The following is a 72,089-nucleotide window of genomic DNA, read 5'->3' as shown; positions in this document are numbered from 1 at the left end:
AGTCTCTAGCTGGTAAATGGATGAGGTATGGAAGGTAGAGTGGGGTTCGTTTTCAGGAAAATAGAGAAGTGAAAAGAGGAATTGGCTTCAAATTTGAAAGGCAAATCTCACTTAAACTAGATGTAATGGCTAAGAAAAGAGGAACGTCACCCGTGAATATCAAAAGTTACGCTGCAGTTGTAACCCTTCACGCAGTGTACCCCTTTTCTTAAAGGAAAATGTATTTATTTAAACACAATCTCGCTGATGACTTAGGATCTATGCAAGACAGAAATGAAAAGAAACGTGGCACTAACACTAGAAATCAATGGCAAAGTTGCAAGAATGATTCTGACCTTTTTAACAAGTTTGCAGGGTAAGGATAGGATGGCTTAAAGAGGTGGGGTAAGGACAAAGGCAAGACAAGATATACTATGGGTTTCTCTGGGGTGTGATGATACATACAGTCCACTTTTAGTTTGGGATTCTGGACCATCAAGGGTTCTGGTCACTACACAGCAGTGCGCCTGGTAAACAGCTGGGCAGTTCTGTTCACCGGATGGCACTGGACTGGCAATTCTGGTCACTGGATACTAAAGATTAGCTGGATGGCAGGTGTGCATGCAGTTAGTGGCATCAGGATGCTTCCCAAAAACACTACAGCTTTCCCCTTTGGTTATTTGGGAATTTTAGTGGTTTTCAGAATTTAGACCTTGCTGGAGCAGGATCAGCAATGCTTGGGTTTTGCAGTGGGCCCTGGAGTAGGGTCAGCAATGCTTGATCCTTGTAGTTGGGATCTGGATTCTGGATGGATGGAACAGGAACAGAATGCTGACACAGGATAATCAGGAAGAGTGTGTGTGGGTGTGTGCCTAGATTCTTCTCAGGGACTCTTATTTATAATGCCTAATGACATCATCACAATATATGACTGGGGCAGGCTTAACTAAACCCACCTCTAACAACAAGATTGGACAAGGATGATGGGCTCCGCCTCGCTCTCTTGGATTTCAAGAAAATGATGTCAGATTTATGGTGTGAGTTTTACAATGTCCAAAAACCTCCCATAGTTACTTTAACTAAAATCAGATTTTGCACAAACATACATTTATACAATTGCAATATCTTAGCAAATTATATACACAGGTTACATATTTTGTGCAGCACATTGCAGTCCAATCCTCCAGTCAGTGAGATCTTGTTTCGTCCTTCTACCAGTTTTTCGTGCTTTTCAATGACATTTGTATTACTCAGAATCGTGGAACTTTATACATGGGTGTGGATTATCATAATGGATGTAAGTACAAAAAGTTGCCTTGGCAACATAAATGCTTTTCTCATAATCTGCCATATTCTCCCATCTCTGTTCCCAAGGTGTCAATGAAAGAAAGCCCATCAAATTATATTTAAAACTGCTAACCTTTTACATGTTTACTCATTATTGCTGCAGAGATAAAAGTCTTTAACGTTTATTTATAAAATAGTCTTTGGAACCAAGAGGCAGTCCATTGTCACTAGATATTTTGTTTTCCTTCCTCCAACTGCAACCAACTGTAATTTCCTTCAAGACAAGGTGGGGGTTTCTCATCTTGATTGAAGGTTTTATTGCCCCTTTGCACTTCCAACTTCCTTGCTCTGGGAGACCCATTGTCAGTGAGTTTCTGTAGACTAGATTCTTTCCCACCCTGTAATTATCAGTGGGTTGTTAGTCTCTGCTGAGAGTTTATGGTGTGATTCTCTTCCTCAGGGGGCAAGTTTCAGGGCTGACAACTGAAATAACTGTTTTTTGAGAGCTTGCAAATTCAGCCCATGTGGTCTAAACTCTTTATTTTCTTATTGTGGTTTGAAAACAAACCTGTGAAGAAAATAGCCCATGTCTGTATTTTCACCAGCAACAAAGCCCCTTTACATTTCTAAATAAGCAGGCTTTCATTCAACAATTTATTTTTAAACTGGACATTTTTTTCTTCAGTCAGCAAAGCCCATTTTTACACGTGTTGAAAACTGCCAGCATTTCTTTCTTTAAATTCGGTTTGGCAGCTCCCTCAGATGCCCACACTGTCTTTGCAGCTATAGTGATTTCGTTGAATGCAGGAGTTTTATCTGAAGCATAGATACATTGACACTGACCTGGCTCAGAGAGTTAAAGTCTCTTTGTATTTGTATTTGTATTTTGTATTTTATTTATTTCTATAGCGCACCAGGCCCAGGGGCAACCGGGCGCTTAACTTAGTTACAACAAGATGAAAGCATGACAAGGCAATGTGACAGAGTATTACAAGATTATTACAGGAAGATTTACAAAATTTACAAAATATACATTCAAATGAATATCGATAAGGCAGTGATTTACAGGATAGTTAATAAGGGATGCAGAGTAGGTCAAAGTGCAAGTAGGGCAGTAAGCTGGTGTTAGCAGTCTTGGGCGGATAGCCATGCTTTGGTAAGGTATTTGAATTTCAGGAAGGAAGGTTCTGCTCTAAGGTCATTGGGGAGTGAGTTCCAAAGTTTGGCTGCCAGGATGGGGAAGCTGGTTCCACCAGATCTTTGGAGATTAAAACGCGGGATGTCAAGGCAGTTGGCTTGGGCCGCTCTGCGAGGTCTGGTGGAATTGTGGAAAGAGAATCTGTTTGCCAGGTAGCAAGGGGCTTGGTTGTGGAGGCATTTGTGTGTGAGAGCCAAGGACTTCAAGGAGATGCGCTGTGGGATAGAGAGCCAGTGCAGGTTGCGCCTGGTGTCAGATATATGCTGGCGCCTAGGAATGTTAAGGGCCGCTCTGATCGCATTGTTTTGGACAATTTGTAGCTTGTTTAAGTTGCGGAGATTAGTACCTAGATAGAGGGCATTACAGTAGTCGACCTTGGATAGTACAAGGGTCCTGGCCAAGGTTACGCAGTTGGCAGTGGTTAGGAACGGGCGACAGGCGGTGATGAGCTTGCAAGTATGCGCTGCTGCAGATGAGACTGCGTTGGATTGTCTAGTCAAGGATAGGGTTGAGTCGATGTAAATCCCTAGGGTTTTCGTGTCCTTAGCAATCGGGATGGTGTTCCCATCAATGGTGAGAGACTTGAAGGCAGGGTCAAGTTTAGTGAGTTTTTGTGGTGAACCAAGAATGAGGAGCTCTGTCTTTTCATCATTTAGGCAGAGGCCGTGCTGGGCCATCCACGCTTGGATGACCTGGTAGATGGCGTTGATGGCAAGGGAGTCAGTTGTGTAGTCTCCTGTGATGGGGATTAGTATCTGTGTGTCGTCAGCGTAATTGGTATACGTGACGCCCAAATGGTCCAAAATATCAAAAAGGGGTTTGGTAAACACGTTATATAACGTGGGCGAGACACAGGACCCTTGAGGCACACCACAAGAGACCGGAGCGGGTGGTGCGGCCGCAAGTGGGGAGAACACACGCATAGATCTATTATCCAGGAAGGATCTGATCCAAGTGGCGGCATTTTCTGAGAAGTGTGCGGCTGATTTGAGGTGATGGCAGAGAATTTTGTGATTGACAAGATCAAAAGCAGCAGAGAGGTCCAGGAGAAGTAATAACGCCAGTTTGCCTTTGTCTTTGAGATCTTCGATCTGCGTTTTTAAGTCAATAAGGGCGGTCTCAGTGCCATGGCGAGGCCGGAAGCCTGATTGCCTGAGTCCCAGAAGTTTATTTGATTCAAGGTATTCCTGAATTTGTAGGTAGGCCGCGCGGTCAAGGATTTTTAGTAAAAAAGGTACAGTGGTAATTGGTCTGTAGTTTGTGGGTATACTGGGATCCAGGGTAGGTTTTTTCAGAAGCGGGATGACCCATGCATCCTTAAGATTGTCCGGTACAATCCCAGAGCTAAAGGAGGAGTTGATGAGCGTAGTGATGAAAGGTGCTAGGTCGTGAGCAGCTTCCTTAATAATAGGTGCAGGACAAAGGTCACCCTGACAATTGGACGGTTTAAGGCTAGTGATAATCTTTTCCACTTCGAGAATGGAGAGTGGAGAGAAGCTAAAAGGAGTCAGAGAGTCTGTGATAGAGGGGTTTATGGTAGGTATAGGGATCTGTAGAGGGTTGGATTGAAGGCTAGATTGTTTGTTGTTGATTTTAATTTGGAGAGTGGCAATCTTACCTAGGAGAGCTTCTTGGATTTTGGAGCACCAGGTGCTATCTTTGGTACATGTGTCAGGTGGGGTAACAGGAGTTTCAAGTTCTTTTAGGATTTTAAACAATTCTTTGGTGTTAGATTTGGCTTGCTCGATGCGTTTGTTATATGTGTCTTTTTTTGCCTGGAATATAGCTTCCTTGTAGTTAAGGGTGGCCAGGAGTACGCGTGATTTGTTAGCTAGAGAGTGATTGCTTCTCCAGTGGGATTCTGCAATTCGTTTTTCTTTGCGTAGTGCTCTGAGATGGGGTGTAAACCAGGAGTTTAGGTGGGCTCGAGGTTTAGATTTTCTCAGTTTCGAGGGTGCAATGGTGTCTAAGGCTGTAAGCATGGCCCGGTTGAAAGTGTCGACCAGGGCCGTAGGGTCAGAGCATGATGGATCCCGAACATTAAGAGCTGGAAGGAGGAGGGGGAGGAGTCTATCGCAGGTAATGTTGCGTTTGTTACGGGTGGCCATAGCCGGGGCAATGTTGTGAGGGAGGCTGATAGGTTTGGACTCAATATTGAATGTAATTAAGTTGTGGTCTGTCCAGGCGCACTGTTGGTTAGAGGTGATGTTGATGGGACAGTTGAGGGCGGCTAGCCAGTCAAGGGTTCTGCCCTTGTTGTGGGTAGGTTGGTTTAGGAACTGAGTGAATCCAGCATTAGTGAGGATGTTGTCAATAGACGAAGCAGCGGTGTCCTTGGGGTCGTGGAGGCCTAAATTGAAATCCCCCAGTATCATGACCTGGGAGGTAGCTTTGGTGTTGTGTGTGAAGATGTTGGAGAGGTCCTCCGCGAAGGTAGATAGTGGGCCGGGTGGCCGGTAGAGTAGATAAAAGGTGATAGAATGGTTGGGTGTGAGAGCTAGTTTAGCTGTCAGTGCTTCCAGAGTGGAGGAGTGATGTGTGGCTGAGAGGTGGAAGTTCAGAGCGTTTTTGTGGATGATGGCGATGCCACCTCCTTTAGATTGGATGGAATTACGGTCATGTCTGATAATGTTGTAGTCAGGAGGGATAGCGAGGGAGAGAAGAGGACCTGAAGCTGGGTGGAGCCAGGTTTCAGTGATTGCTATAAAGTCGAGGTCAAGGTTGAGGATCAAGTCAGCTACTTCTAGGGCGTGAGCCGGGAGTGATCTGGCGTTGATTAGCGCGCCTTTGATGTTGTTTAAGTTAGGGGAGTTGGAAGATGGTGGTAGATTAGGTGAAGGTGTAGGTGGTGACAGAGGGAGAGGCAGTTTGATGCGGTGAGCTAAATGATGGGAAGCGTGGGTGAGACGCGAGCCAAGTCTAGCATTTCTCAAGGAGATAGAGCAGGGTAGGTTAGGTAAAGGTCTGGTGGCGAAGTGCTGGATCCAGAGGGCTGGGTTGTTAAGATAAGGGTTGGTGTGGTGAGCGTGGGATGGCATAGTTGAGGTATGATGCAAGTAAGAGTGGTAGATAGAGGTGGTGGTATGGTATAGTGCAGTGCAGCCAGGGTGCAGTATAAGGATGAGAAGGGTAGGCAGCAGTCTGGTAAGTAGGGTACTGAAAGAGTACAGTGGTGAGTTTGCAGTAGTTAGACTGTTGGTGGGGGGCATGTTGACCTGGTAGAGTCTAAACGCGCGTAGTCTGGTAAGGAATGCGAGGGCGACCATATGACATTTACACAGTAGCACTAGTCTGTTAGTGACCAGGGGCACAACACAGTTGCAGTGGTCAGTTAACGACCATAAGGCACAACACAATTGCAGTGGTCAGTTAGCGACCATAAGGCACAACACAATTGCAGTGGTCAGTTAGCGACCATAAGGCACGACACAATTGCAGTGGTCAGTTAGTGACCATAAGGGACAGCACAATTGCAGTGGTCAGTTAACGACCATAAGGCACAACACAATTGCAGTGGTCAGTTAACGACCATAAGGCACAACACAATTGCAGTGGTCAGTTAACGACCATAAGGCACAACACAATTGCAGTGGTCAGTTAATGACCATAAGGCACAACACAATTGCAGTGGTCAGTTAACGACCATAAGGCACAACACAATTGCAGTGGTCAGTTAATGACCATAAGGCACAACACAATAGCAGTGGTTGGTTAACGACCAAAGGGCACAGCCAGTAGCAGTCATGAGACATACCACATTAGGGGCAGAAAGTGACTGTACTATTGAGAGGTGGCAGTAACGCAAAGAGGCAACAGAGTTGGAGGCATAAGTGTATGTAGCAAACAGTTATCGAGGGTGAAGAAAAACCGAGTTTAAATGTTTGTGATTGCGGAGTAGCAGAAGACATACCAGAAAGCACAATAGTGTAGACTGAGGGTAACCCCTCTACTCACAATGGATTAGAGGTCCAAGTAGACACTGGCTCCAAGGCTCCGGAGGCGAACAGGGGGCAAACAGGGGCCTTAGTGCGGGCCTTTGAACTGCTGAGCCTGGATATTTTTGGAAATAAATAAATCTGTGTTCCCGTGCGAGTGAAAGTGAAGTTGCTTATTGATTTCTCTCAGAGTTGGTTTGACTGGGCCTGTCACTCAGGAATTATGCCTGGTTTTGGTGAAGCACAGTGAAATATCCTGGGCATGACAGGTCTTTTTAATCACAGTGGTTTCAGAATGAACAGATGGAATTAGCGTCAAAGCACCATTTTTAAAGAGTGGAAAAGTTTCATTTTGAAGGGGAATTTTGGGTTCCCAGCAAAGCAGTGCTGCCTTTTCACTTCATTCCATTTATGTTTCAGAACACACTGGCACGTTCCTTCAGTGTCCCCTTGTTCCATCCTGCCTGAATAGTGCTTGGAAGGATGGTGCAGCCATCTTTTTGAGGTCCTGGTGTGCACTGGAGCCAGCGCAGCCAGGTTGCTGTTTCCTGCACAAATGCAGCTTGATGATGTGGGGAAATGCTGTTGAGTGGGTCAATATATCCCACAAAATGTATTTTCTGTCTTAACATTTCAGTGATCAAAAGTGAAGATTTGACAAGACACACGTAATTTACTGGAAAAAACATGGGACAGAAACTGCTCTCATCGATCTTAAGGCCCAAATCAACACAAAATCGAGAGATAATGGGAAAACTGCTTTACTGATTCTCCTAGACCTCTCTGCAGCATTCGATCTAGTTGATCATAAAATTCTATGCAACCACTTGGACTCGGCTGCCCACTTCTCCCAAGAAGCCATCGGCTGGATTGAGTTGTTCCTGAGCAACAGATCTATGCGCGTCTTTTCCATCTCGGCTTCTGCTGACCCCATCCCCATCACATGTGGGGTCCCTCAGGGTTCTTGCGTCTCCCCCACACTGTACAACGTGTTCACAAAGCCCCTGTTTGATGATCTTGACAGTCTGGGTATCACCTACACTAATTACGCCGATGATACCCAGATCCTCCTCCCGTTGATGGGAGATTACAACAAGGATTTGGCCTTGGTGAACAAGGTGTACCTCATCATCCAGGCATGGATGGCTTCCCACAGTTTATGCCTGAATGATGACAAGACTGAACTCATCATCCTCGGATCCACCCCAAATCTAAACAAACTGGACCATAACTACACCAGCTTCATTATAGACGGCAATCCCATCAAGGTAGCCGAGGAAGTGAAAACCCTAGGTATCTACCTGGACTCCGCCCTCTCCTTCCATAAACAGGTTAGCTCCATGGCCTCCACCGCAGCCTACACATGTAAGCTTATCAGAGCAGCCAAACCCTTCCTATCCACCCAGAACTGCATTACCCTAGCAAGAGCCCTTGTACTATCGAAACTGGATTATTGCAACGCCCTTTATGTAGGAGCCAACAAACAGGTTACCAATAAAATCCAGACCCTACAAAATAATGCTCTCAGAGCAGCGCTTAGCATCCCCAAGAGAGAACACATCTCTAACATCAGGAGAACCCATAAATGGCTCACAACCACTGATAAAATCCTGCTCGAAGTAGCCTCCTTAACACACAAATGCCTCAATAATGCAGCCCCCCGCTACCTAGCCGACAGAATAATAAGATACAACCCCAATAGGCACACTAGAATTAGCAATGCTAACCTGCTCACAGTTCCCAGGTTCAAACAAACCAAAATGGGCGGCAACAGCTTCCAGGTGAAAGCAGCCCAACATTGGAACTCCTTACCACCCTCCTGAAGGACACCGCAAACCTACCCACACTTTAGACGTAATTACATTCAGTGGCTAAAGAACAATGGCCAATAACTGACTTCGCCTTTTTAAATTTTGTAAATATGTATAACCATAAATTGTATTTCACTGTATCACTGTATCCACTGTAACTGTATTAACCTATGTACACACTGTAAATTATTGTACAGTACTGTAACTAAGCTGAGAATAACCTTGCTGCTCCTGCGCCCTCATACCCTCGGGTCTGGCGCGCATTATAAATGAATAAACATAAACATAAGTAGAAGTTAAGGAATTTTATCTAACTTAAAAGATAAGTAGAGGTGCAGGAGAAAAGAAAAGCAACTCAGGCATAAAAGATGCAAATAGAGCCCACCAAAAGATGAAGTTTCCTAAAGTGAGAGACACTCCCGTCCACTCCAAATTATCCAATATTGGAAAGACCAACCGATAATTAAAGATGCTGTAGAAAACAGTAGACATTTTGAAGAATAGTGCATATTTATCACGCAAAAGAATTACACAAATCCCCAAACATATAAGAACATTATTTAATAAAACAATCAATGTGATTAACATGTTTTGGGAATTTGCCCCTATACAAATGGCCTGATTCATGGAATGTTTTCCTATGGGATTGCGCCATTATAAAGCACGTCTGTGAATCAGGACCAAATTCTTTAATTATTGGTTGGTACACTTGCTGAAAAACAACAATAAATGGTTGAGATCTGACTGTGTTGCGTAGAATGTAGATTGTGCTTTTAAAATTAGATATTCAGAAATGTACAGTCAGTCATGACATATGTCATAAAACTTGCAAAATACATAAGCAACACAAAGTATAAGGGGTATAATTTCATGCCACCATTAAAATAAACAAGGTTAAACTATATCCCTTAAAATGCAATAACAATACAATCCATTGAACATAAATAAGATGAATTAAATGTGCATAAATTGCTAATTAACATGTATTAAATATAGCTAGAATGTAAAAATGCATAGTGACTAACAACCTTGGGTTCAGGTATCAATACATTTTGAATTTACAAGCCAGGCCTTATGCAGGAATTTAGCAACTGCAAAACTATTTTGCTTTTACCTGTCATTTTGTAAAATATTGATGCATCATAAACCCATCAAGAAGAGTGCTCTCTCAGTATTGGCTTTAGAGTGTCTGAACATAAATGAATACATTTTAAACAAAAGAGGAACTGCTTGACTGATTCTCTCTCCAAGTAACATACACTGCAGTGATTAGAATTGTGTGCATCCACACATATTAGTTATATGCTAGCGAAAAGGTATCAACCCTTAATTTCATGTATAATGTGCACATATGTGCAGGATACATCTTGTCTAGTCTACAAATCCAAAGCAAATTGTACAACACAGAAAAGAACTAGCCAGGGATAAGTTATTTCAATTTGAAACACCATGCCCTTGCAATAAAGTGCAATGTGCTGTCTTGAGAATGATCTATGTGTTAGCTGCCATATTATAATGATTGCATCACAATTGTGGGAATCCCTGGGCCCTTAAATACTTGTTGGCAGGCGTACACCAAAGCAAATCACGAACGCCATCCTGAGACAAAAGGTCACATATAGCGTCCCTTTAATTTCCCTGAGAAATCTTGCCCAGTATAAAACAGGCCTTAATGAAATGGCATCACTTATTGATCTTTGATCTAGCGCAAGCCGCAAAATAGCATTAGTTGTGCTTGATGGGAGATGAGGCGACTTTTCTAAGAATGTATATTTGGTGTCTCAATTTTTGCGCACCCCTAGAGCGCGGAGCTATAAGATGATGCTTCTTTGTCTTTCATATTATAAATTGCCAGATCCGGTGTAATATCCCCATAACCATGCGATGTAGGGTATTTAAGAATCACACTGATTCTTTCCAGTATGAAATTTGAATTCCCCTGTGAATACCAGATGCTACCTGTGAGAACTCTGAAGGTGTCCCCCTGGCTGAACCCCAGGGATCTGTCATCCAGGTAGCCAGGACACGATCATTGCTATTGGATACATTTCCTGGGGGTGGACCAGTGAGGGAGGATCACTTGGATGGGGGGTCGTCGGAGAGTGGAGTTGGAACACTGACGGGTGAGACACGTTATCCCCTGTTAACATGGCATGTCCCAATACAAAGGTCAGCCAATGTCAGGCAATTGATCAGAATCACACACATCTGATGGCCCTTTCCCTTCCCCGCAGGGATAAAAGGTGGAGCAAGAGAGCACAGTACGAGCAAGGCCGACCGCACAACGAGACAGCGATCCAGACCCGGAAGTTCAAGAGGAGGAGAAAGGCGGCAGATATCGTGAGGCTAACAAGCAGAGACGCAACCTTGCCCTTTTTGAAGAAGATCCGCGAAACCTCTGCAGAGGGAATCATAAGACCGAGGATAATAGCCCAAGTGTGCTGCTACAAATGTCAACAGTACACAGAGCGTGCCCACCCTGATAAGCGGGAGCGAAGGAGACTCCTGCTTCCGTGGTACCAGCCTTGAATACATTTATGAGGAAAGCCAAGCGGTTCATCACAGCCAGTGGGTTGAGGGAGAACCGATAAGAGCCCTGCTGTGGTGAATGACTGTTGCAAAGTGGCAACTTGAACCAAGTTCTAAGAACTGTAAAAGTCTTTGAATCCTTATGGTCCTTATTAATTGAGATAATGCATCGTACGATGGTGGGGGATGCAGAATAACTTACACCAAATGATAAGACCAACTCATAAAGTTGCCAAAGTGTCTTGACAAACTGTTTTATTTTCAATTGTCTAAAACAGGGAGTTACAACGGACATCAACGGATGTCGCACAGCACAGTCTCAAAGCATTTCATAAAAAAACATACTTTTATAATGAAAATTCATCATATGTGACATCATACCATGTGGCAAACTAAGAAAACCTATCTGAGATTGTGGTTGGTTCTACGGGAATATCTACGTATCTTTCTATAAGGGATTGGATTGTGATTGGGTCTCTATAGTCAGGTGAACAACGTATGCCCACCCCTAGTGCAAGTCATCTTCAACAATTATTAAATACACATCATATCATTGGCTCTCGAACTATAAGGCTCTGTTATATGGCCCTCTATAATTGGTTGGGATGCTTGTACCCTTCTAGAATATTCAACCCACTAGCAGCACGTAAGCTGGTACCCCTGCTGCTAGTGGGTGGACTTGACCGTGCCTCCCCACCCAATTAGCTGGTAACCAGTTTTGGCTGCTTCATCGTTTGACACCAGGCCAGACAGCCTTTCTTGGTCTACCTTTGACACATACATAGCTATCAACCCTCTTTCTCCACAGGTTTGAGCTTACTAAATTTGTGACATTGAATATCCAGATTCTATTTAATGGCGGCACTGCCTGCCGTCTACTTACTACATATAGCCAGCCTTCATGATTACTTAGTCTACTTGCGTTGCAGCATCTGTACAGTTATAAAACGGCTTGCATTTTCTGCAGTACTCTTCACATGTGCAAACTTCATTCCGCATGTGAAAGTCTTCTCGATTCTTTATTTCGTCATCAGATTCTTTACGGACCATACATTCTCTTCTTAGTGCGTCTTGTGACCTCACCAATTTTCTCCTTCATTCATCTTCATATTACTTTGGGGATTTACTCCAAGAGAGTGTCATCTCTACGGGGATACAACAGATGGGGTTTTCTCAACGGATACCTTGTCTCAAAGGCTCTTCGTGGTATAGGCACAATTACTGGTGTTGCGCATGTCACAATTTCCAGTTTCCAACATATAGGCAAAAATGGGGTAGGACTTCCTGCAGAGGCATTCAGCTACACCTCTACATGTTGTAGGGGAGACCAGCTGCAGAGGGAACCGGCACCTTGTGGGTGCTAACTCAAGAGACTATGGTCGATCCTCGTCTGAGTGAAACTACAGATACAAGATGGCCGTAGGAGAGCCATCAAGTTAGGTCAAAGTGGTCATACAGGATGTCAAGCAAAACCCCTTACAGTCAAAGGTCTTTGACGTAAGAACTACAAAGAAAGCAAGGGAAGTGAATTACACCACATGAGAAAGCAAGGGAAGTGAATCACGTAAACATTGAAAGTAAATGTGAAGGTGAAGTTGGCAAACGTGAACCCGGAAGTGGGATGCTGACGAGAAAGGGGCAAAGTCTGAAATCCCAAGAAACAGTGTGTTGACAAACGTTAACCCGGCTGAGGGATGTCCACTGGAACTGTTGAAAAAGACATCAAGATTCACGACAAGAAAAGCCATAGTGTACCTGGTGAATGGATGCTGGAAATTGAGAGGGGTCTGCGCCCAGAAGAGGGAGAGACAGGGGTACCATTATCACACTGATCAAGTGAACCAGAGAAAGGGAAGTTCAAAGTGAACTGATGAAAAGACATTTTGCGAAAATGATAAAGGGGGACTTTGGTGAAAGCCATAGTGAACCCAGCACAGGGAGGCTAACAGTCGAGAGGGGTCCGAGAGGGAGATCCAGGGGTGAAGCCACCACCCAATGTCCATTAAGAAAAGGAACTGTTATTGATTTATGGAATAAGAATTGTGAAGGGTCTGTTTCCGGAAGAGGGGGACACATGGGTGAATCCATCACCCAAGGAAAACATGGAAAGGAACATAGTGGTTGTTTTTTATTTTACTGATCCTCGAAGTCAAGAGACTTTTGTTGAAAAGAGACTCGGCCATCAAGGATTCTGTAAAGTTGAAACCGGAACTGTTGTCTTGTGCTGGGGAAAGCTTGAGGACTGTGCTGTGCTACAAGATCCCACCTTAACCTGTGCTCAAAACGTGGAGAAGGGAGACCCAGGCTACTGCATCCTGACATATTATTTGAGAACACTTCTTTCTTTCCTTGAACAATATTCCACACCCTTTTTGTATTAGTTATAAGGTTTAGCAATAGGTTTCTTAGTATAGGTCCTTTTTATTTGACACAACTCCACTAGGACTGCCTTAGTTTCATTTGATGGTCGACGCTTGCTCCCATCTTTAATTTAGGTTTATATTAGGCATTTTTCTAACCCACATACAGTTTAATAAACACCCTTGAACTGTGATTACTTGTGTCTGTCTTTATTGTTGCCTCCATTAGTTCCTTTCATACCCCTACTACTCCTCTAAGATCTTCCGGGAGAAAAGCACAAGGTACTCTGTCAAAGGCTGTTTTAAGGTCTACGAATGCCACATATAATTTGGCGTTTCTCAGCACAATATATTTTGAACTAGCACGAAGAGCCTTAGCGTCTGGTCTATTGTACTCATACCTCATTGGAACCCTGCTTAAAGGTGATTCGACACCTTCTCTTCTGTTACCTAATCAGACAAATGGAACAGAACTGCCTTGACATAGATTATACCAAATGATTCAAGCATGGATATGGGTTTGTAATGGCAAGATCTTCAATACCACCCTTTTTCTGAAGTGGTAGGATGTCCACACTTGTCCAAGATGGTGGGACCATGGGCTCAGCAACCACAGTGTTTAAAATGCAGCGAAAGACCGGTGGCCAGATCTCAATGTCTGCCTTAATAAGGTAGATAGGTATTTTATCAGGGCCAGGGTCTTTGCTAATTTCTTGTAAAAGGCGGTCTTCTTTATGCCGTAATTGCCAGAGGTAATATGTTTCCAAAATTTTGAGCCATCTTTGCTCTTGCTGGCATCCATCAATGCCTGCCACTTGGTTGTTTCAAATATTCTTAGTTATTAAATACTTACATTCATGTCTTACATTGTAACTAATCTCTGTTAGCCCCTTGTACATTTGTAAGCAGAAGGATTGCCTTTTTTGACTCTCTGCACTCTCTGTCAAACTACTTTGTATGCGTGGTTGAGGATGTGTCTATATATATTCTATATTTTCTTACCAATGGGTTTATTACCTCAACCAAATCCTAATAAATTTTGATACTCAGTCTGGTTTTTCCGAGTTCGGTATTGAGTTTTTCCAATGACGGCAATATTTTTGCATACATTGTCGGTATTACATTATTGGTCTCAAGATCTGCCCTGCCATAAAGGTGGGTCAAGCTGGTCGATCATTCATAGCTCTCCCATTCCAAGCCCTAAACTCCAAACTATGCTGAGTTTGTGCTGCCTCTTTAAAAAATTCATATGCACCTTTTCTTTTCAAAACGTCTATTTCTGGGACATCCTAAACCGTATCCTCACCATCTAATAAATCCTGTAATAATTCATGGGGTTCAAACTGTGCATTAAACACCTAAAATAATATGCTCCACTTTCAGGGAATTACTTCTGACTATGGAAATTCTGCTTTCTACAAGGGCAATTGCACCGAATGGGCAAGGTCAATTCTAAATGTTGAATGATACTGTGACCGCATCAGTTCCCATGGTAACATTTAGCTCTTGGACATCCATAGACCTGGTTTAAACTCCCTAGATGTCCCACTTTAAAGAATAATCAACCCATATCAAGAACATGCAACTTGGTTCACCTCTTCGGCCATTATTAGCTGCAAAGATAGATATAAATATATATATATATATAGGTGCAGTTTGCTTGTAACGTGTTAGCCAAGAGTCAATACCTTAATTAAGGTAACATAATTATTTATTTTGTGAGATTTTACCACTTCCTCATGCAGGGATGGAATGAAGCCTTGGAAAACATTACTGCATCAGTTTGCATAGCCCCCCCCGCCCTCCCCAGGATAGACCCGGTTATATGTGCCTCTGTGTACCTGATTTATAGTTTTACTGATGAAGGCATGCATTAGATGTTGCTCTCCCCCACACATTGCAGTTGTCAAGGGGTAAACAGTACAGTGTTGAATAGGGCAGGGGGTCAGTGTAACTGAAGAGAAAGGAAAGACTAGTGGTGGTTCAATCACCCACATATCAGGCCTGTGCCTGGGAACAATGAGACGAGCCACAACCAGTTATGTGTTAGGCCTATGAGTTGTGTAGCCCAGTGTGGTCAGTTTGCATCAAATACCACATCAGGATTGTGTTGCATCACTATCATGAGGGAAGGGTGGGGTTTGACTTGAGAAAGTGACCATGACAAGTTTCTGGGAAGCTTTTTAGCTATGATGTTTTGAGGGCAGATGGCACTGTGTTGGAGGCAGTCTGGAACCGGTTCTTCATCTCCCAGAGGCTGGTGAGGCTGGTGCAGTGTTAGTTGGATGCAGGTGTACGGCTTTGGAAAAAATGATGGTGCAATCATCCACATATCAGGCTTTTCCCCCTATGAGGAGTAAAGAGGGGAGACATAACCTGTTATGTGTTAGGCCCATGACTCGTGGAGCCTGGTGTGGTGTATTGGTGGTGTATTTGTATCAAATAGCATATCTGGGTATCTGGTATCTTGATTGTGTACACAATGTTGATATGTGGGCAAAAAAAGACATAGGTTGATTCTGCAAGGCACAGTTCCATAGTCTGGGATGTTTCAGTGTAGTTTTCTTGTTACCATCATTCCCGTCAGTTTAGCTGAATTAAAGCAAGGAGGGGCATCTCTGGGAAGACTTCTCTAAGACGTTCATCTTGTTGCAGGAGGGGTTGGAATTCCTTAGCAATCTTGCAAAGAGCTTCCAACTCTGGATTGTATGTGACTACCAGTGGCGCCCACGTTTGTGGCTCGTTCACTCTATATCATAAGAGGTGAAGACAGGATACTGATGCAGACACAGCATCACAGGACTGAATAAAGATATTTTTTTATTGTTTTATTTTCACGTTGCATTTAACACACATGTGTAGTTTTCTTGTAGGTGGTAAGGCGATATAACCTTCTGCGGCTGGCCAACCATATTGGTAATGGCACTGCCAACCTCACTAAGGGACCCTCCTCAGGTCATATCGTCTCAATCTTAGTCATCTGATGAAGGTCTCAAGATCACTGCACATTTGTGTGCTGTCAATCAGTTTAGAAGGGCAGAATGAGAGCCCTGTGGCCAGCACTGAGTTTTCTGCTGGTGTTGGGGTGTAATCTGAGGGGTTGGCAACACAGTCATGTTGTTGGATCATGTCTCCTTTCTCTGTCCCCACATGGTGAGAACTGCTTCAGTGTTTCTCACCATCTGCCTCAATGAGCCAAGCTTCTTCCCTGTTGTTTAGAAGATATTATTGGAGCGTGTGTAGACACTTGGAGTTAGTTCCATGTATCTGTGTGCAGTGCCTCTTTGTTGAGAATAGTTTTCATCCGTTCTTATCTTATTTTTCTGTGGTTGTAGCGAACAGGATGTTTTTGTAATTTGAAGCCAGACTGTTTTTAATGGTCAGTCAGATTTTGCCTTATGCATTTGCTAAAAAAAGAAGAGGTTACCGTCCAGTAGTGCTTGTTTTTCCAATAGTTTCTTAAGCTTCATTTCTGTGTGGCACATTGTGGTATTTTTCTTTTTTTAAGGTCAGTTTGCTTATATCGTGTTAAGCAAGGATTGAATAGAGTGTTGATCCAAAAGAAAACTACACGTTGATACCTTATTTAAGCTAACAAACTCATTTATTTTGCTTATTTCTAAGCTTTCTTGGCATTTCTCTAGTTCCTCAGACAGCGACAGAATGAAGTCTTTGAAAAATGTTACGTCATTACAACCTAAGTAGGCCCTCCTGGAAAGACCCTGTTATCTGTGCATGTCTATGTACCTGATTTGTAGTTTTTCTCACAGAGGGATGAATTAGATGTCCAACTCACCCACACATTGCCTGAGACCCTGTCTCAAGTCAAACCCCACAATGTCCTCATAATTGTTCACCTCACACAGATAAATGTAACAAGCTCCAAGGAGCTCTTTTTCTAAATGTGAGTAATGTGAGGTATGTTCGAAGAAGCACCATCTATTAGAAAGGAGGAGATTGCGAATGAGTGGTTGGACAGTATCTCTGTCATGGTAGGTCAAAATAACAGCAAGGGTGTGTGGCCACCAGGGGGCGCAGAAACGAACATGGTCCCTGCGTGAGCTCTGCCGCCGCGGCGGCCCCATTAAGTGGATTGAGCCCCCACTTGACGCCCCTCCCCGCCTCAGATGTAATCGAGCGACTGACACGGGAAGGTCCCCCCGTCCTGTGACCGAAATCCTGAAGAAAATCGGACCAGAATTCATCCTGAAATTACCCCTGAAACACGGGCCCCCCTCAGCCCGGCGAAGCTTCAAGAAAACTTTCACGTGCGGTGTGACACAGAGCGACTGCCGAACCGGAATACAGGCCATCATGTGGCCCTTGCAGCACAAATAACACAAGACCTTCCGAAGAGAGAGCAAGCGGAGGAAGGATTTGTTCTCACACGCACGGTGCCCAGCGTTTGAAGACCGGGACCCGCCTCGAACGTAGCAGAAAACAAAAGGAGGCCCAGCTCTTTCTGGGTGCATCTTCCTCGAGGCAGCGACTTGGAGGAAGAGCCTTCAGACAACGCGGCATGACGGACACCCCGCATGCCCCCCCACCCCCGCTGGTAGGAAAAGCGAACACCAAATATTTCTGTTCACCGGTCCGGCAAATTACGGCCTGTACAACGCATTTGACTGGAACTTGCACCCCCATCGAACAACGCAGGCAGCAAATCGGGAGACACAATGCGCAATTCCCCGACAACGCTTAGAGCCCCGTATCGGAGTAACTTCGTGACGAATCAAAGGGAACGAGAGTGCACGGTGGAGTACCCGACTAATAGAATGCTGCCGCTTTGGACATAGTAAAACCCCACACCACTCAAATACCCAGCCTTCCATAAACCTCCTATGGACGTGAAACATAAATTGGCCCTGTTTGCCTACACCCCCATTTCCGCAGCTTTCAAACCCAACATGGCAACCAGTGAAACCACGGAGAATGAACTCCTCGCCACAAAAGGAGACATTGCCGCCCTACTGGGAGAAATTAAAAACATGAGCACCAATATAGGAAGCAAGATAGACAAACTTACACAACGACTGGACAAAATGGAGGATAGACTTGAAGGAGTGGAGAACAATCAGGCATCTATAGATACCTTAGAAGCACAACTTGATCACAGGATGACGGAATTGGAACAACGGGCGCACCCGTGTAAAGCCCCGTTAAGTCCCGCTTTGCCGCGGAAGCTTTTCCAGCGCTTTTTCTGTGGACTGAGGATTTGTTGCTGCATCAACTACAAGACCCAGCAGGCTTTACTGCACCAAGGGCTGGGAGGAGCTATATAAGCTCAGGGGCGCGCGCACCGCGTGCGCGCACCCGTGTAAAGCCCCGTTAAGTCCCGCTTTGCCGCGGACGCTTTTCCAGCGCTTTTTCTGTGGACTGAGGATTTGTTGCTGCATCAACTACAAGACCCAGCAGGTGAAAGAAAGAGCGAACTGTGCACTGTATGAAGAAAGAATAACTATAAAAACAAACTATAACACACCTTTCTCTTGTTTAGGCTTTACTGCACCAAGGGCTGGGAGGATCTATATAAGCTCAGGGGCGCGCGCACCGCGCGCGCGCACCCGTGTAAAGCCCCGTTAAGTCCCGCTTTGCCGCTTCGCCGCGGCAACGCGGCTAGTGCCGGCTATTTTAGCTGGTGTTTTGTCTTGCAGTCAGATATTAGGAAGGTGCATTGTAATCAAGTGCCATAAAAACCTTGTGGTATCTAAAAAGAGGCACCCCAGTGTTAAGATGTACACACTTCGTACTGGCATGCCTAGCACGGAACGAGTGCATGGCCTACTGGAGTCCACTTCAAGAGACAGTCCAGCGTCGTCTCTAAAAACGGCACGACCCTCTGTTAAAAGCGCTCCGTGGGACAAGCGAATAAAGAAGAGAAGATCACGACTTGATTCCGTCATGGGCGATTTAAGAAACTTTGGGTTTAACAGCTGTCGGACACCACGCTCTGTAGCTAGAATGCCTGAACTTAACAATCTAAGTGTATCAAATATAGAGGCGCAGCCCCTCTGTAACGACCCAGGGGCGAGCTCTGCTCAGCAATCTGTTGCAAACCCACAGGTGATGCAGGTTACAAATGGTGGCAATGAGGTGGAAGAACAGTTATGTAATATCTCACTGTCTGACTCAATGATACTACAGAATGCTCGTTCAGGGGTTGCTAGTGTAGCTCCCCTCCCGAAAGAAAGCCAGGATGTTGTTGCTGCTAAAGATGTTGCAATTATAGAGCTGGAGTCATCAGACTCTTGCCTTGTGGCCAAGGACGACGAATCTGATCTTTCTAAATCTCCAGCACTATTTAATACCGGAGATATTTCCGATTCCGAAAGTTCGATTTCATTTATTCCGCCGACTCCCAGGAGACTAAATGGAAACAGCTTGATTACAAGTCCGGACCTTGTGACAAAAAAAGAAGCTCCCATAACATTGGAAAATATGAATATGGCATTGATGTCCCTAGCCAGATTGTTTGAAACTTTAGACTCCAAAATTAATATAATACAAGATAATGTTAATAATTTGCAAAGATCTCAGAAGGCATTTGGTTTGTCCTTGGCCCAAAAACAAGAGTCTGACGTCGAACAGGCAGCTCATTTGTCAAAACAATTGGGTATGTTGTTATTAATCTGCAAAAATACTGATGACCAACTAAATGGCAAATTGAGCCCAGTTATAGCTGGGGGAAACATACGATGCGTTAACACTGATGTGCCCTTTGTTGAGGGCATCATAAGAGAAGTAACAGCTAAGGAGACAATGAATGCACCTTTGGTGCAACAATCAGGATCAAGAATAGAAATAACCAAATCTGTTAACAGTGTGAGAGGAGGAAATCTCGTGGAGATGACAGTAATGGAGCCCTCATCTGACCAGGTGACATTGAGTGAAGAGGAGATAGGGGCTCCTACAGCTGATGATCCAAAAATAAGAGAAACACAGCAGTCAAAAGGGGCTTATACGATATTTGCAAAAAAGTCTAAGGGCCCCTCCAATCAATTAATTATAAATCCAAAGAAATCAAAAAATCAGAAATCTAAAATAATGGCTGCGAGTGGGTCTGCGAAACAATTCTTTAAATCTCTATCTAAACCAGATAGATGCTCAATGTTAGCTTCCAATGCGATCACAAAAAAATATCAGACTCTATCTCAGGAAAGACAAAGAATGAGGAATAAGGGTACGGACCCCAACCATGTGACTCTCCCTTATGCTCCCCTAGACGAGTTGGTGCATATTGCGCAGGAACTAGGGAGTGGATCCAGTAATATAACGGCGCCGACTCAAGTGCCAACTACATTGAAGAATAATCGAGTGAAACTTGACCCAGTGCCTAATGCCACAGTTAATACGCAGGATCTTAGAAAGGCCGTGGATGAGTACATGAGTCAATACCATCCTAAGCCGCATGTGACTCATCCACTATCTCAGATTTTCAATCCATCAGTGGAGGAACCTGAGTCAGGGGATGATGAGAATACTAATGGCGAGAGGGCCTTCTCTAAACAGGAAGCGAAATCCTCTAAGAATGACCAATCAACAACCAAAACAACCTCGGATGCCCAAGACAATCTGCAAAATAATATTCTATGCACAATTAAAGACTGTCTAGTCGCTTTGACTTCAGAACAGCAAATTGTCAAATCATCCTTGAAGGCAATGAGGAGTGGCCATTCTGATGTGGTAAATCCATCTCATGGAGAAAACACCTCTAAGAATGTAACGTTTAAATCTCCTTTGGAGGAGACAAAATGTTGTAAGAATAGAGATACATCTAGTAAGCGGAGTTACCCTGACTTCAAGGCACCACCCAAGAGTAAAAAGCCTACCCAATTGCTGTCTTTGTTCCTTAGTTGTCGGGGGGTTCCTTTCCAACATACATAATGAACAGAGGAAGTATCATGCAAATATTTGCAGATATCCCAAACCTGGAGGATATCTCCTCAGGTGATGTGGTGCAAGTGGAGTTCCCCGATGATAATGATCCAACGGTGTCCTGCATATGGCTAAGCTCTCGCATCATTTATAATATCATCTGGTCCGCTAGATCCGAATTTTTTGATTTGGGCTTTGATTTAATTCCAACCACAATAGAATCCCGTCCGGTGGAGGCTGCCATTAAACCTGCTAGTCAGGTAACTAGTGGTGAGCACACCTCAGGTAGGGGATGCAGTTGTGGGAAAGCGTAACTAGGAACCGGTGATTCCGATGCCCGAGGTCAGAAAATGGTAGTCATGAGCTGGAACACTAGGGGACACAAACATCTGTTAAATAACGCTAAGTGTGATCTGAAAGAGTGTGATCTAGTTCTTATGCAAGAAACCTGGTTGACCGTCCCCCTATCGTGGGACAATCATTATCTCCATCTAGTTCCAGCAATTAAGGGACAAAAAGGTAGACCTATGTCTGGGTTGGCAACTATCTCTAATATGACCACGATAGCCATTATCTCTGAGGGGCCCAATCCAAACTCTTATTTGCAATGCTCAGTAATAATGTTCCAAAAACTGAAATTCTTAGTTATAAACATATATTGGAACCCAATTGCAATTTCAACTTCTACTTTCCTTAATTATCTGAATGCATTAATGGAAGATAATATAACTATCCCGGACATTGCGCACGTAATATTAGCCGGAGATTTGAATATACATTTGCTGGCACCATCTAAGAAAAGAAGTATGGATCGGGTCTCGCCGTGGAGGGACTTTATTAATACTTGGGACCTAATTATGCTAAATGGGGCAGTGGAAACTGATAATCCTCCATCATATACTTGGACTTGTGGTGCTCAAAATGCTATAATTGACTATATGTATGTTGATAGAGGGCTGTTTGAGAAAATCTCCGAGTTTAGGGTAGTTCCCACCACAGCGAGTGATCATTGGATTCTGAGAGCTGAGTTTTTGATTCAAACCAAGGAAGAACTTCGCTCTAGTCAAAATCAATTGAGTGGTCTAATTATAAATCCCCAACGAAACAGACTACATTGGTCAAGTGATGCACTGCAAACATTTGCATGCAGTGTAACAGATGACCAACAGCGACTGCTAAGAGGTATGGATACTACTGACTATCATGATAAAATGCATCTTTTTGCCCCTGTTTCAACCCCAGACACTAAGAAGAGTAGACAGTGGCACACTCATGTATTTGATCTGGCCATTAGAAATAGAAAGACGCAGTATCGAAAACAGAAAAGGCAGATTTCTCATCTACCGGTACATTATCGAGAACTGGCCCTACGCAATTTGAAGACCAAATATAGAAATTGGACTCGAGGTCATAAAGCTGAAATGTACCAACATGATGGAGAAAAGTGGCTACAGATGGTTCAAACTAAAAATACATCACAAATCTGGAAAATGATAAATAATGGAGCAGGTGCTCCGCAGCTAACAGCACAACTTAATGGTGTGTCGGAGAAAAGTTGGGTCGCTTATTTCACCAGCATTTATGATCTTCCGTCCAATAATATCTCAAAGCTGAACCTAGAAGCAATGAACTCATCTTTTCAGATTAATTTTGATCGCAAATATGTTTTGTTTTACATAAACAAAGCTAGCTCTTCAAGAGCTCCAGGGCCTGACGGCTTATCAAATTATGCCTTAAAACAGAATCCGTAATTATGGGCATCTATTCTTTATGCTATCTTCCAGGTCCTGCAAATAAAACAGGCAATTCCTCCGTCGTGGTGTAAGGCTATTACAGTGCCAATTTATAAGAAAGGCGATCGAGCGAATCCGGCCAGTTACCGTCCGATTTCCCTTCTTGACGCCCCTGGCAAGATCTTTAGCAGAATTGTCCTAAGAGATCTCAATAATTGGGCGTCAGAAGAGAACCGGCGAGATCCATTTCAAACTGGTTTTGTGGGAGGTCTTGGCACCAGTATTAACATAACGACCCTCAATGCAATTAAAGAGTTATACGCCACAAGAAATCAACCAATATATTTGCCGTACGTTGATTTTCGAGTAGCTTTTGACTCGGTTGATCGGAACCTACTATTTGAGAAATTACTAAAATTTGGCTGTCCATCCTCACTTGTGCAATTAATATATTTACTCCACTCAAACACCTCAATGAAAGTTAAACTGAATTTAGAAGGGCTGCTATCGGATGAAATACCTACCAAACGCGGCCTGAAACAAGGCTGCATTTTAGTCTCTACATTGTTTAATTTGTTTATATTTGATCTCGGTAACGAATTTAACAACGTTGTGAATGATGCTCCCAAACTTGGCAAGCAGGTCATTGCATGGCTTTTGTATGCAGACGATTTAGTTCTCATCTCGCAAACACCGAGAGGCCTGCAAAACATGCTTGACAAACTCGATCAGTACGTTGCCAAGAATAATCTAACCTTAAACCTGGAGAAAACACAAGTGATGGAATTGGGGAGGCATGGACTCAGAGCAAAGAAACAGTATGGTTGGCTCTTGAACAATCAAAAGTTGAAAATAGTCAATGAATACAAATACTTAGGAGTCACATTTAGCAACTCTCCTATTAACATACCCCAAAGAGATAGTATAAAGGGTAAATTATCCACCTTAATATCGCAAGCGAGAATCTTACAATACAAGTATGGTAAGTTCTCGTGCAAACACATTCTCATTTTTTATCAGCAGAAAGTAATCCCCATTGTTACCTATGGTTCTGAAGCCTGGTCACCTTTACAGGCCGGTTATTGGAACAAAATTGAGGCTAGGTTTTGGAAGAAAGTTCTGAATCTTCCAAACTCTAGCCCAACGGCACTGCTTCGTTTTGAGTTGGGAATTCTCTCAGTGAACATTCAAGCATCCTGGAAGAGATGCTGCTTATTTCAGAAATGTGTGTTGGGTTTATCCAGCAATGGTGTGTTAAGAATTCTGGCAGACTATTTGTTGCGATCAGAACATTTATTTCCATCAAACTGGAGAGTGGCCGTCTTGTCAGACCTAACAGAAGCCAACATCTCATTAGATCTCTTACTATCTAATCCTGCTAAAGCCAAAATCAAACTGTATCATTTAGATTGGCACATAACTCAACAGAATTGTATGAAACTAAAAGACTTTGATAGAGCTCTGTTTGGGCATAAAAAATTCCGGGAAACTGCTGATTATCTATTAAAATGTCCTTCTCACAAATTGAGAAACCAAATATTGAGATTTCACCTGAATTTATGGCCAACTAAACAAGTTCTGTCAAGGAGGGGAACTATTAAGAGAGATTCCTCATTTTGTCGATTCTGTAATGACGAAAAATCTGAAGAAACTTTGAAACATTTACTGATAGAATGTGTTGCACTACAATTGCAGAGAAAAGACATTGCTGACAAACTAACAAGGTACCATTACATAAGACGCTCTAATGATGAGCTATGGCATGAGCTGTTTGCAACCCCAAAGATAACAGTAAGAATAGCCACTACCCAATTTCTAAATAAGATATTATGTCCAATTTATCTAAGTAAGTAAGCTGCTTGCTCAATAGAAGAAATGGGGGAGTACTTGGCTCTCCATATATATTGTCAACTTGAATGTGATGTGTTTGCATTTGATTTTAACATGTTATTACTGGCCGACTCATAGAATTAGACATGCTAACTGAAAGTAGTTGTGCAGAGGGTTTTACTCATTTGTCTTAATCATTAGTTAAGCAAATCTATTCAATTTTACTCTATTGGACAAAATTTTGTTTTATGATATGTGTATTATGTTTTAACTTTGTTTTGAAAGGTTGATTTAATTAGCCGTCCAAAATAATAAAAAAAAAAAAAAAAAAAAAAAAGGAACAACGGGAAGAAGATTTTAAGCTCAAGCTGGACGATTTGGAAAACAGAGAGAGACGGAACAACATACGTATTTTCGGAATTCCGGAGAAAGAGGGAGAAACTGAAGCAGACCTGAAGGAAATACTTCATGATATCATCAAACTTTTGGTTGCAGATGATGCCATTGATGAGCCCCTAACCGAACAAATTCATAGGGCTGGTGGTCCCCAGGCGTGCCGCAGTCGATCCTTGCCCGATTCCATCACTTTCAAGACAAGGCCCGAGTACTTGAGAAGGCCAGGAAAAGCGATACTATCACGTTAGGAGATGCCCATATTACGATATATCACGACCTTGCTGCGCTGACACTGGCCCTCAGACAGATGTGCGGGCCTCTCACGAAAACATCTAAAAGGGAAAAACATTCGATATAGATGGGGATACCCCTTTTCTCTCTCATTTGAATATGATGGAACCAAATTCAGACTAAGAACCTGAAAAGACATCAGGGCATGCATCTCAGATCTGCTCGGCCCCCAAGGTGAAGGAAATAATCATGACAAACCCAAAAGAGAAGATCGAGAATGGCGAACCCAGGGCCCCAGAAGGAAGCGGGTGAAAGGATCAAGAAAATACAGGAGAGGTAACCTCTCCCCAGAGGCAGACAACTGATCAGCTGCACCCCTGGTAAGATAGAACCCAAATGTAATCTTTTTGTGGAAGATGCGACCGGAAAAGGTGTCAAATCACGGACATCCCGGAAGTCGCAACATGAGACTTTGGGGAGGACATTAAGAGGGCTCAATTGAAACTGTGATATCACAATTGATTAAGGGGCGTGACGTAACGGTCCCCACAGGTGGTTCGACGTAGATCCAGTGCAGTTAACTGGGCTCCATCAAATGCCATCAACAGGAGATGGGAGGAAGGAGGGGGGAGAAAGAGGGAGGCGGGGGGAAAAGGAGGGTTGAAGCAACATTCATGGAAACTCAAAGCAGTCGTAGCAGCGTGCAATTTATGATGAAACTATATTGTCGGTCATGCAATAGGAGCCGTCCTCTCAGAAAAATGTTTAATGGCGTTAGAGACTAACTCAAGAGGGAGGGACTCTCTATGAGTAGGGGCACTTAATGTGAAGGGACTCAATTCTCCAACGAAACGATCACTCGTGGCCAGAGAATTTCAGAGGTCTAAGATGGATATCCTACTGTTACAGGAGACAAGATACGTGAAGGGTGAGGAACGGAGAGTCCTCGGAAAGCGTGTCGGAACAGAATTCTGGGGTTTGGGCTCACTTAAAAAAGGAGGTGTAGGTATTCTGGTCAGAAAAGGTTTGGAGTTTGTCGAGATGAAAACATGGTCAGATGTAGAAGGTCGAGCATTATTGGTAACTGGCAACATAGGCAAGGTGAATGTAACAATCGCAAAATTATACTCCCCGAATGCAAGACAAAATATATTCCTTCACAAAGTGATCCCCAAAATATTTTTAGAAGCCACAGGCCACATTATCCTCGGGGGCAATTTCAACCAGTGGGTGTACGATATCAGGGTAGAGATGACCCAACTGAGATGGCAAAGATGATGGAAATATATGATATGATAGATGTATGGAGGAACATGCACCCCAACGCACAAGATTACACCTTCTTTTCTGCCCCCCACAATACATACACCCGTATTGACTACATATACCTGTCCAGAGAACTTGCCAACACCACAACACATTCAGAAATAACCCTGATCACATGGTCTGACCACGATCTGGTGCTGGCTGAAATCCAATAGGAAAACTTACCAACCAAGGGGGGAAATTGGCGTTGTAATGAGAGTCCTTGGAAGGACGCAGTCTTCAAGGCTGAAATGGAGACTGAAATTACTGAATTACTCAAAACAAACAACACTGGCGAAGTCCCCAAACAGACAGTGTCGGAAGCGGGGAAAGCCACTTGGAGAGGGATCTTAATAAGGGAAGGGTCAGCAAAAAAAAAGGGAACAAAATATACTTGAGCACAGATTAAGATCTGAAATTTGTCAATTAGAAGGTGACATCAAGAAGGCGGGGGAACCGGCCATCTAAACATCAAAGAGGCAAAGGGTAAGAGGGAAGAATTGAAATTATTGGAACATGAACAAATAGTCTGTAAACTCAGAATGTTGAAACAAACCTTCTATGAAAAGGGGCATAAGGCGGATGCACTACTGGCTGCTAGGCTCCGAGAACAGAGAGCAGAGCGGAAAGTGGTGGAGATCGTTGAAGATGACCCTAAAACAACACACACTCACCCCACCATTCCCGAATGCTTCGCTAACTTTTATGAGAACCTATACTCCTCAGAAACAAACCACAACCAATCAGAAACAGAAACATACCTGTCCCTAAACAATATGCCCAAAATACCGAGACTATATTCAGAACAGTTGGAATCCCTTATATCTGAACAAGAGGTCCAAAATGCAATAAAGAGATTAACCTTGGGCAAATCCCCGGGGGAAGAAGGCTATACAGTGGGATTCTATAAAACGTTTAGTACATAACTCACGCCATTTATGACAGAACTCTTTAATGAAATAATAAAAACTGGGAACGCCCCTGATTCCTTCACCCGTGCACTGATTACAGTAATTCCTAAGGAAGGGAGAGACCCCAAAAAATATGGATCATATCGCCCAATTTCCCTGCTCAACCTGCACGCAAAAATATACATGAGGGTCCTAGCTGCGAGGTTGGAAACATTAATGCCACAGCTAATACATTCTGACCAGGTTGTGTTTATATTGGGGAGACAGGGAGCGATACAATGCGTAAGATCCTTCATCTTCTCCACACATCACAGACATTAACTAATGACCCAGTCCTCTTTTCGATTGACGCAGAAAAAGCCTTTGACAGGGTAGAATGGGGATTTCTGAAAGCAGTGCTACGTAAAGTAGGTATAGGCCCAATATTTAGAAGAGCAATACACTCAGTGTACACGGCACCCAAAGCATCTATTTTTGTGAATGGAGAATACTCCAGATGGTTTAACCTGGGACGTGGAACCCGTCAGGGATGCCCCCTCTCCGCTATTCTTTTTGCACTCTCCTTAGAGCCCCTTGCACAGGCCATGCGAACAGACCCCATGCTAGAAGGTATTCATCTAGGAACGGCGGAATATAAAGCAGCTCTCTACGCTGATGACATACTCCTGCATATCACTAACCCCATGAAATCCATCCCCCGAACACTATCAATGCTAGAAGAATATGGTCGGCTTTCAGGGTTCAAAATAAATAAAAATAAATCGATACTCTTTCCCTTACAAGGACAAAAAGACGAAAATGAGGTAAAATTTTCCATACTAGGTCTTAAGATTGAACATACTAGAATACAATACCTGGGTATACAGATTACCAGACGTATAGACGATCTTTGCGAAGCAAACTTCCCCCCTCTCCTCCAAAACTTTCGTGCCGACCTAACTAGATGGAACAAACTGACGATATCTTGGCTGGGACGACTTAACGCCATCAAAATGGTATGCCTCCCCCGATTTCTATATAATTTCCAAATGTTACCCATTAAGATGCCGAGAAGCTTTTTTGCAGAAACCAGGAAAACCATTGTTAAATTCCTCTGGCAAGGGAAGAAAGCGAGAATCCCCTTTGATGCCCTAACACTCCCAAAAGATAAAGGTGGGGTAGGACTCCCAGATCTTAGAAAATACTACGAAGCATCCCAACTCCGGGTACTGATCCCTCATTTACGTAACCACAAAGACACCCAGTGGGTTCACATGGACAACCATTACCTGTCACTGGCCACAATATCTGAATGGCTATGGTCCCCCAGGAAAAGGCTTCATAATAGAACCAAAGTCCACCCAATTTTGAGTGTCATATGGGACATCTGGAAACAGAGCACAAACATGCATAAAATCACCACATGGCCATCCCCCCTAAGCCACTTATGGTCCCCTGGTATCAATAACCACATCCCTAATGTAGAACAATTTCAATCATGGTACGAGGCAGGCTTGGAGAGAGTGGGGCAATTACAAAGAAAAGACTCCTTTATAACATTACCAGACTTGACGGAAGCTCTGGGAATAGGCCCTCTGTGCACATTCAAATATATACAACTAAAAGGTATCCTAACAAAACCAATATGGAAGCCCAAATTAATGAGAGACCTGATTCCCCTTGAGAAGATATTGGATACGAGAACGGAGATGAAGGGCCTAATATCGGCACTGTATAAAGAGTTGATTATTGCGGGCGGAGGGTCCACAGAAACGCTCAAAGGTCGATGGGAAAGAGATCTAGGCAAACAGATTAGTATAGACACATGGGAAACGATATGTGACGCTGCCACCCACACATCTATTTCAAATCAATACAAGCTACACGCTATCAAGCTCTTACACAGATGGCAGTATGACCCTGTTCGGCTTTCCAAAATGTTTCAAACAGCTAACCCAAAATGTTGGCGAAGGTGTGGGGAAAACGTCGATTATTGGCACATGTGGTGGGGATGCGCCCAGATAAAGGTTTTTTGGGATGAGGTCCTGGGATGGATCAGGGACATAGATGGCATATCCCGAGTGGGTGACCCCTACCTTATATTGTTTGGTCTCAAGAGGGACGAGGAAGACTGGAATAAGATTAGAGGCCTAGCACCTCAGCTTTTATTAGCTGCCCGAGCTACACTTGTAATGAAATGGAAATCCAAATCTACCCCCACCAGGAATGAATGGATTAATGTTGCCACTAATATATGGATAATGGAATTGATTACTACATCATTGCATGGAAAGTCATCATAGTGTGAGGCCTTATGGATGGACTACAAGAATGAACATCTCCCTAACGGGCTGTTCCGTTGACCAACCAAAATCTACAACTACAATGTACACGAGGCGGCTAGGTGATCAAAGCGAGGAAATGTAACAGCCTCACGGACAATTGTCTTGAAACAAATCCCTACACTCTGAAAACATTCAAAAAGACTGTGACCCTTTAAAAAACACGCCAAGACGAGCAAGAGATTTGCTATTCGACCTGTAGGGGAGAGGGGGGAGGGAAAATGGGAGGGGGGAACAAGTCATGTAGGACTACAATAGCTGGATGGAAGAAACATGTACAAATAACTCTGTAGCACTATTGGAATTCCTGTTTTCGCTATGTAACTCTGAGATTGTAATTGTGTTATGTAATGTGACTTTCAATTTAAAATGTTAATAAAACCAAATTTACAAAAAAATAACAGCAAGCATTTTTGGTCAATAGTGTCATGGAATAATAAAGAATTGCATTTTGGAGTAAAGGAGTTTCCAGAGATTCACATTACAGGAAAAGTGTGGAAAGACCATTTCCAGGCTTTGTATCTCTGTGGAACTGATTACCCATATATTTCAGAGCCAGGAGAACTGGGAATGTGGTATTGCTGGGTGCCCTTACCGGGGACGAGGTGAACTATTTGATATTAAGGAAAATGCCTCACAAATCAATAGGGAATTCATTTGTCCTCAATAATATCTTTTTAAGAAAGCCTGACATCATTTGACCAGTTTTAGTGCACATTTTCTATATTGTAATCACCACCGATGAATTGCCATTGAGCTGCCGTAGTAGTATAATAGTTCCGATATTTAAAAGTGAAATTAAGCAGATCCATGTGCCTACCGTCCAGTTACTCTACTAGATGGCTCATCAAAGTTATTTGCAGGAATCCTTCTAAAAAGGCTTTAGAAGTGTATGGAGGACAACAAAGGGTTGTTGGACGCTCAACTTGTATTCAGGTCTGGGACTGCCTGTATTTTTCAGGGTCTGGATCTTTAACTGATCCTGGCTAAATATGTCAAAATTCTGGGTATTCCTGCATGCGTGGTCTTTATGGAGTTGAGCTCTGACTTTTACTATGTGGACAGGAACTGCCTGTGGAGGACATTGAGTAAAATGGGTGTGCCAGGGTGCTTTTTGCGAATGATCATGGCCCTTCATGAACGTTATAGGGTGCAAGTTCTTTATGGCATGGAAGGCGAGCACAACGAAGTGTGATAAAGGGGTGCACCAAGGGTGTGTGCTAGTCCCCCTCCTATTTAATGTGTACACCATTTTACTTAAAAGGCAATTGCTTGCCTTAAAGGCAGACGTGCCCATGTCTGATGGCAGGAAATTACTTGATTTAGCTATGTTGTTGACCTGGTTTTAATCGCAACCACAGGGGTACATTGCATACATGATGGCCAGGGCACCTAGAGGGAATTCAAGGAAATGCCAAGCAATGTACAGCGAAGCGGAAGCCCACCCCAAGGATTCATTTAATGGGCACCCACTGGAGGTTTGCAATAAATCTAACTACCTAGGCCTACATTTTTATTCTAAATTGACCTGGAGAATCATCCAGCAAAATCAGTGACACAAAATAAACTGGGACGATTTTCATATTTGCCAAACACATCAGGCAACACTCAACTCAACATAAGGTGACTATTAATATATATATGCAAAGCAGTAGTGGCTGGGATGTATAGTTGTGAAATATTGGAATACACTAACCTAAGTTGCCTCCTGATAGCAGAAAATGAATTCTTACGAAGACTACTTTCTGTCCCTCAGTCCACCTCAGTCTACATATCACATTTGGAGACTGGACTGGTGTATCTAGTGGATGGGATCCACATCTAGACCTGTTCTATTTTGGCACAGCCTCTGGTCGGATACTGGGGAAAACCTAACTAAGGTCCTGGTTTCCAGTGTACTGTCATTGAGCAGCTGGAGCAAGGTTGATTGGCTTATTTACGTCAAGTCATTCCTGCACAAGATGGGCCTGGGAAACAGTTCTACTGACTATACATTTCTGGGTGGGATTCAACAAGATCACTAAAGCTCAGGATTGAAGAGTTTCTGGCAGACACAGGGAAAATGAGATGGTAGTCAGTACCCATGTTACAATGTATATCTCCCTCTTAGACCCATGAGGGGAGTGCCAGGATATCTTTCCTTCGTGAGCAGTCCACACCACAAGATTCTGCTTACCAGAGTGAGCCTTAGCGTCTTGTCGTTGGCATTGCGTACTTCCAGATGGAGTGCAGAGCTTCCCAAAGTTGTGTTTGTGGTGATACAGAACCTCTGGCACATTTTATTCTGTTCTGTCCCATCAATGCAGACTTACAAACTGGATGACGAGTATTCTAAGGGAAAGTGGGATAAGACATTTTATACCTACACTCAACCTCCTACTTCAGTGTTCGGACGTGAGAGTTGCTATTGCCCAGGGCTCATATTTAAGTAGGGCATGGGATAACCAGTGCAATTTCAGAGTAAATTGTTCAGCTCAAGACAGTACGACTATACTAGCGGCATGTCTGCTAGTTTTTATGTTGCCTAGCATTCCAGCTGTAGGTAGTTTAATACTCTTTGAACTTCTGACACCATTTGCCTGTCTTACTTTTAATACATGTGAGCCTCTTTCTGCTCCAAATAAGATGAGATGAAGCTAGCTCCAAGGTGCTAGATTGCAGAAACTACCACCTGGTACCTGTACGATATATCGGTCACAAAATGCATTGTTACTGTCAGGTGTTAATTACACGTATCCACTTTAGGAATAATGACAAAGATGAATAGATTTTCTACACTCACCATTGTATTTAGTAAGTTTCTAAATTTTGTATTTTTCTTAAAGCTGATAGTATAAAGTTTTTACAAAATTTACGAGATCTACTATTTCTTAAAAATACTCACTGAATTTTAAACATCCTTTTTTTTCTCTGTTTTAACATTGTTTTAGATATGTATTGAAGCCAATATTATTGTAATATGTGAATCTTGTATGGCAGAACCACTGACAATAAATAATATAATATAATGTTTGATTGATGGAGTAATGTTGGCCTTCAGATTTGCACTCCCCAATGCAAAGTCAGTCAATGCTACCTGACATGCTGACATGCCAGGCAGCCTTTAATTAATTTTGATTGTGAGCAATGCTTGCCGTGCTCGCATGGCAGGACGCATGCACAATGGATCCCTATGCAGTCTTTCTGCTTTACAGAGACATGATTCACGGCCAGCTCTGTCACAAGCTTTGACACTCTCCTCCCTGATGGCTACACAATCCTCTCCACGGCCAGATTCACCCGGCCCAGGGGGGGTGTAGCCTGATCTTTCCTGAGTGGATTCCTGCCTCTATTATTCCCACTCAGACTTACTCTTGCTTTGAATGCCTAGTCTGCAGGCTCTCTCTGTCCTAGCCACTCTCTTACTGTTGCCACTCTCTACGGGGCCCCTGGTCAGATCACCTCTTTACTCCCTGAGTGGGCAGACCTCTCCTCCTCCCTCCTGGCCTCAACCACTCAACTCTTCCTGCTTGGTGACCTGAATATCCCTCTTGATTATCCCTGTTCCTCAGCTGTGCTCTTTCGTGACCTCGGCGATTCCCTCTCCCTCTCTATCCTCCCGTCTGGACCGACTCACTCTGCAGGTCACACACTTGATGTCATAATCTCCTCTGGCCTCCCCCTCTCTATTCCTCAGGCCACTCATCTCTCCTCTCATCTCATCTCTCCCTCTCTTCCTCCCACGCCAAGCCTACCCCAAGATTGCCACCTACCTTCTCGGACATCCAGCCCATGAAGCGTGTGTCAGATGAGGCTTTCGCTGCCACCCACCACGCAATCTCTGGCTGACTCACACCCTGACACAGCCTTGTCCCTTCTCTACTGCTCTATTTCTGCTACCCTTGATGCTCTTGCCCATGTCATGATGATCCGTTTGAACTCTAAAGCCAAGTGCAATTCTTGGTATGACTCTGACCTAGCTACACTTAGTGTAAGGCGGCTGAGAGGAAATAGAGGGCTTCTTGTTCATCCTCTGACAAACTGGCCTGTTGCCTGTCCAAAGGCAATACCGACTCTCTGCCCGCATCAAGAAGAGAGTCCACATTCAAGCCCGTCTCTCTGCTGCATCTAACAACTCGGCCAAACTCTTTAAAATCTGCAAGGAGCTGACCAACCCTGCTGCAGTCTCTACCACTCCTCTTGCCTCCCAGGATCTTTGCAATGCCATTGCCTATCAATTTATCTCTAAAATCCAGGACATCCTGTCCACCTTTTCCTCCCCCTCCCCATTATCTCTGCTCCCTGTCTCTGCTTGCTGACCCTCCTTCAGTTACCCCCACCATCTTTTTCATCCTTTCCTCTTTTCTCCCCTGATGAGGTCGCTAGACAAGTCTGATCTATGAAAGCCTCATCAAAACAGGTTCATCCCTGTTTTTCTAAAACCACCAAGGACCACATTGACACCTTATCTCCGGCTCTCGACGACTGTTGCAACCTCTCCTTTGCCTCAGGATCCTATCCCGTCTCCTCTGAAGCACTCCCTTGTGCATCCTCTCCTCGATAAACCCACAGCGGATCTTTCTTGTCCGTCAAACTATCACCCAATTGCCATTACTCCCTTCTTATATTATTTGATCTGATATATTTATCGCTCTCATAGACAGGTGTTTCAGAGCGCGATTGCTAAACTCCTGGAAAAGCTTTTCGTCTCTCATCTTAACCTTCATTCTGATTCGGTTGGCTCTCTCCATGACCACCAATTTGGCTTCAGAGCTGCCAGAAGCATGGAAACTGCTCTCTTGAACATCTGTGAAGATCTGCTCTCCAACATTGACTCTAACATCCCCTCTGTCCTCACCCTACTCAATCTCTTTTCTGCCTTCGACACGGTCAACCATACCATCCTGCTCAACCGTCTCTGTAATAATCTGGGTATCACCGATCAGGCTCTGGCCTGGTTGACCTCTTTCCTCTCTGATCGACCCTCTCAGGTCCAACTTGGGTCCTTCCTGTCATCTATCTCCCTCTCTACCTGTGGTGTTCCCAAAGGGTCTAACCTCTTGCTTTGGTTTCTCAACCAATACCTGGCAACTCTCACTGACTGCATTGCCATTTTCTGCTCAAATTTCCAGTGATACGCTGACAACACTCAACTCATTTTCAGGCTTCCCTCAGTGACCTCCTCTCCTTCTCTCATCTCTGATTGCCTAACTGCCATAAAAGATTGGTGTGCCGCCAATGATCTTTGTCTAAATGCAAACAAGACTGAGATCCTCCTCCACCATTACACCTCCACAATCATTTCCCCCTCACTCTCTGGCCAGCCTCCCTTGGTCCTCTTCCTACCCCTACCTGTGTGGCTAAGAACCTCAGGGTCATCTTTTACTACAAACTTTCCTTCTCTATCACATCTCTGACATCTCTAAAAAGTCAAACTTCCTACTGCACCTCCTCAGAGGTACTCTGCCTTTCCTCTCTTTCCTTCAGAAGCTCACTGTCACCCAAGCTCTGGCTGTCTCTAGGTTGGACTACTGTAATAGTCTCTTTATAAATCTACCTGCCTCCACTCTCCGCCCTTTAAAACTAATTAAGAACAGGACTGAAAGACTTGTCCTTGGCCTCAAGCCCTGGGATCGTATCTCTACAAGGATTACATTTAAAACCCTCTGCATTGTCCACAAGGCTTTCTGGTGCCTGGGTCCAAAATACCTTCAACTATCCCTCCGTAAATACCTCCCCTCTCGAGCTCTTCGCTCCTCTACCTCGAACTCCCTCAGGGTCAGTCGCTTTTCAAAGAAACAAGCTGGGGGTAGATCTCTGTCTTCGGGTGAGGCCTCCCTTTGAAACAGCCTCCATGCCGCTCTGAAACTTGAGGAACTATCTCCGGTTCCGGAAGCACCTCAAGACCTTCCTTGTTGCTTCTGCCTTTGCACTCTTTCTCCCCTGCTGATTTGTTTCTCTCTCAGTACTCATCACCTGGCCACCCTCTGTCCTCCGGGCCCAGGTACCTGCTCACCCTGCCACCCTCCTGCACTGCCTTTGGGCCAACCCCTGCACCGGGGTCTGTATCTGTACCCATACAGCCCCCCAGCAGCTTTTCTTCTGCACTTATCAGACATACCTTGTTTGCTAAATCCAGCACTTGCCACTTGCTGGCTGCACTTCCACATTTTATTGCATTTATTTATTTATTTTAGTTTTCATTATTATGTGCTATGGAGGCATCTATGAGTGATGGAGAGGATCGTGAACTTGATGCTGGATTTAATTGGTAGTCAGTGGGCCTCTCGTCTAGCATGGGAAATATCATCTGAGTATTTCAAGCCCCCGAAGGCCCAGAGCGCTTTGTTTTGGATAGTTGAAGTTTCATGAGATTTATAGATGAGAGAATGGCATTACAGTAGTCCAGTTTGCTGCTGATGATGGCTCGGGTAAGGGTTTTTACATGGAGAAAGAGGAGTAGTCTGGATCCAAGTATAGTGTTTTAGGTGGTGTGAAGATCCTAAAATGAGGAGCTCTGTTTTGTCGTTGTTCAGGCACAGATGTGCTCTTGTCCTGCCCCAGATTAATAAGGTATTGAGAACTAGGGTTGGGCATATTATTGCCGCATCGATTGAAACACAATGTTTTGGGCAGTAATTGTTCGTGTTAGTTTTGTTGCAGATGAGAACAAGGTTTCAATGTTAATCTCTTGTGTAATATAGTATAGAGGGATTGGGCCTTCATGTACGGAATTAAATATGTCATTCCAGCTCCTGATGAATTTTCTGCATTTAGAGCACGAGGAACAGAATGAAACTTGACATGTTATGTCTAGGGATGACGCAAATTATTCTTGTGATTTTAAGTGATTGGCCCTCATTCCGAGTTAGGACTACACCATGGAGTAAATTTACTCCATGGAATACCGGCATGGTGAATGGAGTAATTTCCGGTCCATTCCAAGGTTGGATGGACCGGTAATTCCCCATTCACCATAGCCCTTCCCCATCCCCATTTCTGCCCCCATAGGGCTCAATGGGAATGGGGAAGGAGGTAATTACGGCACCGTAAATTACGGTGCCGTAATTTACTCCAAGGTCACTTTGCGGGTCCCGTAATTTACTCCTGCTAAAAGCAGGAGGTAAAGAGGGACCCGCAAAGTGAACTCGGAATACGGAGGTAAGGGATTACCGCCATCGGTGCCGTTACAGGCGCCAGTAATCCCTTACCTCCAACCTCGGAATGACCCCCAATGTTTCTAATGAACAGTTTGTGTGCATGTTGTGATGCTGGAAATACATTGGAGGGACAGGGCCTCCCTATCCTTGGCCGCTAGACGTTTATCATGTATGTTCTGTCTTGTTCTCCGTGCAGGAGTTCATGTGGGACTCCTGGCAGTGCAGCTGTTCCGCCTTTTGGTTTGGTGTACAGACCCTTTGAATACCCTTATGGCACCCATGGGTGGGGTTAGAACCCTGTACCCCTAGTGTATGTTTTTGGGCAGCTGTGTGTGGCCTACAGAGCAGGGTATGGACTGGTGGCAGCTCCATGCTGAAGTTGACAGGTGCCCTGCCATTGGAATCAGGTGATTCCTGATAGGTGACAAGATGGCCCCTGTGGCCTCTTGCTTTCTATCACCTGTTACCTTGTTTTCCCCAAAGTCCTGGAAAGCCCTGACTCTGTCCCTTTCCCCTGGCTGGCTTTTGGGTGGAAGTTCCATTGTGGGTACGGCTGTGGGGTGGGACCTGGGTGAATGGAGTGTGTGACAAATATGTAATTCATGTAATGGTGTCTAGTATCTGGTGTGTGACACAAAAGACTGAGACAGCCCAACCCGAAACTGGTATGAATGCAGTGTGGAGTGCTGAATGTTTGGGTACTTGTCCCAATACACATTCCTTGTTGCGAGTGTCTGGGGGGAAGTGAATGGCCTGAATGCACTGTGAGCCTGATTGGCTGCCTGTCTGTATGACTGCCCTTCTGAATGATTGCTTGCCTGAGTGTGACCCAGCAGAGTGAATGAGAGTCCAAACAGTATATATGGGGACCTCTCACTGATGGAAATCATTCAGAAGCTGAAGTTGATACTTGATGCTTAACATTGAAAACCGCTGGAAGAAGAATGATTGCTGCTGGTGTCTTTCGCTAATCTGAAAGCTGCGCGACTGTCAAGGGACTGATCCAAGAGAGCACCGGTCTAGGAGACCTCTTCCCGAGCTCGAGGGAACATCGTGCACCAGGTAACCTTCACCAAGGCTCCCTGGAAGTGAGTTCTGAAAAGGATGCCGACCGGAGACCGGGACTGCCGCAGAATCACGAAGTGAAGCGCCCGGACATTGAAGTCCATCACTGTCAACGACGAACCTCTCGACCGGAGCCGCAACGCTCCATTGCTAAGAACATTAGAAACAAGGATTCCCTTGCTCAGCACCGACAACCGATTTGTCCCGCCGGAGAAAGGCAAGGCCGCTGATGACCGAGGAGAATCTGCCAGTGGGTTTCCTGCCACCTGAAGACCACAGACACCGATGACCCGATGCCCTTGCTGGGCCAAAGTTCTTCAGTAACTCTATGCGCAATGAACCATCCTTGTCGAGGTGCACCGCACACCTCAGCTTGCAGGATGTTGTTTTCGACCGATCGTCAAAGAGCACGGCAAGAACCGAAGCTGCTGCCTCTGACGACCGTGTTCAACTCTTTCTTCACCGAATCTCGACGACCCGTGGCTCCTGCCTTAAAGGGAGTGCACTCAAAAAGGGCCCGTCAGCGAATCATCGAAGAACTCTACGAAACTAGGTACTTTGGGTTTGTGGAACCTTTTAGAAAGGAATTGAGACTATATTGAGCATAATTGGACTGGGTTTGTCAAACAATCTTTATTTACCGTTTGCCCAGGTGGGGGATCCTTGCACAGAACTGTCTCATGGTAGTGGGATAGACTGTTCTGCCATTGCTTGATTTAACTTGTTTTCTTTCTGTGGTCTATCGTAGATTTATCTTATAATCTGATTAGTATGCTATTTGGGGCTCTTAGCTGGGGACGCATGTTAGGCAGAATCCCCTGCAGTTCCCTCAGGGACCACTACCCAGGATTAGGACTACAGGTGAGAGCAATAAAAATCCCCTTTGGTATCAGTCTGTACCACAAATATTTAGTTGGTAGCTGTGGCTAAGCAGTCAGACTTATCTCAAGAGGGAGATGAGCAGTATTCAGGATTTACACAATAGGTATCACAGTACTAGGCAACAAGGAAACACTGACCAAAGCTTTGTATCAAAAAGAGAATGTATATTTATTTTATACTCATCTAGTTCGACACATGAATCACAGTTGATAAAGTAAGTTAATTTCAGTCAAGGAAAAGTATAAACAACTTCCTATTCAATTGTAGATAAGTTTGCAGTAGAGTGAAAACTGAGCAAAACGGCACAGTGAAAACCAACTACAAATGGCACTCTAAAAATTTAACGAAAGGGAGGGAAAGCACAAGTTAAACCGAAAATATCTTCAAACACCCCCTAGCAACACTTCCCTGCAGTTTTGTGAACAAGTAATGCACAGTAACACTTTACCAGAAAGATAAGTGAATGAAAACTGAGCAAAATGGCACTCCACAAGTTAAAATAGTAGGAAGGAAGAGGGGTTTAGAAGATTCAGGTGCATCAACACATTTCTCATTGAGAATCAATCTAGTAAGAGCAGATCTAACAAATCAGCCAGAGTCAATAGACCTGAGCCAGAGTCAGTGGTATAGGACCAAGAACTTAGGAGCAAAAATGTTCTTGTAGCTGCAGTCAAGTCTTTGGTAAACAAATATCGAAAAGGTAGATGCGAGGCGAAAGACAATGTTAAGAGAGAGGACGGCCAATCCAACGAGTAGATAAAGGATTTAAAACACCTTTAGGGCTACCACGGGGAAAGGGAAGCCTGGCGGAACAATGTACCTTAAACATGAAGAAGTGGCTCCTGCGGTGGCGGTTGTTCCTGGTAGTTCCTGCAGTTCTAGGGGTCCAGCAGAGAAAGAGAGGCTCTCGGCGTGGAGGAAGGTTCGAGTCACTGCACTACCCAGGGATGAAACCAGCCGCGGTGCTGCCAAACAAAGTTTAAAAGGCACACTCCTTTTAATCGCGGTCAGGGTCGGTAGCTACCTGGCTATCCGGTCTCCAAGTGCTGAGCACTGTCGATTCAACCAAGGCAGGTCCGAGGAAGCGATGGGTGAACTGGTTGGTCCGACCAGTTCAAGGGAAGAAGGCTCTTTCGATGAAGATCTCCTCTCGTCATGTGGAAGAAAAGTGGTGAGACGATCCAGCAGGGCTTCACCGATGGTGTAGATGCTGAAGATGTCTGTGGCTTCTCTCCCCTTCGGTTCCTTAGTTCCAGTAGCAACGTCTTGCTCTTCCAGTCTTCAGGAACCTGCTTTTATGCAGAAAGAGACCCATTCATACAGCCTAGCTGTCACTCACGCAGTGGAGTGGTCTTCTTGGCGGGAGAGCCTCCAGCCTATCAGGTTAGCCTATCAGGTTAGAGTGTGACCTGAGTTGCTGTCCAGGCAGTAGTCAGCCCCAGGGTATGGAGTCCATGTTTGAGGGTGCTGTGTAATACATGTGAATAAAGATGGTTCCTATGGGTGAGAGAAAATCCCACAGGCATTACACACAAAAATAGCCTAGAACACACATAGCAAAAATGCCTAAGAGTGGGAAAAAAGAGTCTCACTCTTAGCAGGTAAAAAAGAAACAAACCCTTCAAATCCAGCAAAGCTGCTGGAGGACTCTGTAGGTAAGGGAAATTAGCCATAGAATGAGAATTCTCCCTAACAACGCATTTCAAAGGAATCGATAGTAAGAGGGGTAACATGTAGATCTGTATATATTTGCCAGAGTACAAAGTGTGTTATTGTGATTGTGTATATAACTTTGAACCTTATTCATAAGAAGAACTGTGTTTTCACTAACATAGGGCCTCATTACACGGTAGGTGGTAAGGGTTTACCAGTACCGGTAAGGGTGTAGACCAGCCGTTAAAGTTGGGACCCGCAAAGGGACCTTGGTGCTAATTACGGTACCGCAATTTGCGGTACCGTAATTAGTTCCTTCCCCATTCCCATTGAGCCCTATGGGGCAAAAACGGGAATGGGCCATAGAGAAAGGGGGAATTACCGCCCCGCCAACCTTGGAATGGGGTGGTAATTCCTCTTTCCTCCATGGTGGTACCGGTATGGTACCGGCGGCAAACATGGTGCTAATAGCAACATGGTTTACCGCATTCCATGTAATGAGGCCCATAGTGTGTGGACATTCCTTGTTGGGTACTTGGGGACGACACTGTACTTAAGAACCAGCCCGCATCACCTCCTGAGAGCTAAGCCTTGATTGCTCTGCCATATAGCGAGCATGAGTCCAGTCTTTACACGTTTCTATTCGTGTTCATATTAACATTTAACATGCTTTGTGTATGGGACACTTTAACATTTCTCAATACACTTATTTATATTTGAGTGTGATGTTGGCATGTTCGAAGGAGGGAATGAGGGGAAATGTTTAGATTTTTGAATTTCTACCACAGCTTTTTGAGATTATTTGGAGGTTTTAAATGACTAAATAAAGATATTAGTGTACTGTGAATCGAGAGTTGGGTAAAAGTGGTCCCACTGCACACTTTAACATAGATCCAAGACTGTTGTTGTTGTTAGTCTGGCATTCTATCCATACAGAAGTCATCCTGCCACAATAAACTTAAAGCAGAGAATAAATGTGAGCTGAGCTCCATCTGCCTGAAGATGTGAGAGAGGAATCACGTCCCTATAGAACAGAGGGGGCCACTATCTCCCTGTAAGGATTACAAGGAGTTTGATTGGTGTCCGATTCCTGCACATGGAGCCAATGAGGCGTCTGGATACTATATCCATGAAGGAGTGGCTGAGAGATGAAGAGCTTGGACAGGCAGGAAGAATTCCAAATAGCAAGCTGTGAGATGCATCCATGTGACTGTAACATGTAATGCTGTTACAGGTGCGTACACAGCATCGCTGATGTTGGATGGTGTGGCGCTGCTCGATGACGGGGCCCACACGCGGCGGCGTGACATTGCATGCTGCAGCGTGCATTTTAAATAAACGGGGCGTTTCCCGGCCGCGTCAGAGCGACCAGGAAGCCCGAACCGAGAGGACGTGTGTGAGTGAGTCCTTTGGGGTCCGGGGCTTACGGACAGCGCCGGGAGTTGCAAGCAACCCCCAACAGTGGCGACGAGTGGGGGAGACGATGCCTCGGCCCGGCGGTGAACATTCCTGCAATTTTTTTCACTGAAACCAGGTCCTGCTAAGACTTCGTTTCGAGCCGTGCATCACCCACGTGGCTGACGGCCATTTTACCTATTAGGCCGTGGAACTTCACAGAGTTCCGGTTTGAGCTCTGAAGTGCATCCAGACCTAATTTTTGGAAATCCTGTCAGCAGGCAGCTATACCTGCATAAACATGTGCCCAATTTGTGATTTTTTCATTTTCTTGGGTCTCCTACGTCAAGTGCAAGCAAGGAGGAGGGCTACAATGGCTGGGCCTGCATAGCCCATTATTCTTCCTTGTCTCAATTTTTGGAACAGTGGAAGGCTGGGGCCTTCTTCATCCTCTTCATCATCAGACTGGTGGCCATATTGTTCTTCATCCTCTTCATCATCACAGAGGTGTGTTGCAGTGATCTTCTTCAGTTTGCTGGCTGGTGGCCCTACTGTTTTTCATCCTCTTCATCATCACAGAGGTGTGTTGCAGTGACTGTTCTTCTGCCTGGAGGTGGCTCAGTGTTTGAGTTGCGGCCCCCATTTTCCACGCTGGGGGTGCCTGTGCGCTCGAGCTCATGAGTGATACTGAGGATCAAGACGGTGCTCAACCAGCAGCGGTGCAGCAGCCTCCACGTGCTCAAGTGGTGCTTCCACGTCCATTGCCTCCAGTGCAGCCGGTGCAGCAGCCTCCAGCTGTTCAAGCAGGTCCTCTAGGTCCGTTGCCTCCTGTGCAGCCGGCGGTAGTATCGGCTGTCCAGCCAATTCCTCCTGTTATGGCCCAGGCACGTGCACAGGCGGCCCTGCAGCCCGTCCTGGAGTTTGATGTCTCGGGCCCACCTTCCAGTTTGGGGCCCAGATGGAAGAGGTGGGTCGACCGCCTGGACATGTATTTTCGTGCCGCCCAGGTGGTTGATGATGACGCCAGGCTGGCAACCATGTTATACTCGGCAGGGCCCTCTGTTCAGGAGATTTTTGAATCGCTTCCACCGGGGGATGGATCCTACGGTCAGGCGAAGGCCGCCCTTCAAGCTCATTTTCTGCCTCTTGCCAACACATATTATGAACGCTTCGTGATGCTGTCCGCCAAACAGAAAGAGGACGAGACTTTGGACACTTTCTATGGGCGCCTGAGGTGCCTGTCGCTGGCCTGTGCTTGGGGTGATGCAGAAGATATGATCAGGACTATGCTCATCCAGGCGTGTTCCTCAGGCAAGCTTAGGCGCCAAGTATTAAGGGAGCCCGGAATCACACTCCCACGCATCCTTGAACTGGGGAGGTGCCATGAGGTGTCCGAGGCGAGGGCAGCGAGAATGGAGGCTGGGTCGCGCTCCATCAAGACCGAGGAGGTATGTGCGATGTGGCGTGGTGGCAGGGGCACCAGAAGACCTGGCGGCGGTCCCCGGGAGAGAGCCGGGAGGGCATGGGAGGCATGCCAAAAGTGTGGGTATGACCTGCCCCACCCAACGGAATGCCCCGCGGCCGGAAAGACTGGTGGACACGGGGGCATCCGTCAATGTAATGGCCTGTGGACACTATGACGCTATGGACCGGCTTCCCAAGTTGGTTGCACCCAAAGCCCGCATTTTCACGTTTGGTAGTCTGGACCATATCCCATTGGACAGTGTGGCGAAGGTGGAGCATGATGGATCCCAAATCACTGCACGATTCTATGTGACACCGGTGAGCACCAATACCTTGCTGAGCTGTTCAGCGACGGAGGCCCTCGGCATCATCAGTTTTGCATACTCCGTCTATCTTGAAGACATCAATGATTTGCTTGAGAAGTATGCCGCACTATTCAAGGGGATTGGACAGATGGCTGGTGACTCAGTGAGGTTACATATTGATGAATCTGTGCAGCCCATCGCCCTGAAGTATCGCAGGGTACCTTTTCACCTTCGTGAACATGTCGACAATGAGCTGGACAACTTGGTTGATCTCGACATCATAGAGAAGGTGGAAGGTCCGACCCCCTTGGTGTCCCCAATTGTGGTGGCACGGAAGCCTAAACAACCGGATGCTGTCAGAATCTGTGTTGACATGAGGTTGCCGTACAAAGCAATTAAGAGAGAGAGAGAGAGACACCTCACCCCGACGATAGACAATATCATTGCCGAGGTACAGGGCGCTTGCTTCTTTTCAAAGCTGGACCTCCTAGCGGGCTACCACCAGGTTGTCCTCCACCCCGAGGTATATCACCACCTTTACTACACACCGAGGGCTGTACTGTTATAAGAGACTGAGTTTTGGTGTGTCCTCGGCGGCGGAGGTGTTCCAAAACATCATCCGGGGTGCCCTAGCTGATCTGGAGGGCGTCCTGAACATCAGTGATGATATCCTGGTGTTTGCCAGACCGGAGGTAGACCACCTGAGACGGCTGGCGAAAACGTTTGAGAGGCTGCAGTCCCTGGGCTTCACCCTCCACAAGGAGAAATGCAAATTTCTGCGACCATCGATAGAGTTCTTTGGCTTTGTATTCAAAGAAGGGGGGGTGTCACCTGACCCCAAGAAGGTCCAGGACATTAAAAGGGAGCGGCCTCCAGAATCTGTGTCGGATGTGCAGAGCTTTCTGGGTATGGTTACGTACTGTGGACAGTTCATCCAGAATCTTGCCTCCAGGTCGGAACCGCTCAGAGCACTGACCAGGAAAGATACCACCTGGAACTGGGGCCCGCTTGAACAAGCGGCTTTTGACGACATCAGGGGCGCCCTGGCAGCAGAGGACACCATGGCATTTTTTGATCCTGCGTTACCATCAGAGATCATTGTCGATGCCAGCCCATTTGGCCTGGGCGCCGTGCTGATGAAGATTGACCGTGATGGGGGTGTCCGCCCGGTGGCTTATGCCAGCAAAGCGCTGTCGTAGGTGGAACAGCGGTACTCGCAGATTGAGCGCGAGGCGTTGGCTGTGCTTTGGGGATGCAGGCACTTCCGGCTCTACGTCCTTGGACGCCCGGTGACGGTGGAGACGGACCACAAGCCGCTGCTTCCCATCCTGGCGGGGTCATCATCCAAGCCGCCAGCAAGAATTGAGAGGTGGATGCTCGCCCTCCTGGAATACAGAGTCACCCTGGTGTACCGGCCGGGGGCGAATAATGCAGCAGACTATCCCTCCAGACACCCTGGGGCGCCAGGAGTGGAAGACCATGACACCTGTGTGGAGGAGGCCGAAGAGCATGTCCAGGTGGTGGTGGAGGCGGCCACGCCGAATGCCATGCCCTTAGGGGAGCTTGAGATAGCTGCAGCGGACGATGAGTGCTTCAAAATCTTAAGGCACTCCATGCAACAGGGATCCTGGAAGTCGGTGCTGGAGGCCCTGGCGTGCGTACTCAGGAGGCCAGAACTGGACTTGAGCAGCTATGGAAGGTCCGGGAGGAACTATCGTTTTCAACATCCGGCCTTCTGCTCCGGGGAGTTTGAATTGTTGTGCCCCAGTCGAAGGTGGGGGAAGTGATCGCCCTTGCACACCGTGGTCACCAGGGCGCCACCAAGACCAAGGCCCGCTTAAGGCTGAAAGTGTGGTTCCCGGAACTGGAGCGGAAGGTGGACGACTTTGTGGCGGCCTGTGTTTGGTGTCAGGCGGCGTCTCCCCTGCAGCGTGAGCCCGTCATAGAAGCGATGCCTCAGGGAACGCGTCCGTGGGAAGTCGTTCATGGGACTTTGGTTCCACCATGATGGGCACCCACTTCCTCGTGCTGGTTGACGAGTACTCAAGGTACCCCGAAGTGGAGTTTGTGGAGTCAGTGGCGTTTGAGCACGTCATGGTGGCTGTGGAAAAGGTGTTTGAAGCCCTTGGTTTCCCCCACATGCTATGCTCGGACCACGGGGCGCCGTTCCAGAGTGAACGGTTCTCGGAAATGATGGAGAGCTACAGGGTGTTGCACAGGAAGATCACACCGCTCTGGCCAAGGGCAAATGGCGAAGCTGAACGGCTGATGAGGACTCTAAATAAGACCTTTAAAATCGCCCAGGGCCAGGGGCAGTCCCTCCAGAGAGCCCTTTATCAGTTCCACGCCGCATGCATCCACCGGAGTGGCCCCGGCAGAAGCGTTATTCAAACAGTGCCCTCGAGGACTGTTACCGGAGGTGGGAGAGAAAGAACCAGGTTTGATCGACAACCAACAAGTCGAGGCAGACCGGTGAACAAGGATTGAGCAGGAGAACATCCGGAGGGGGCTTTGCCCGCAGCGGCTAGAGCCGGGTGATGAGGTCCTCATTCAGAATAGACACCCCCATGGGAAGCTCTCCCTACCGTATGAGCCGGAGCCGCTGGACGTCGTTGCAGTCAAGGGATCCATGGTGACTGCATCGGATGGCTGGTCTGCGGTAACTCGCAACCTGAGCTTCTTTAAGAAGCTACGGGATCCAAGGACTGATCCGCCCCCTGATCCGGACTTAGAGGTGGTCCCTGAGGATGAAGGAGAAACACCATGTCTGCCTGAGTCCCCGGCCCGGGGAATGCCTATGGACAGATCACCCGTGCTGGAGGTGAGTAGGAGGTACCCCCAGAGGGCTGGGCGAGGGAAACCTGCTCACCTCAGCGACTACGTCTTGGTACATTTGTCTGATCATCCTGACGATGAGAACTGTTAAATAAGGGGACCTGGGTGGATGTGAATAAAGGGGCATTTCAGAACGGGGCATTTGAAATTTGATAGGTGTAGTATGTTTTGGTTTGCAGTGTGTAGTTTTTGAGTATTTGTTGTTTGTCCTCCCGAAAAAGGAGGAGTGTGGCGCTGCCCGATGACGGGGGGGCTCACGCGGCAGCGTGAGGTTGCACGCTGCCGCGTGCAACATAAATAAACGGGGCGTTTCCCGGCTGCGTCAGAGCGACCGGGAAGCCCGAACCGATAGGACGTGTGTGAGTGAGTCCTTTGGGGTCCAGGGCTTACGGACAGCGCCGGGGGTCGCAAGCAACCCCCAACAGATGGCATTTACCTAGGGTGCCTGGCACACTGTCAAGCAATGTCTCCAAATATGCTGTTAGATCAGTAAAGTGTCTAGTTCTAGTGTGGACACATACAACGTGGCCCCTTCTTAAGTCAGAGGAGATGGAATGAGGAGGGATGATGTTTGCAGAAGAATGTACGGTCCTAATAACCATAAAGTCCAATGATAGGCCTGATGGCCACACCCTGCAGATGCTCATATCTTCTGAGCGATGCTAGTGGAATATTGCACATGGTTTGATTGTATTCACAGATATTCCTTCTGCACATGAGCACATTAGAAAGGATTGCCGGCCGATTCTAGAATGGGAGACCTTTAACAACATGAACTACAGACACCGTCCAATTAATTGATTAGCAATGGGTACGATATTGCAAATTCAAAGGAAGTCCCCAAATCAATAAATACAATGGAACTCATAATCATGAGCTAAATTGCCCGACGGCCACCGCTTATGTTTACACTTACTAGCAAAAAGGTCCCATCCAGGCAATTTTCATCTTTTTCACTGCAGAATGCAAAGGAGAAGTGTGGAGTGACGGTGGGAGTGGCTTTATGCCTCTCTTGTGCGCTCTGCAATCTACAATGAACAAGCGCTGCCTGCCGTATGCGCATGATGTGTGCATCTGCTTTGTATGCCCAAGTTGGTTTTTAAGTTGAGGGTAAAAGGAAGGCTGAAACTTGATGTCTGTGCTGTGCCTGCGCTCCAGCATCACTCTGACATCCATTTCTCTATCCACACACCAGCCCCTCCATCCATGGCTCTCCCTGCCCTCACATATGATCACACATGCTGGAACAAAGTTAGGGTACTCCACAACCTAGCCAAAGCCCTACTACTCTGTCTCCAAGCTTCGCTGAACTCTGATAGACCCTTAACCATCGAATCATTTGACACCTGGCTTAAAGAATCACTAATACCTATCAACCCCTCATGCCATGCAACCTCTCGCAAAGGATTGTCCCCCAAATGGTTCACGCCCCACTTGAAGACTTTCAAAAGTCAAAATAACTTGCTTGAGTGCAAATGGCGAACATCCAAAACCGCTCTCAGCAAATCTATCTTCGTCCACCACCACCGTAATTACAAATCCGAGATTCAAAAGGCCAAAAAGTCCTATTACAATAAACAAATTCTAAATAACTGCAGCAGCAGCATAGAACTCCACAAGATCATTTCCGAATTCATGAAAGCCACATGCACCTCTGCCCAAACCACGCCCACGCAAACGCTCTGTGACTTCACCTCGCTGCATATCTACAACTCAGCACTTGACACGATCGCAACCCTTAATATAAAACTATGCACCCTCACCCCTTGCCCCACACCTACCTCTCCCGAATCCGTTGCCGTGACGACTGCAATTCCAGCCTTAAACTCTTTCCGCTCCATCTCGAGAGACGAGTTCCTATATCTACTATCCGGCAGCAGACCCTCCGGATCTCTCCTTGACCCCTGTCCCGCCTCTCTTCTGAAATAAATATTTTCAACAACTTATGAAGGTGAATAAGAAAGGTCCATGTTAAACGATTCTCTCACCTCTGGCCTGTCAAACCGCTTCTAAAAAAGGCATTCCTCGACCCCCTCAACTCTAAGAATTGCAGGCCAACATTCAACACTAGATTTCTCACGAAATTCACTGACCGTGCTGCATACTCTCAGCTCAACCGCTTCATAGAATCCAACAAACTTCTGGAACCCGCTGAATCAGGATTCAGGCTGCGCCATGGAACAGAAACCACTCTGATCTCGATCTGGGATGATCTCAAAGTCACAGCAGACTCAGAGGGTTGTGCCTCTCTGATTCTCCTTGATCTGTCAGCAGCCTTTGACACTGTCAACCATTCTATCCTCCTTGACCATGTCCACTCCCTAGGAATCCGAGGCTCGGCACTCAAATGGATTGCCTCCTTCCTCAACAGCAAGAAATGAATTGCTTTCCTCCCACCTTTTGTCTCAACCGCTCGCACCGTGAATACTGGAGTATTCAAATGTGCCTGCCTCTGCTCCCCTTTTCAACCTCTAACTGACCACTCTACCAGGAATCACCCCCGCGCACAAGCTCACATGCTACAACTATGCTGATGAGACCCAAATGTTCCTAAGAATTTCCAAAACAAGCTGTAACCCAGGTCCCGACCTCGAACCCTGCCTCAGTGATATTGACCGATGGATGACAAGAAATCACCTCCTTCTGAACCCAGATAAAACTGAGATTATGGTGTCTGGCAATACTGGCCTTCTCCTGCAACCACTACCATGCCCCCCTTCCTTGGCACCTGCCCCTGACTCCCTCCGAAATAGTAAAAAACCTTGGGTGCACTATGGACTCAGGACTAACCCTCTCCCGTCAGATCAATAATTTATCAAAATCCTGTCACTACCACCTCAAACTCCTAAAACACATTTTCCCTAACCTCACCTATCCTATCCCAACAGACTTTCTGTTATTATGTCCATTGTTATGTCGAGACTGGACTACACCAACTCCTTTTACTTGGGAGCACCAACATACCATCTAAACAAACTCCAAAGAGCCCAAAATGCTGCCACCAAACTACTTCTTGCTCTGGGACATAGGGATCACATCTCTCCGGCTCTCTACACCCTTCACTGGCTCCCTGTGGGACGAAAGGCCACTGTCAAAACCCTATCCATTACCCACCGAGAAGTGCACAAGACCGGCCCATCTAACCTGCAAGAGAAGATTAAACCCTACCTCCCATCACGCACCCTAAGATTGAGGATTGGAGGGTCCGCCTGCTCAACCTTGGCTCCAACTCTGTGGAACTCACTACCGGCACATTCGGCACAACCAAGACTAAATGGCCTTTTATCCGTGTGGGGAGAGCTAATTGGTATCAGAGGGAATGCACTTAAAGTCACGTGCCTGACTTTGCCTCACCCGATTAGCGGGACATATCTGGTATGATGTATAAGAGTTAGTCTTGTTACTCTCAGTCACCCTCTTCCTCAGCCCAGTGTTTGTGTAAAAAGGAGGGGGTTGGAACCGCAGAGAATCCTGAAAAATAGGATGGGTTAGATGAACAAAAAGAGGGGAATACCGCTTTTCACAATCAGCTGCCTCACCCCACTCCCCAAAGACCCCTCACGCAGGTGATCCTCCCACACTAGTTCACCTCCAGGAACTGGATCCAAAAGTGATGGCTGTGTCCTAGCCACCCGGATTGTGCCTGAGGACTAGCGGGTGAGACACCCTTTGGTTTCTCACCTACCCTTACCATGTGCAATGTGGATATGTTTGTTTTCTCTGATGTCCTCTAGTCTGAGGACCCTGGAGAGGACAAGTGGAGATTGTATCCAGGGACTCTCACAAATCTATGGAGTTTCTTTTCGGCTGTGCTGGTGGAGTCTGGATGTTGACGGTAGTTCCCTGTGAGTAGCCCATCAACTGGGATCGAGGAGTTTTGATACAAATAATGTCTCTATAAGGGTCAGTTTCCATCCATTCTAATACTGGGGAGGTCTGGGAATAGAAATCAGATTGCCACCGATCTTGTGGTGTACACATCCTTGGGTGGAAAAGGAGGTTCTTGAAGAAGGGTGGAACATTCTGGAAAATCCCTTCCTATAATAACCTCCTCCAAAAGTCCAGGGATAATGGCTGATGACATTAGCCGGGATTCCCCCTCAGATATTAATGTACATCGGTACTCAGGGATAGATCTCGTTATCTCTGTGTACACAGGAGACTCTAACCATGGTTGCATGTTATAGATCTGCTAGTGTGACTAAATTGGCTCTTCTGGCTGTCTGTTTACTGCCAGAATAAATTAATGCCTTCACTACTCTCCCATTTACCAGAGCACTCTCATATATAAAATCAACTGACGATCGGCATAAACATATGCTAAAGGTTTCTAGATCTTCCTCTTGTTCTTCCCATTCCGCTTCTCTTAGGCATCCTATTTCCATAGGCTCCTCCTTTTGATTTTTGGGACAATGGCCTGTCTCCCTACATGAGAAGCAGATGGCTGGTGGTGATTTAATCCCTCTGAGTTCTTCTCTCCTTAGCTCTTCCTTACCCTTAATGCTGGTTCTTTTTATTTCTACCCTCTCTTTTGGGGTCCACTCTTGGGTTTTATAGAGTCCTCCTTGTTCTAATGTCTGGTTTTGAGAGCAGTAGGTTGCTTCAATCTGTTTTATCTTCATTAGTAATGGAAATGTTTTACTGTGTCTGAATGATTTTGTGCAGTCTCAATAGCCATGCTAAGGGTGGGCCAATGAGATTGCAATATGGCTTTCTCTAGACAAGGAGGTAAAAAGTTGGTAAATTGTTCAAAGATGATAATTTCGGTGTCCAGTCATTATTTCGAATACAAAAGGGTCGAATACAATAAGTTCGAATCAAAAGGATCAGAAAAAAATGACCGCATTTTTTTAATGTGTTTTTTTTTTTTGATTTGGTATAGGAAAAAATAGTGTTTTTTTCCCCAAAAAGAGGAGTTTGGGGGTGACCCCCCCAAAAAAAATACAAAAAAAGTGCATTCGATTTTTTTTCTCCATCCTTTTGTTTTGAAAGTATTGCATTTTGAAACTTTGTATTCGAAACTTTAACTATAAACCGATAACTTCTACTAACTCCTCCTGAGTTTTATTGCCGACCAAAAGGGAAACAGTATTTTTAATACATTCCACTACTTCCAGTGGGGTCTCATACAGGAAATCACAAATCTCCAGCTATCACAGCTCCTGTGCTGGTTTTGCCGGTTTTGTACCCCGGTGACATCACAAACATCAACTTCATCCCAAAAAATTTAAGAGGTATCCCAATTGGGTAGCTCGGGTCTATTACCTATGGAGCCAGTATACATTTCGATTTTCATTGCTCTAGCATGTCGGGTGGCATTGCCAAAATCTATCTATTACATTGTTGCAGAGTCACACGAAGACCATTGGCCTGTGTAACATTCTACACCTGTCATGCATGCTGGACGCTACGCTCGTAGAACAGCTAGACCGTTCTACTCCAAATGGAGGCTATTCGATACGTTACCGGGAAAACGACGTTTACACTTTTCACGTCGCTAACTTCACGTGACTTGCTTCGTCACGTGAACTACGGTATCACGTATTTATGCAGCGTAGAAACTTCACTCGCTGCTTCTGATCGTCTCTATTGGCGTCGTGTAGCTGAACCTCTGATCTACAACCTGGTATATTCCTACAGCTACTTTTGGGCCTTCGATAGCGTGTGTTCCGCCACACGCTGATTCCTGGAGCTATCCCTTCGCGTGCTATTCCACACGCGCTCTTCGTCTGCAAGTGCGGCCGGCCCAGGCTGCGTGAATCCTGCCCGCGTGTAAAATCCACACGCGCTCTTTGTCTTCATACGCGGCTGGCCAAGGCTGCGTAAATCCTGCCCGCGTGTAACATCCACACGCGCTCTTCGTCTTCAAGTGCGGCCGGCCCAGGCTGCGTGAATCCTGCCCGCGTGTAAAGTCCACACGCGCTCTTTGTCTTCATACGCGGCTGGCCAAGGCTGCGTAAATCCTGCCCGCGTGTAACATCCACACGCGCTCTTCGTCTTCAAGTGCCGCCGGCCCAGGCTGCGTGAATCCTGCCCGCGTGTAAAGTCCACACGCGCTCTTTGTCTTCATACGCGGCTGGCCAAGGCTGCGTAAATCCTGTCCGCGTGTAACATCCACACGCGCTCTTCGTCTTCAAGTGCGGCTGGCCCCGGCTGCGTGAATCCTGCCCGCGTGTAAAATCCACACGCGCTCATCGTCTTCGAGTGCGGCTGGCCAAGGCTGCGCGAACCCTGCCCGCGTGTAAATCCACACGCGCACGTTGTCTTCACACGCGGCTGGCCCAGGCTGCGCGATTCCTGCCCGCGTGTAAATCCACACGCTCACGTTGTCTTCAAACACTGTTTTCTTCTAACTCCTGCATCTGTGGAATTAACAGAAGGATTGATCCCTAAGTGGGAAGGAAGCCTTTCAAGGATTATTGGAAGTGACTTTGAACTGAACTTTGAACGCTATCCTGTGGTGAATTCAACCCGTATCTAGCGTGAGCCTCGTTCCGTCCGGGATAAGTCTCCCTTACTAATTTTCCCTTCCCTGTCGTTTTGTTCTTCATTTCGAATCCATCAAGAGACTTCTGGATTGTTCTACCCAGAGATACAGGTCAGTGTGATCATTCCTGTCATTATCTAACTCATCATACTCAGGTTGGAGCAGTTATTCATGATACTTTAATTTGTCCTAGGCTGGATTACTATACCTTACCCACGCCCTTTCCAGTGATCCATCGCTCTGCCTGTTTTATCAGCCAGAGGGTTGTATCATTTGGAAGGTCTTTGTTGACTTCACGACTATCAAGTCGGGTGAACAGGGATCCGGAAGACCCTACCTCCTGTATCCTTTTGAATATTGTATCCTTTTCGGTTGATACTTTGGTGCATTCTGACAGAATCAGAAGCCATGGAGGGTACGGATCCTTTAACTGTTTTGACACAGTTGATCCACGATTTAAGAAACGAAATGGTTACTGCACAGGACATGTTACGGCACCGTATGGACGTTATGCAAGACGCCCTACATGGTAGTCCTCAGGGAACACAAGCGCCGATGGCTACCGCATCCGGATCTGGGACCACGGCACCCCCACAGGAGACTATTAACGTGGTTATGCCCACTCAGTTTCCCTTGGCCCCTCCAGAAAGGTTCACGGGTGATCCCAAAACCTACAGAACCTTTGTAAACCAGTGCCGACTCCATTTCCTTTGCCGTCCTACATCTTTTCCTGACCTAACCACAAAAGCAGCCTTCGTGCTTTCCCATTTAGGGGGCACGGCTGCTGCTTGGGCTAACCCTTTGTTGGAAACTAATAGCCCTTTGTTGTACGATTGTGACGATCTCTTGACTGCTATGAGTAAAGTTTTTGACATGCGTTACTCTACTCAAGCCACAGATTTGGAGTTGCTTAACCTACAACAAGGCAGCCAACCCCTTATGTCTTACGTCGCCCGGTTCAATCAACTGACGGCGGAAACCCAATGGCCTGACAGCAAGAAAACGGCTGTTTTTTACAAGGGTCTTTCTGAAGAACTGAAAGACGCCTTATCTACTGTTCCTGTGGTTCCTACGGGTTTCCCAGAGCTGCTTGATTTGGTTCTACAAATCGACGCCCGAAGGAATGCTCGAAAGGGAGAGAAAAAGCCCTTCATGCCAGTCTCGGGGCGGTCAGAGACACCAGCAGTCATCTCTAACGACCCTGAACCCATGCAAATAGGCGCCGTGAGAGGCCGCTTGTCCAATACAGAACGGGAGAACCGAAGAAAAAACCACTTATGTATGTATTGTGGTTCTTCCGAGCATTTATTGGCAACATGTCCTAAAAAACCCGTCAAGCGTGCGGGAAACGCCAAAACTCGACATTAGCAGGAGTCCCTATGTCGAGTGTTTCATCGGACTCCAGTACCATTCCTAAACATGCACCTGTAATAGTTCAGGTGACGTTACATTGTGATGAGCGAGAAGTGGTTTCCAAGGCCATGGTTGATTCTGGCGCCACCAGCAATTATATAGACATCACCTATGCCAAGAACCGCTCCTTACCCCTAGTAAACAAAAAAAAACCCGAAACGGTGAATACCGTGGACGGATCTGTGTTAACTTCTGGTATGGTAACCCAGGAGACGGTACCTGTTCGGATGACGTTATCAAATAACCATTCAGAAGAAATCGTCTTCGATGTTATTGCTGCTCCGCAGTACGAGATCATACTTGGTCTTGCATGGTTAACCCTTCACAATCCTACTGTTGACTGGGTTTCGGGATCGCTCCAATATCCTTCGACTCATTGCAACGAACATTGCTTTACCAGTCAGGAGGTGTCAAATAAACAACACTTATTGGCCTCTGTGGTGGAGGATTCTGCTATCAGCGTTGTACATCAATGCGACAATATCATACCATGCGAATACGCTGATTATGCTGATGTCTTTGATAAAGGCCAGGCAGAACAATTACCTCCTCATCGACAGTACGACTGTCCTATCGAACTGATTCCGGGTGCCAAAATTCCTACAGGCCGTGTTTATTCTTTAACACCTAAAGAAGATGTCGTGTTAAAGGAATACATTGACAAGGCGCTAGCCATGGGCTTTATACGACCCTCGCAATCTCCTGCTGCATCTCCTCTATTCTTTGTTCCTAAGAAAGAGGGAGACCTCAGACCCTGCATTGATTACAGGGCACTTAATGATATCACCATCAAAAACCAATACCCCTTACCGCTAATAAACGTGCTGTTGGATCAGTTAGGCACTTCCAGCTACTTCACCAAACTGGACTTGCGAGGTGCATACAATTTGGTTCGCATTCGTGAAGGCGACGAATGGAAGACCGCTTTTAAGACACGGTATGGTCTTTACGAATATTCGGTGATGACTTTTGGTCTGTGCAATGCTCCCGCCACATTTCAATTCTTCATGAATGATATATTCAGAGATATCATGGACCGATTTGTGGTTGTCTATCTGGACGACATTTTGATTTACTCCTCATCTCTATCGGAACACGTCAGACATGTTTCTACAGTCCTACAAAGACTTAGGGAGAACCACCTCTATGTGAAAGCCGAAAAATGTGTCTTCCATTCGCAGGAAGTGGAATTCCTTGGTTACGACATTACCAATCTAGGTGCTCGAATGAGTCGTTCCAAGGTAAAGGCCGTCCTGAATTGGCCAATTCCACATAACGTCAAATCGCTACAGTCTTTCTTGGGCTTTGCGAATTTCTATCGCAGATTCATCCATTCCTTTTCCAAAACAGTAGCTCCTTTGACGGCTTTAACTAGCTCCAAAGTGCCTTTCTGTTGGAACCAACATGCCCAAGCAGCATTTGAAAAACTGAAGGAAGCATTTACCACTGCACCCGTGCTTCAACATCCGGATCCTGATCGCCAGTTTGTCGTTGAAGCAGATGCATCCAGTGTCGCTATTGGCGCCGTGCTCTCACAAGTCTGCACAGAAACCAAGGAGGAACACCCAGTGGCTTTCTTCTCTCGTAAACTCACCTCATATGAACGGAACTACACCGTTACTGAACGGGAACTACTGGCTATCAAAGATGCCTTCCGAGAATGGCGTCATCATCTTCTTGGGGCCAAACAACAGGTGTTGGTGTACTCTGACCATAGAAATCTCCAAGCATTCAAATCCATGAAATGCCTTACGGCCCGTCAGGCCAGATGGCATGTCTTTTTTGCCCAATACGATTTCCAGGTCACTTATCGTCCTGCCCGAGAACATGTTAAGTCGGACGCTTTGTCCCGTATGAGTAAAGAGGCGCAGGAAGAAAAACCAGTACAGATCCAGCTGTTGGCAGATCATGTGATTTGTGGGTGTTCGGTTCAACCATCCTTAAAAACCGAAATACAAGAGTGGGTAAAAAATAACCCACAAGTAGTCCAGGATATGAATCTAGACGTGCATAACGGTTTACCATTCACACAGGGGGTGCTTTATCTATCAACTCCTTCAATGCGGGATAAAGCCCTCAAATGGAATCATGATTCCTTGATTGCAGCCCATCCTGGACAGAAGAAAACACTGGACCTGCTCAAAAGGTGGTGCTGGTGGCCATCCATGGCAAAAGACGTTATAAACTACGTGTCTTCTTGCTCTGTATGTATCCAATGTAAAAATACTCCTGGTAAACCAGTGGGCTTACTCCAATCCCTGCCTGTCCCTACCAAACCATGGGACATGATATCTATGGACTTTGTGGTGGAACTCCCCCCAAATCAAGGATATGATACCCTATGGGTCGTAGTGGATTATTTCACTAAATTGGCCCTATTTATACCTTGTATTGGTTTACCAACTGCTGCTGTTCTGGCTGATCTATTCATCCAACATATATTCCGTTTCTTTGGTCTACCATCAGTAATCATTACTGACAGGGGCTCGCAGTTTGCGTCACGCTTTTGGAGAGCCTTAACATCTGCATTACTAATTGATGATAGAATGTCCAGCGCTTATCATCCTCAAACCGACGGACAGACCGAAAGGGTCAATTGTACTATGGAACAATATCTGCGGTGTCTGTGTTTGCAATACCAATCGGATTGGCTCACGGTACTGCCGGCGGCTGAATTCGCCTATAACAACTCTTATCATAGTGCCATAGGCACTTCACCGTTCTATGCTCTCTATGGACAACACCCCCGATCAATACCTCTAGATTCCGGTCTATCCCTGGACACGCCTGCCGCAGGCCGTACGCTTCGTGATCTGAAGAGATTACAAAGAAGGGTGAAGCAGCATTTGGAGCAGGCCAAACGACGTGACAAGTTCTATGCCGATGCTCATAGGGTGTCCGCACCTGTCTATAAGGCTGGGATGAAAGTCTGGCTATCCACTAAGAACTTAAGAATTCCGGGCAAGAAGAAGTTGTTGCCTAGATTCATCGGTCCGTATGTTGTGCTCCATGTTCTTAATCCTGCTGCTGTACGTCTGGCTTTGCCACAACGATGGCGGGTGCATCCTGTATTCCACGTCTCGCTCATCAAGCCTTTCTCTGACACTACTAGACTGCCGGTACGGCCTGTGGCTATTTCTGTGCGGGGGTCTGATGAATACGAGGTACAAGACATACTGGATATGAAACTCCGTTCTGGTAGACCATTTTATCTGGTGGACTGGAAGGGCTATGGACCCGAAGATAGGTCTTGGGAACCTCTTTCCAACATTCATGCTCCTGCTTTATTGAAGAGCTTCCACACAAGAAGGGGAGAGGTTGTCCCTTTGGGGGATGGCACTGTCATGCATGCTGGACGCTACGCTCGTAGAACAGCTAGACCGTTCTACTCCAAATGGAGGCTATTCGATACGTTACCGGGAAAACGACGTTTACACTTTTCACGTCGCTAACTTCACGTGACTTGCTTCGTCACGTGAACTACGGTATCACGTATTTATGCAGCGTAGAAACTTCATTCGCTGCTTCTGATCGTCTCTATTGGCGTCGTGTAGCTGAACCTCTGATCTACAACCTGGTATATTCCTACAGCTACTTTTGGGCCTTCGATAGCGTGTGTTCCGCCACACGCTGATTCCTGGAGCTATCCCTTCGCGTGCTATTCCACACGCGCTCTTCGTCTGCAAGTGCGGCCGGCCCAGGCTGCGTGAATCCTGCCCGCGTGTAAAATCCACACGCGCTCTTTGTCTTCATACGCGGCTGGCCAAGGCTGCGTAAATCCTGCCCGCGTGTAACATCCACACGCGCTCTTCGTCTTCAAGTGCGGCCGGCCCAGGCTGCGTGAATCCTGCCCGCGTGTAAAGTCCACACGCGCTCTTTGTCTTCATACGCGGCTGGCCAAGGCTGCGTAAATCCTGCCCGCGTGTAACATCCACACGCGCTCTTCGTCTTCAAGTGCCGCCGGCCCAGGCTGCGTGAATCCTGCCCGCGTGTAAAGTCCACACGCGCTCTTTGTCTTCATACACGGCTGGCCAAGGCTGCGTAAATCCTGTCCGCGTGTAACATCCACACGCGCTCTTCGTCTTCAAGTGCGGCTGGCCCCGGCTGCGTGAATCCTGCCCGCGTGTAAAATCCACACGCGCTCATCGTCTTCAAGTGCGGCTGGCCAAGGCTGCGCGAACCCTGCCCGCGTGTAAATCCACACGCGCACGTTGTCTTCACACGCGGCTGGCCCAGGCTGCGCGATTCCTGCCCGCGTGTAAATCCACACGCTCACGTTGTCTTCAAACACTGTTTTCTTCTAACTCCTGCATCTGTGGAATTAACAGAAGGATTGATCCCTAAGTGGGAAGGAAGCCTTTCAAGGATTATTGGAAGTGACTTTGAACTGAACTTTGAACGCTATCCTGTGGTGAATTCAACCCGTATCTAGCGTGAGCCTCGTTCCGTCCGGGATAAGTCTCCCTTACTAATTTTCCCTTCCCTGTCGTTTTGTTCTTCATTTCGAATCCATCAAGAGACTTCTGGATTGTTCTACCCAGAGATACAGGTCAGTGTGATCATTCCTGTCATTATCTAACTCATCATACTCAGGTTGGAGCAGTTATTCATGATACTTTAATTTGTCCTAGGCTGGATTACTATACCTTACCCACGCCCTTTCCAGTGATCCATCGCTCTGCCTGTTTTATCAGCCAGAGGGTTGTATCATTTGGAAGGTCTTTGTTGACTTCACGACTATCAAGTCGGGTGAACAGGGATCCGGAAGACCCTACCTCCTGTATCCTTTTGAATATTGTATCCTTTTCGGTTGATACTTTGGTGCATTCTGACAACACCACCCCATGATAAGAGCGTCTGAATTGGCTAAAGCGGTTCCTCCCAGGCCTGGGACCCTGTTCTGATCATAGCGTTTGGTATACCTTTTCAAGGTAATGGTAAGGCCTATGTGTCCCCTTTGTTTCCACTGATCTGATCACCAAGCCTGAGAGAGTGCCTTCAGGTTGCAAGTTCTGGTGGGTAACGCATGTATCAATCTTCACTGCATCACTGGGAAAGGCGCCTCGTCTCACCACGTGCAAATAGCCATTGTTCGACTGTACTGGATCACGTGTGCGCAGAACGCAAGACAAAGGTCTCCTGTCTGCAATTACGAGGATTTTATGGTGAATTTTTGCAAGTGGCTCACTGCCTCGGGAATTAGAAATATTCTACCCACCCTTGTCCTTGGCTACAAACACTGTCTCTGTGCTTTGTGCTGCAGAGCCTGTATCTCTCCCTCCATGCATTTGAGGCCTGTGGTCTGTCTCATGTGTATTCACTACAGTCATTCTATGGTTTCCCTATGTGTCTTAACATCTTCATAGAGGTTAGCCACGATAGAGCCCTATGGTTTCCTTATATGTTCCCGTAGCTCCTAGTGATTAGTTGCAATAAAGCAGTTGCAAGCTTGGTCCACGTATATTTGGCTTTCTTGCGTTTCTGCATTTGGCTAAAGAAAAAGAAACCTCTCGTCACCCTCATGGAAGATTTTGAGTTTTTCCAGAAGGAATAATGCGTAATTGATCTCCCCGGTTGGATTTTCTTCTTGATCGCCTCCAAAGACTGCCTTGCTTTTTGCAATGCCCTTCTGAATATGTTGACCGTGTCACTATTATGTACAAGTGGGCCTTTTCTTCTGGCTGCTTGAAGAATTGCATTGCGGTCACAATATTTGAGTTTGGCGACTATTGCACATGGAAGGCCACTAAGTGGTGGAGGATTTCCTGGTACTTGGTGTTCCCTTTCTATCCCACAAAATTGGAGAGCCCTGAAGGGCCTAAAATGTTGAGAAAACATTTGTCCAAGAACAGCTCAATGGAGGGGCCTTCCGCTCTCTTAAACATCCAAACTATGCACAGGTTACTTCATCTGGCCCTACACTGAGCATCCTCCACCGCCTGTTCTAAGACTTTGGTCTGGCAGAGGATGTCTAAAATTTTCCATACCATTTTTGAGCTATTTATGGACTGCATATTATCTGTATGAGTCAAGACACTCTGTCCTGTTGCTTGCTTGTCTGTGGTTTCATGAGTAGTTATTTTGGGGTGGCCTACATCTTCTTTTGCTTTTCTTTAGCCATCTTAAATTATTGATATGACCGCTGCGTTGGTGTGCCGTACTGGTGTGCAGTGGCTGCAATAGCAATATATCTATGCAATCCACTGTGAGATGCTTCCCATTCTTAGTTGAGTGTTAGTGGTCCTTTCCAGGTGTTTGCAGTTTTGTGGTAAAGCTCTGTGCATCTGTGCATCTGTGTCTCCCTGGGTGTCAGAAATAACCAGCCAAGATGTCAAAATGTCCATAGAATTAACTATGTCCTGTGTGGGCCAGAATGCCGGGTTTGAGGGTCACTAAAGGTTCGAGCACCAGGAGTGACCCACAGAGAACTGTGTGACTGTGTGACAAGAGTTTTTACCATCCATCCCTGTGGGGATATTGCGTTAAGTTTTATGGAGCCGTGATCAAAATGGTGGTGTTTGCCGGGCATGGAGAACCACTATTCCTGACCTACTCCATCAGAAAATTGCTTGAGTCGGTCACCGGGTCCGCACCCCCACCTGGTGTGTCCGTGTCTGAGCCTGGTCCTTTGCAGCCAGCTTGATCAGATGATCTCTGCTGCGTCCATTGGTTTACCACCACCAAAGCTGGGGGCAGAACTCCACCATTCACCAGACCACCTAGAAAAATGCCCTTCCATCACTGCACTTTGTACGCTGGCCTCAGCAACGCCACTGCCCACTGTTCTGGAGTACATCAGGCCTGATGTGTTACTGTAGCTGCACCGATGCAGCCCAATCACGTGCTCTATGTCAGCGCCTCCTGGCTGTGTAGCAGGCTGCCAGCTATTCAAGAATTTCACATTCGAGGCTGCATCGAACATGTGCAATAAGCAGCCAGGTGAAAAACAATGCCAGTTTCCGGATTGCCATTTTTTCTAGATCACAAGAGTCTGTGGGGTTGCCAGGTATACTCAACTGCAGTCTTAGTTCACAATATTTCTGTTTAAATTAAGAATATATTATGTCCCAGATGGAGCTCAGACAAAGTGTGACTACATTCCTTGCTGTTGCACCCCCTGCTGTCCATCTAACTTGGACACTTCACGCAGTTAGAACACGATTCTCTACCTGAAATACATTTTTTGATAATTACACTTTTAATTCCTGCTTGTTTTTCCTCCCACTTGTCATTCAAACACAGAGCAATTAGTATATATTTATATTTGCACAGAGCTGTTTGTATGCTTTACAGGGGTGGGATTAATTAATGCTTTTGTACAATGTTTTAGTAAAGTTTGTACATTTTGTAGATTGGATGCTTCTATACTTGGTAACACATCCCCAAAGGCTACAACCTGCCCTCGGCCCTTGCTAACGCAATAGGAAAATGAGTTTGCACAATTCATTTCAGTGCTGTTTTCCAATGTATGACTAGGCCACTGCTGCACTAGTTATGTTATTCTGATGTATACCGTGCACTGCTGGAATTGTCATGGTCTCCAGGCCCTTTAGCGGAACTGAAAAGGAAGGAGGGGTGGGCGGGTTTAGTTAGCGTGATAGAGAGGGAAAGCGATAGAGCGATTTGATGTGCAGTTATTAGCTTTAGTTCTGAAAAACCAGTCACTGTGTGCTGGGTTTGTTTTTAGTTGGTAAGGGTTATGTAGTGTTTGCTCTATGCGTGTGTGTGTGTGTGTGTGTGTGTGTGATGATTTGTGTGTAATTGATTACATTTTCTGTGGCATGTGGTGTATAGTTGGGTGTTGTTAAGTGTTTGCATATTGTGGTGGTTTTAGGTTTATGAACCGGTATAAACATGTGCGTGTGGTGTGTGTGTGTGTGTGTGTGATGATTTGTGTGTAATTGATTACATTTTCGGTGGCATGTGGTGTATAGTTGGGTGTTGTTAAGTGTTTGCACATTTTGGTGGTTTTAGGTTTATGAACCGGTATAAACATGTGCGTGTGGTGTCTGAGGATGAGTATGCAGGATATTTGTAGGGTTAGTTAGTGATGTTAGTAGTCTGTGCCATTCTATGGAATGGTTATGTTGGTCTGGCCGGGTTCATATGGTTGTTTGTTTTTAAATGGAGCGGAGCGAGAGCAGAGGGAGAGCAGTCGTCTGCAGTCTTTCTACGCTGTCTACGCCTTGAGAAGCACCTTAAACCCCTCATTTTCCGCGGAGTGGTGAGCGGAGCGAGAGCAGTCGGAGAGCAGTCGTCTGCAGTCTTTCTACGCTGTCTATGCCTTGAGAAGCACCTTAAACCCCTCATTTTCCGCAGAGCGGTGAGCAGAGCGAGAGCAGAGGGAGAGCAGTCGTCTGCAGTCTTTCTACACTGTCTACGCCTTGAGAAGCACCTTAAACCCCTCATTTTCCGAGGAGCGGTGAGCGGAGCGAGAGCAGAGGGAGAGCAGTCGTCTGCACTCTTTCTACGCTGTCTACACCTTGAGAAGCACCTTAAACCCCTCATTTTCCGCAGAGCGGTGAGCGGAGCGAGAGCAGAGGGAGAGCAGTCGTCTGCAGTCTTTCTACGCTGTCTACGCCTTGAGAAGCACCTTAAACCCCTCATTTTCTGCGGAGCGGTGAGCGGAGCCGTGAGCGGAGCGAGAGCAGTCGTCTGCAGTCTGCTGCAGACAATGCAGACAATGCAGACAACAGAGTTGCGAAAACTGAATGTAACTTCTGAGACGCAGCCCTTTCAATCGGTAAACACCACTACAATGGACCATTCTTCAGAAGTAGTCCTCCGAATTCAACGGAGTCCCCTGAAGCAGAATGAAGAAATGAAAATAAAACCCAAACCTACGGTGACTATTCAAAAACAGAAAGAACAGAAAAAACAGCGCCTGCCGCCAAAAACAACAATAGTCGTACCTTCGACCACCAAAACTTCAATAAACACGGCGAAAATCATCTTTTTCCCGACCCAATCACCAGGGGTCACAGTAAAACAACAACAGGGGCCTGAAACCATTCACGGGATAGAGGCAGGATCTCAGTGTGCCTCGATGACCTCCTTTGTGCCAACAAACACATCAACAAGTCCTTTGATTGACACAACCTTAAATAGGTTGGACAGTTCAGACTCATACCTAGAAGGGGTAATAACAGAACTACCTGAGAAATTCACTGAAGCAAACAAAAACACTTTACCAGTCTTACCTGTGTCCCCGGCTTCTCCGGTGGCATGGACTCATGGAACGAGGTTCCTGGACGCCGTGAGTTTTGAAGGAGCTCGGTCGCTTCGTCCCCTTCCCTCCGGCAACCACTCCCCCACCCAGCAGGCTCTGCCTTCCCGTCTCGGAAACGAGACGAGTGGCGCACAGGACTCTCCCATCGGAGGACGGGTGGCCCGTGCTCCTGCGCATCTGGCCGTGGGCAAAGGGTGTGTGACCCCGGGAGGGGGAAGGATAAAGGAGATAGAAATTGGGGGCGCTCATAAAGAGCGAAACGCGGCCGCATTTCAAACCCTGTTGGAAATCAGAGCTTAAGCAAGGAGAAAACTTCGAGCTCAAAGCCCGCCCAGAACGACGCCAGCTTGCAGCCTGATGTAAGGGGCCCATTAGGGGAACCACGACGGGCGAAGCTGGCAGCACAAACTCAACGACCAATACGGTAGAGGCTCAATATCATGCCGCTCAAGAATCGGCAATAAACAAACCTGATTCTCACGTTGCCTCCCCAGAAACAGTTGGAGAGGAATCCTCTGCACATGGAATCGAGGATGCTGGGGGTAATGAGTTGTGTGGGACACCAATGGAGCTGTCTACCCATCAAAGGAATCCATGTGCACCTATGCATTTGGACTCGACTTTAGAACTGGAGACAGCTACTATAGGGGAATTACCAATCAAAGTCTCACAGGAATTTCCCAAACAAAGCCAAAAAAGAAAGAAATTGTCCTCGTCAAATGTAAAAACAAAAGCATATAGAGCCAGGAAAACAGGAAAATCAACCCTACCGGCTCCCCTTTTGTCGAGTGCCCTGAAAGATTTTATAAACAAACAATTCAAAAGAAAACTAGACCATACAAAAGAATTGTCAGACGCAGAAATTTTAGAGGCCATCCAGGATTTACCGCCAGTTAGTAAATCACGGAAACTAACCTCGGGTGTGTCTGGGCTGCGAAACCAGGCTCAGACGCAAGCGCCTGGAAGAAACCAACTAAGGGGAGATAAAGAAATCTTGGAACCCCCGAGAAATAAAGAGCAACTTGAGAGGGGCGATCCAAGGAAAGAACATACATCTGATCCAAATACAGAGAGCGACAAAAATCCAGAAACTAGGAACACAGAGGGAGAATTCCGATCTCCCATGGAAAAATCGCACAGGCAGGAGGCAAACCAACAAGAGGCGTCCAAATTGTGGAGCCCTAAAAGCCCCGAACAGGACTTACAAATTTCGTCCACGCCCAAAAAAGCCCAACCACGAAAATCTAGTTTACACGTAACATCACCAGACATACGCCCTCTCCCAGAACATCGACCTCCAGAAGTGGGGATTTCCAATCTGGAAGGTCTTAGGTTTGCTGCAAACCAAGCATCTCAACAAACATCCCATCTCAGATCACCTCCAAAAAATCGAAGACTAAGTGAAATTGCAGCCCCAGGAAACAAAGAGTCTCCTTAAAAAAAAACCAGACCTTCCAATCATTATGTCAGCTATCCCCATTGCCCTAGCTCCGTTCGGAAAGCTTTATGAAGCAATTAACGATTCAATAAAAGACAGTTCGGTTCTGACCGCAATGATGCATAGTAAATTGATTTTCGTCGAAGGTTTTATTACATCGTTGGACCAAAAAAACAAAGAGCGCAGTGACATTTGGGACAAAAAGCTGAGTAGGCTAGAAGACTTAATGTCCCGTCTAAATCAAGCCCCCTCGGCCACTGTAGAAAGGGAATCTCAGACTGAAGAGCCTTCTGTGCCTCAAGATTTGGCACCGGTCTTCAAAAGGCAAATAGAAAAACATCCCCAAAGTATTGCAACAATGTCTAATCAACAGAAAACGACTGAATCACTAGAAATGGTAACACCTGCAACTAAAAGCAAACCATTATTGAAAATCGCATGAAGCAATGAACTGAGAGAAAATGGAGAACAAACAGTGTCGGCCCTGGACCCCCTGATGGCAAAGAGAAATAACCAAAAGGAACCAGCAAAAGCAATCATGAGCTTACAGGTGCAAACCAATAGTGTAAATAACTCAGTAATTTGCACGTCTTCCTCTCCGAGATCGGTTGAAGAGTTCATAGCGCAGAGCTCAATAATGGATTTAAGCCAGCACCTAGACGGAGCCAAAGAGGTCCCAATGAACCTTACGGCCACGAAAGGCACCCATGTCCAAACTACAAATCCTAACACAGTATCCAACACTCGGGCACAAGAAAAAAAATCAGAAGGAAACGACTCCACCCATGTTCCAGTCTTGCCAGCCTGTGACCAACATAAACAACTTGAAGAAGTAGTCCCTAAGTCCTTTCGAAAAAAGAGTCCACCGAGAAGCGTGAGGGAAGATCATATGAGACATAGGGGTCCATCTTTACTGGAGACACGTCTTTTTAAGATTGAACAAACATCTTCAGTTGACCGGTACATGGTCTTTAACCGAAACACGGTGCTGAAAACTCTCAAAAAGACCAAAACTCTGCAAAACCGAAAATCGGACGATTTTACACTAATCGAGACATATCACAGAAAAAAACTAGCAAAGGGGTATCTGCATATTAAGCAGAGCGCCCTGAAGGAACTGTCTCGTGACACCTATTCGGAACTAGCTCACATGGGATATAACTTATTCGAGATCCCCACTGCAATCCCTAAAGACTCTTCAAGATACATCCACAGTACTTCCCCAAAAAGGGACTACAGGTTAAAATCTAGAACCGAAGATCTATATAGATCTGGAAGAAGAGGTCAAAGTCCAGCGACAGAAGCCCAGTGGCTACCTAAGTCAAGAAGTGACGAAAGACTTGAATACAGACAAGAGAGGAGACAAAACTACAAGTCTGTTCGAGACAAAAAACCAGCTACATCATTACGTTTCCGTGATCAGGAACACAGATCTTCATTGACGGAGATCCCGTCACCAAGAAAACCAACTAAACCAATTAACTGTGAATCAGAAAAAGTAACAAAGAAGGGCAAATGGAGCTGGTTTCGCAGTATTCTAACGCCAGGGCAAGGAAAATAGCAATCACCTGGGGATGCAAAGTCAAGGCTATCTGCATCCGACTCGTCGACGACAACTTCAGTAAACAAATTATTCACCCTGAGAGTCCCAAAATCTACCAAATAATGGCATCAGAACTGGAAAAAGGTTCAAATCGGACTATGAATCAGTGGGCCACGGACCAAAAACAAAAACTACAGCAAATAGTATGTACTGAAACAGAACTGAAAGAAAACCCAACTAGAATAAAAACAAAACTTGAATGTTGGGACTGGATCAATACGATTGATTTAGCTTCATTGTGTAAACTTCTAGTACACCTTCCCATGAACACCAACAAATTAAAAGAACCGATGGCGTACTGTAAAAAATACCCGGACAAACTACTGATGAGAACCCTTTTAAAAGCTCGCCTAAACGTCTTACCGACTGGAGAAATCTTAGCGATCAGAGCGGGCTTGGAGAAACTACCCTGCAGACTCTGTGCAAATCCGGATGACATTGAATCGATAAAACATCTATTGATGCGATGCCCTGCTCTTCACCAGGCCAGGATCACCTATTTTTCCACCTTGACGGCCACATCATTTGCAGGGAATGAAGGTATTTGGTGGAAGCGCCTGATTACAGGTGAAAAGACTCGATGGCACACGGCGACTGCTAAACTTTTACACCTGGCTTTCGAAAGAATAATAGATACTCCGGAAGTTAGGATCTAAATGCATAAATAGCGAAGTAAAATGCAAGGCACGAATCACTCAGCAGACAAAATCAGAAAGGACTTCTCACAGTTTAGAAAGCGCTCTTGTAAAAATCTTTTTTTATGATGAAATACAAGTCAATATAAAAATAAATAAAAAAAAATGGTTTTTTTTGTTGGGCTATCAAGGTTTTGGTTCAGTTGGTTTTGAATGTTCTCTTGTGTTGGCTGTTTCCCTTTGACAGTCTTTCCTGTTTAGCTCAGTGTGTTAAAAGGCCATGCTTTTAGCAATTTTCTGTATTGTGACTGGTCATCTGGTGTTTGTATTTCAATATGGAGTGACATCAAAAGTGTTGCAGGGATGCCGGAGAATGCTAATTCACCAAATAGCTGCTTTGAACATTGTTTTGGTTCAAGGAGAATGTTGTTGCTGGACCTTAGTGTTCAGTTTGGTTTGTAGATTGACATTTCTCCCTGTATGAATTCCACTCCTGGGCCATGGATTGCTCGGTGGGGTATGCCGTGTGTTTTGTAGAACTTTCCTTTGGTGACTGGTAGCCAATGTAGTGTTGGTGTGATGCGTTCTCTATAAGTTAGTCTGAGGAGTAGTCTTGCTGTTGTGTTCTGTATTCATTGTAGTTATTTGGTCAGGTAATCTGGCATTCCCAAGTAGATGCTGTTGACGTAGTCTTTTCTTGACACAATGAGGGAGATGAGAGCAAGTGTTCTATGTGGGAAGGGGAAGAAAGTAAGTATCCGCTTGATTGTGTGTAGGTGGTAGAAGCACTTCTTTACTACTGCATTGACTTGCTATTTAAGGGTTAGTTTGTTGTCTATTAATATTTGAAGGTTTTTACCATTTTGAAATGTTCCGGTCGATTTCCCATTTCCGTAGGCCATGGAATGTGTTGTTTCAACCGGTTGTTGGTGTGAACATGTTTTCTTGTGGTAGCACTGGTTGGAGCTTAAGGTTTAGAAATCACCACTTTCCACTGTACTACTGCTGGGAAATAGTCAGATTGTCACCGGCCCCATATGCTGTGGCACCCTGCACAGACATGGGAAGAAGTCACAATATCTAAGGTACATCAATAATATCATCACACAATCAGCTTACATCCACCAGCCTGGGTTAGTGATCCTAAAGTTCCAAGAGTTTCAGGTGCTGGGGGTACTCTATAGTCTGTCTTAAGAAATGTAAGTATGTGCGTCCAATCATTGGAAAATCGAGGTAGCTCATTGTTCGTAGTATATGTTGCCCATTCTAAGACCACAACTTCCCAGACCAACCGAAGTACGTCTTGGATGGATGTGATTTCCGTCCCTTTCCATCCTCGTGCTATAAGCTGCATCACATGATCCAGGATTTGGGAAAATGTGTGTGAAGGGGGACGGGAAAGAAGTGATACCATATATTTTGGTCAGCCTATCCCAAGTGTCGGCTATCAATTTTGTGATGGATCTCAGGTACATGTGCAGGGTCCGTCTGGTCGAGGTAGCCAAAGAACGTTCCTTATTTCTTGCTTTACCACCAACCCATAGTTGTCCCTCATGTCCCGCAAACCATTCCCTTATTATCCGAATCTGGGCTTCCTCGAAGTACAGCTGAACTTTAAGTAGTGCCATACCTCCTTAGCTCTTTGGAGACGTTAACAGATGGTGGCTAATCCTGGGTCTTCTGCCTACCCAAATGAAGTTGCTTGTTAGTTTTCGCTGTTCTCTAAAGAGGTTTTGGGGGACCGACACTGGTAGTGCCTGGAACAGGTAAAGAAGCCAGAGAGAGTAACGCTTTTAACTACAGCAAGATTGCCCACGCAGAATGCCTCAAGAGCACTCCATTTGTGGAGGTCAGTTTTAATAGTGGTTTTACATTGGGGGATAATTTGCTATGTACCAGCCCGACAGGGTTGGGTTTGTGTATTCTGAAATATCGGATTCCTTCGGGGCTCCAGATGAAAGGCAAATATGCCTTCAAAGCCGCCACTTCCCTCCCTCCACCCAATAAATTGAGCAGTTCTGATTTTGTTAAATTGATCTTCAGTCCGGCGACCATCGCAAAGTCAGACCTCTCCTACTTACCCCAGCGATGCCCCCAAGTTCGTGAGTGGAAGCAGCGTGTCATCTGTGAAGGCTGCTATCTTGTGTTGGGCACCCGCCAAGGGGGATCCCATGGACGACCTCAGACTTGCACAGGGTCTGAAGTATCGGCTTCTAGTAGATTTTATATAGCAAGGGGGAGTAGTTACACCCCTGTTTGGTGTCCCTGCTCAGAGCAAATGCCCTGTGCAAGGAGCCATTGTTAAGAAGTTGTGCTGAAGGGGATTTATAGTTGGCATGGACCATCTTGTTGAATTCACTTCCCAGGGCCATTTTGTCCATCACCTTAAACATAAAGGACCACTCCACCTGCTCAAAGGCTTTCTTAGCACCAAAGGAAAGGAGGACCACAGGAGTTTTGAGTACCTTTTCCACTAGATGGCCAATTTGTCTAATATTATTAAATGCTTGTCACCCTTGTATAAACCCTGACTGGTTGGGGTGAATCAGGGCCAGGAGAAAACCCTCTGTCACGCTCACCTGAATCTCTGCAGGAGCGATGGATTCCTTCGACCTCTGCTCTGCTCTCCCCTCACCCGGAAACCAGCTCTTACTCTCTTCACCGGGGTTCTATCTGTGAGACAAAGAATGGGTTTAGAATAGTACCCAGACCCCTAGACCCTCCCTTGAGACTCCCCGTTGGTTCAAGTGCAGCGTCTAACGGGGAGGGCTCACCTCTTGTTTTAGGAAGGTGGGCTCTCCGTCCTGGCTCTGCAGGGGTGTTATGGTGCGGGACGGATGGTTGCCGTGCTGACTAGAAGCTGTTCTCCTTGCTTGTTCTGGTGATGCTGTTGAAAAGAATTGCTCAGCCGTTCCCCTTATGTGTGGCTGGAAAACGTTTGAAAGTCCCGAATAAAGTTCCAGGGCCAGTTACCTCACTGACCCTTAGTGCGTATAATGTCCAATGTCCTCGAATTTCCCAGTTGCTTCACTGGGTTCGAAAGGAAGATGTGCAGGTTTGTATTATCTTTGTGGTTCTTTCTCACCGAGTGTCTATAAAGACTAACCTGTCTTTCTCTTGTGTATTCTTTCCTTGCAGATTGCCAAAGGAAGGTCCAACGGGCGGTGAAGATCAGAAGACCCGTAACTCGGAGGGGTGGTGATGATCAGAAGGACCGCGAGTGAAGAATGAAGCTGCCGACGCCGTCGGAAAGCCGCGGAAAGGTGAGTAGAGACTGGCGCTGTACTAATGCTTCTGTTCCTTTCTCTTTCAGATGCAGAGCTCGTAGTAGCGAAGATGGAGGCCCAACCGGGCGCCAGAACTGCAGGTAAGCCGTAGAAGACTCCAGGGATAGGGATCAGGTAAGCGCGTGCTGGATGCAACAGAGGAATACACAAAGCAAGTCTTGTTCTTTGGGCGTGGCTTTTATAGGGAGTCTCGCCCAAAGACTAGAGCGTTGCATTAGTTCTGGATTGGCCAAAAAGGGGTCCATGCTAGTGGAACAGGAAGTCTCATGTTATTCTATGGCAGCAGGGGCTGACATGGATATTAACTCTGTTTTTGCTCTCCATGCTTTCACCCACAATGCACCTGCCTGTTTTCCCTTCTGCCTACCATGAACTGGATATGAGGGCGACTTGATAATGTCCCATAGTCTGGTGCCCATGACACCCTCCAGCCTGTTGGTGAGAATTTTGGGCCCATGGGCACATGTCAAAAAAGTTTGAAGACCACTTAGTCTTAGCGTGATGGATTTTACAAGAAGGGGAATTCCCCACCTTTACTTCTAACTGTATATAATGTTTTTTAAGGTTTTACTACTTGTTTGTATTTGCTATTCTTATCACTTTTGTTCTTGTATAACTATATGTATTGGTGTTTTATAGCTGAAGACAATTTGTCCAATAAAGCTTATCATGATGATGATGATGAAATAAATCTCTAGTGAGGCCCCGACAATTCAGCTCCAATTTCAGTTGGACTTATCATGCAACAACTGCAAGTGGTTCAAAACATCACTGCACTACTTGAAGGCCTTGATAGCCACTTTTTGAAAATTGACTTTATACGCAATGGACAGGCTATACGAGTAGTACAATACAGCTTACCACAGCATTCACAGCACAGTTCCAGATGTGCAATTGTTAACACTGTATCCGTGTCAGATGTTGTCCTATGTCTGCTCCATGTTACAACATTTGTGGAGGCCATCAAGCGGTGTTGCCATCACAATGCATCACTTACATATTTTCCTTTCTGGTGCATATCTCAACCTAAACACTGTGGTGAAAGACAGTGCCTTAGACAATGATGCTGATGCTGATGTGGCACAGCTAGTGAGGAAACTGCTTTCAACATTGTGGGGTGATCCATGGATAGGTGAATTAAACATTGTGTAACTGCTGGTGTCCTTTGCGCAAACATGTTACAAAGGAAAACTGTCCACTTTCCATCTGCATGTCTCAGGAAAAGAGACTTTGCAGTAAGCATAACAAAGAGGATACACTGTGCAAATGAGCATGGATGCTTTGCTGCAATACTTACAAAATGATTTGAAGATTGAACACATGCAGCAACTCTGTCTAACAATACAGGACATGTGAAGCTCATACATGTTTTTATCAACAGGTAGTGTACATCATTAACCCTGATGCACATTTTAGGAGCAGATTCAGCACAAACTATGGTGGTGGGGGGAATCTGTGGGATGCTCTCTTCATTGATCCGGGCCTTAAGCCGGTAAAATAGCTCAGCAGGTTGAGCACTCGCTGCTGCGATCTGAGCGTGATCTGCAGATCGCAGGTT

Source organism: Ambystoma mexicanum, chromosome 3p (assembly GCF_040938575.1).
Source record: "Ambystoma mexicanum isolate Mex_15411 chromosome 3p, UKY_AmexF1_1, whole genome shotgun sequence".
Lineage (NCBI taxonomy): Eukaryota > Metazoa > Chordata > Amphibia > Caudata > Ambystomatidae > Ambystoma > Ambystoma mexicanum.
This window is presented reverse-complemented; position numbering follows the sequence as displayed.